At 41.1% G+C, this 67,500-nt stretch overlaps 1 long non-coding RNA gene across 5 annotated transcripts; it reads left to right on the top strand.

Moving 5' to 3' along the window:
* The first annotated feature begins 25,526 nt into the window (after positions 1-25,526).
* LOC148130360 (uncharacterized) lies at positions 25,527-42,391 on the top strand. Of its 5 annotated transcripts, none has more exons than XR_015749709.1 (6): positions 25,527-25,584; positions 28,474-28,581; positions 30,502-30,580; positions 36,302-36,452; positions 36,548-36,639; positions 42,222-42,391. It is a non-coding gene; the product is annotated as an uncharacterized LOC148130360 (long non-coding RNA). The 5 variants fall into 5 exon arrangements; XR_015749707.1 differs by lacking the exon at positions 28,474-28,581 and adding an exon at positions 36,050-36,110; XR_015749706.1 differs by lacking the exons at positions 28,474-28,581; positions 30,502-30,580; positions 42,222-42,391 and adding exons at positions 36,050-36,110; positions 38,520-38,626; positions 39,476-39,511 and having other exon boundaries at positions 25,529-25,584.
* Positions 42,392-67,500: the final 25,109 nt, after the last annotated feature.

A 67,500-nucleotide genomic window follows, 5' to 3' on the forward strand; every position in this document is an offset into this window, starting at 1 on the left:
ACACCCAGATGGAAACTGAACAATGTGGTATATGCAGTACAATGCAGTGAGCCATGTGCAGATCTGTACATTGGGGAAACAAAAGAACCACTTCATAAATGCATGATACAACATAGGAGAACAAACACAACTGGACTAGATTCAGCAGTGCATCTGTATTTAAAAGACACAGGCTCCTTTTTTTGAAGACAACAAAGACCATGTTTTGGACAGAGAGGATTGCTGGTTTGAAAGAGGGGTTAAAGAGCCCATCTAGGTCAAAATTGAACAGGGGGGGGTATACAACATTATCTATCTCCAATCTACAACACAATCCTTTCAACAGTTCCAAGAAGGCTCCACACCAATTTGCACCACTCAGGTGACCCTGACAACACTGACAAACCTTCAGGTGGCTTTAATGACTCACTAAAAGGATGCAAATGACCAGCTGTCTGCAAGGAGTCCTTCCATTTCCCACTATCCAGTCAGAGCTGAAGAAGCTTCTTGGATAAAAAGTGAAACGTCTTCAAAGAAAAACCAGAAAGTCCAGTTGCCTCTTGAAAAAAGCATGTTTGGGGCAACCATGACCTGGATGACTAAAAATCTCCACAGACATTTGTGATGTGAGTGGTCAAAAAAATAAAAATAGCACATAGGACATATCGTATCTCATCAGTGTTTCTCAACTCTAGGGACTTTAGGAACTGTGGACTTCAACTCCCAGAATTCTCAGCTGGCTGGGGAATTCTAGGAGTTGAAGTCCACAGATCTTAAAGTCACCAAGGATGAGAAACACTGTAATACAGGGCTGTCAAACTTGCGGCCTACAGGCCAGATGTGTCACGTGCTGGCCACGCCCATGCCCAGTTTAGCGAAGGGGAAAAAAGTTGTGATATGTCATGTGCTGCCACTGTGATGATGTAATATATCGAAAAAAGGATGTAGGCCTTCAGTAGACCACTATCTTCCCTTTTCAAATCCAAATTCCTTCCTTGGCTAGCCTTTAATTCATAGAAGTGAATTTAATCTTTTATTGTGGTCACAGGTCAGAATTAAAAACTAAAACATTAAAATAAAATGAAACAATAGAACAAAACAATAGTATATTACAGGTGGTGGTAAGATCCTTGATGGGCAACTAAAGTTGGCCTAAATTTACAGACAGTATAGCAAAATTTAATTCCGTATCATATCAATTTGATAGTAAACATATTGATAGACAGTTTCCTAGTATGATTAGATTTCTTATTGTACCCTATGACAATTATTAAATGTTGTACCTGATGATTCTTGACTCTTGATGAATATATCTTTTCTTTTATGTACACTGAGAGCATTTGAACCAAGACAAATTCCTTGTGTGTCCAATCGCACTTGGCCAATAAAGAATATTCTATTCTATTGAACAGCTGTACATAAAAGAGACCAGAATTGCCTGGGTATTTTATCAGGTAGGGAGTCAAATGAATCCTTATATAAAGCAGGACATGAGCTGTGGTTTCAATGATCCCTTGTCCACAGAGACACAATCTCAGTTCATATAGGACTTTTCTGTATTGGCCTCCAGAACTTCTGTAGAAAGGCCATTATAATGTGCTAGAGTTCGTCCCTTCCAAAATTTGGAATCAGTTTCTTGCCAGTTTATGGAGGTGGTCCTAACTGGTCAAGAAAATGTTGTATGCAGGTAATATTCGACTTCTTGGTGTCTCTGGAGATTCTCAGTCATCCAGGCCATGGTTGTCTCACAGATGCTTTTTCAAGAGGCAACTGGACTTTCTGGTTTTTCTTTGAAGATGTTTTGCATCTCATCCAAGAAGCTTCTTCAGCTCTGAAGCTTCTTGGTTGAGAAGTGAAACATCTTCAAAGAAAAAACTAGAAAGTTTAGTTGCCTCTTGAAAAAACACCTTTGGAATTTCCTGGTCTTTCATAGCTGTTTAAATGAACTAAATACACAGTCAGAGTCCTTCAGTAGGAACTCTCTCTTGGGGAGCCTTGATGTTGGAATTTTTGTGGAACAATCCTAAACTATGTTGATTTATAATTGTCTTCCATAAGGAAAGAGCTCAAATCTGTGGGACAGAACAGTAATTTCAGACAGTGTGCTATCATATAAGTCCATGCACCTGCCCTTAGGTATCCTTTTTCATTTGTTTAGCCCTTCATTAGATTCATATCCTATTTTCTGTCCAGGTGCTCCAGATGTGTTCTTAGAACATAGCTGTGTAAATCTTCATCTGAGAAAAATCAGTAAGCCCAAGAACCAAGGAACCCAGACCAAGTATCCACAGGGAAACAAATCCAGGCTTTAAAGAGTTCAGTCTAATGAAATATTTGGCTTAATTTATGAGTTTTAAATATCATCCAATGAGTTACATCTTAACCACTACATAACATTCCAGATAATCTCTTTCCATGTCTGCTTTTGCTTGCCTTCCAAAGACATTGCTCATGGTAAGATTTTTTTTTTTCAGTTCTGTCCATTATTTTTTCCAAAATATAATTTCTCCACTTTTTAATTTTGTGTATGACTGCAGATTATGTATCCTAGTATGTGGATGCTCAGAGCATTATATATTTGCTTAAAAGAACAAAATACCCACCAGATGAATCAAGTCAGTTTCTAAAATAGAACATAGAATAATAGGGTTGGAAGGGACCTTGGAAATTTTGTAGTCCAACTCCCTGCTCAAGCAAGAGACCCAGAGGTGGTGTTCAGCAGGTTCTGACCAGTTCTGGAGAACCGGTAGCGGAAATTTTGAGCAGTTCTGAGAATAGGCAAATACCACCTCTGACTGGAGATTTTACAGTATCCTTCCCATGCCACGCCCACCAAGCCATGTCCACGGAACTAGTAGTAAAAAAAAAATGAATCCCACTACTGAAGAGACCCTATATCATTTCAGACAAATGGCTGTCCATTCTCTTTTTGAATGCCTTCAATGATGGAACACCCACAACTTCTAAAGGCAAACCATTCCATTGTTTGATTGCTCTCACCATTAGGAATTTCCCCCCCTTATTTCTAGGTTGTTACTCTCCTTGTTTAGTTTCCATCTATTGCTTCTTGACTTACCTTTTGGTACTTTGGAAAATATTATGACCCCTTTGACTTTGTAGGAACCTCTCAAATATTGGAGCACTGCTATCATGTCTCCCCTTCATTAGACTAGACATACCCAATTCCTGTAACCGTTCTTCATATGTTTTAGCCTCCAGCCCTCTAATCATTCTTGTTGCTCTTCTCTGCACTCTTTCTAGAGTCTCAACATCTTTTTTATATTGTGGTGACCAGAACTGGATGCAGTGTTCAAGTGTGGCCTTACTAAGGCTTTGTAAAGCACTAATAGAACTTCACGTCAACTTGATTCTATCCCCCTTATTATTATCCCTCTATTAATGGATCCTAGAATTGCAGTGTCTGTATTGCCACAGCCAAAATGATGATAATGATGATGTTTAAATATTCAAATGCAAAATATTAAATATTGAAGGAAGAAAAATGACAATATTCAATATTTAGGAAAATTCTGTATATAAGCCCCTGAAAGAAACAAGTATTCAGATATTTTGTGGTTTATTCTTGTAAACATATTCAGCAAACTGGGATATCAGAATCTGAAGAATAATCCAATGGAAGCACGTTCCATAAACATTGTTATGATGAGTGAAATGCATGCAACTTTTTTTTTTTGAAAAGCGTTCCGTTATGACTGAGGTGGCTTTTATTTAATTCCTTTTGCACTCCAGCTATCAAATTGGAATAAAGTTTTGGGCTTTGCTCAAAAGCAAAATGTTTGGAGAACGTTAAGAAAGGAAGGATATTAAAAGAGTCTTGATAAGACCCACACCATTTCCCATGGTGCTGTTCTTGACAGTCATGGATCGTTCTCGGGTTTCCAATAATGCAAAACATGTAGCTGCTTTTCTTTCCGAGATGAAGCCGCCAAAAATGTCAAGGACGAAGAAAACAGAAAGTCAGAGGAGTGAAATCCCTTATGGAGAAAAAATGAATGTATACATCCCAAATTGATTACCTATATAATATTCATCCAGGGGTTATGTTTATCATGAAATCCCTTCACATTATAACAAGCCTGGGTGATGCATCCCAGAGGTTATTCCGAGAACTGTTATGGAGAAAATCAGAGGAGTCTTACTAATAGAGGGGTATTTTTAAATGTTCTGCAAGAATTCCATTAAATGTCAAAAGAAATCCCCCTGAAAAAGTGTAGGATCCCAAAACATGTAGTCAAACGTAGGAAAAATCAGATTACTAGAGCTTTGTATAATCTTAACAGATAATCAGAGTTGGAAGGGACCTTATAGGTCATCTAGTCCAACCCCCCACCCACCCAAGCGGGAGACCCTACACCATTTCTGACAAATGGCAGTCCAATCTCTTCTTAAAAGTGTCAAGTGATGAAGCTCCCACAACTTCCAAGGGCAATTTCTGTTCCATTGGTTGATTGTTCTCACTGTCAGAAAGTTTCTCCTTGTTTCCAGGTTGAATCTTTTTCCTCGTTCAGTTTCCATCCATTATTCTTTCTCTGGCCTTCGGGTGCTTTGGAGAATAGCTTGACCCCTTCCTCTCTGTGGCAGCCCCTCAAATCTTCTCTTCCTCCTTCCCTTCCTTCCTCCCATTCATTCGTTTTTCTTCTTTCTCTCCACAGCCTGAAGGAGCTTCTGCTTTGCCTACTCAGACAAATTAGCACATTTTAAGGGGGTGGGCTCATTAATTGACTCACTGCAATTCATTTTTAACTCTCTAATTTGCATGCATTACCATAAGTTGTTAATAAATTCATCGTCGGTTCGTTACTTACTTTGCCAATTATTTACCGTAGTGTTTATCTTTTTAGCATTTTGGTTTGCCTCTCACCCTGTACATTGCGCTGTTCCTTTATGAAAGGATTGTCATGTTTCCATTGGTTTTCTTTAAAAAAAAAAAAGATTTTGTGTGTACCAGGTATTATGCTAATCAGAACAGAAAAAAAATTGAGAACAAAGTTTTTGGACTGAGCCAAAAGATCATTGAAACCTGGGATTTATGGCTGTTTTCCCTCCCGGATGCTCACAAACCTGGTTTTATTGAGCAGGAAGTTCAATTAAGAATCGCACCACCCCAACCAGAAATTTCGGATACAACAACCAACAGTATAAGCAAATTCTCCTTTCCAACATTAACCCTGAAATAACACATGCCAGATTTTCTATGTAAAGGTAAAGGTTATCATCACACATACGTGCTAGTCGTTTCTGGCTTTAGGGGGCAGTGCTCATCTTCGTTACAAAGCCGAAGAGCCAGTGCTGTTTGAAGACGTCTCCGTGGTCATGTGGCCAGCATGACTAAATGCCAAAGGTGCACGGAACGCTGTTATTTTCTCACCAAAGTGGTCCCTATTTTTCTACTTGCATTTTTAAGTGGTCCCTATTTTTCTACTTGCATTTAAAACTGCTAGGTTGGCAGAAGCTGGGACAAGTAATGGGAGCTCACTCTGTTATGGAACATTAGGGATTTGAACCGCAGAACTACCAACCTTTCTGATTGACAAGCTCAGCGTCTGAGCCACTGCATCCCCCAGATTTTCTATAGTGCAATGCAAAATTAGGCGATGAACAATTAAGAGCAATTGAACCTGCTTAGTATGTATGCCCAAAATGGCTCAGATTTAGCATTAACTGATGGCTTTGTGGTTAAGGCAGGATTGAAACTTATTGTTTCCAGGTTTCTAGCCTTAAATATTATAACAAACTGGCTCTCTCTCTATAAATATTTCAACGTTTATATTTACTGAATTTCTAACTTTAATCTCTTTTTTTTCCTTTGTTGCATATGTCTAGCCTGAGCATATTTTCATTTAAGTGTTAAATATTCATTTAACATTTGAAAAATAAATTTCTTTGTTTACTTGTACCTTTCCTAATTATTGTGATATTTTCAGTTTGGCTATTTGGATACCAATTTCCTTCTGTTGATTAATGACCACAATAAAATTATTTTGGAATAGCATATTCTATGATAAGTCAGAAAGTCCTTTAAATGAATGGTATAAACATGATGCAAAATAAATGAAAAGAAATAAATGAGAGACCTACATTCTGCTTTGACTGTTGCTGTTTTTTTAAAGGCACTTCCCATATTTTTGTTCCTAATGCATTTGGCCTTTGTTCAAAGAAAAATGAGGTCACTTGTCTCAAATATATTTAATACACACACAGGTAAGGAGAAACTGCTTATAATATCACAATGAGTAACTATAGAATATTTGAAATTGGCTTGGCACCCTTGCTGATAACCATCTTGACATATCAAAAGACCGAGAATTTCAAGTGGGATTTGGGAAATGTTTGTGATTATCATTATTTGGATGTCTGTTCTTTATTATTAGGCAATACAGTTGTTATTGTTATGAAGTATGGCATTTTAGTGTTTCATTATTCTCTGGTTATTTTTGCTGCATTTTAGTACTTTAAAAATCTAATGTACTAAAGGCACCATAAATGGGGAAGGTAAAATCCCCAGGTATTTTAAATAAATGTGCACTTCCAAATGCTGTGCAAGTGTTCAGATTACACAATGATCTGTTACATTCAATGTGAGGTGTTTTTTCTGTGTCATTGTTGGTTGGTTTTTCCTGTTAAGTAGCTAGTTTAAATTGAGATAAGAACTGTGATGGTGCAGTGGTTAGAATGGAGTATTGCAGGCAAATTCTGCCCAAAGCCAGCAGTTCAATACTGACTGGCTCAAGATTGACTCAGCCTTCCATCCTTCCATGGTGGGTAAAATGAGGACCCAGATTGTTGGGGGCAATAGGTTGACTCTGTAAACTGCTGAAAGAGGGCTGTAAAGCACGATGAAGCAGTATATAAGTGCTATTGCTATTGCTATAAATACTGGACAGAAGTGGGATTCAGTTTTTTTTAACAACCGGTTCTGTGGGTGTGGATTAGTTGGTGGGTGTGGCTTGGTGATTATGTGACTGGGTGGGCATGGCCAACTCGACATCACTCATGTCAAGGGGCGTTTCTCCTCGCTCGTCTGGAGGAAGGTCTTCAGTTAAGACGATGTTTGACTGGACCAGGGGAGGGATTTTTGATTTTCTTTTGGGAAGGGAAAACCCAGAACTCTCAGATTTGGGTTTTCCCAGATGTGCCTGTCTCGGAGTCTATTGGTTTGGAGCTTGTTAGTTGGAACACTGACATCTGACTCACCTAAATCAGAGTGAGATTGGCCAAGACTTTGAGACAATCATTTGTCTTTTTTTTTTAGTCAACTAACCTCATAGCATTATTGTGATAAGAAAAGGAGAAAGAGGCACCTCTGTCTTCCATTTAATTGAGCTCTCAAAAGAAATGCAGGATATTGATGAATGAATGAGCGAACTAGGGAATGAAGCTTACCCTCTTTCTATCACTTTACATTTTAGGAGATGCCCGCTGGGATATCCAAGGTTTTGGGTATCTCACAGTCGTGCAGTTTTGCTTTAATGTGTCAGAAGCCATTTAGATATGTTCGAACCTTCTGATGGGCCTCTATCTGTATAGCTGCTCACACAAAGGAAATATTTTATTAGGAAGTGAATTTATCATAAGAGTTACTGTTCTGTCACCTTTTGTTCCCATAATTACTGAGAAAAAAAGTACCCTCCTTTCATTTTAGCCAAGATCTCAGCCACGAATAATTCATTCAGATCCAGCTGGACATTTATTATTTAAAAAGAAGAAGAGGAAAGAAAGAAAGAAAGCTTGCATAGAGCCTACTGATTAAACTGCATTAAGAATAGTTAGGTGAATATCTTACTTAACAAATTAGAGACTTTGGCCACCATGAGATGTACTTTTTGGAGTTAATGCCTGAGCATTTTAATAAGAATGGATGTAATTATTTTACAGTCTGTGCTCTTTAGAGACCTGTTACCTTCACTTTCATGTACAAAATTCTCTGGTGAAGGAACATAATTAGATCATAGGATTTTTTATTCTATTTTATTTTTTGCCCATAACTTTAGGGAAATGGCCTTTAAAAAAAGAAAAAAAAAGAAAATAAATAATGGAAGAGAAAGAATGGAATTGGAAAAAGCACTGAGCCTTAACAAAATGATGAGTTGGTATGTCTACCCATCTGACTTTACCATTTCTTTGCTTGCTCTTGTTTCTGTTTCTCTCTCAAAAAATAATAATGGAAAAGAAACAAAGCCAATGAAGGGGATAAAATGTGGCAATGAGGGGGATAGAAAGTACTCTGTTCTTCTAGCAATAGCAACAGACTTATATACTGCTTTATGGTCAATTATCCCCTTCTTTCCCTTGTCAGTCAACCGATTTATCTCAGCCTAGATTTATGTTATTTAACTTATTTCCCGATTCCAGTAGTCAACTTTAATCCAGCTTCTTCAAATCTATGATTGCTGTAATTTATAGATCCCGTGACTTTGGTATACCTTTCTGTGGTGAAATTTGAAGTGTGTCCAAGGATGATTCTAAAATATGGCTACCTGTGTTCTTGAAAATGAAGATTTATTGGAAAAATACTGCAATTGAAAACCTGACTTTCTGATCCTGGAAAAAAAATAATTTCATATATATCTAGGCTTAAGAATGAATGACTGAGTGAGTGAGTGAGTGGGTGAATGAATGAATGAATGAATGAATGAATGAATGAATGGTATATTCAGCTTATCATTGTAATTTTTGTCACAAATACTGAGAAAGTGAAATAGTATGTCCTGCCTTTCCCATCATTTATTTTTCTTTCCAACTGTACATTTTTTCCTTGGCCTAATTTTATTTAATGTTACAGAGATGTTATTATTGCAGTTCTATTATCAACTACGTTGTTCAGAACTGACTGAAAAACAAGGAAGGGAAAGCAAACTTGAATTATCTAATCTTCCCAGGCGGCAAAGTGATTTGCGGTGCTCCCAATTTCTCCTCTATCAAATTTATCTCCATAAATTACCATTACAGTCTGTCTTGTTCTGCTGGGAACAGAATCAAAAGGTTGCATTAAGATTGTTATTATTATTCTCCTTGCTCTGAACAATGTTTTTTCTTGGTAGGCCTACACAATTATATCCATCTCTAATTAAGACAATCCTCAGTGAGGCTTTTCCTTTTTAAAAAAAAAACCTCCATCACCACCACCCACCAGGTATGAGCTTAATTCCACAATTAATCCCTTCACAAGACAGAGTTAACACATTATCCAGAAACTGAGCAGAAAAACTAAAGAGAAGAGCAAACTTCACATGGGTGTCAAAACAGAATGATTTCAACAAACATTTTCCTTGTGGGTAAGTATAAAAATCAGTGCACTTAGATAAATATTTTCCTCAGGGACAGCTACAAATGCAGAATAAAATCAGTGCCAACTAACTGCAAAGTCAGAACAACACGCAAATAACAACAGCGTTCTATGAAAATGTTAGATAAATGTTACATTAAAAAAAATAATCCAAGTAGAAAAAAGAGAACAAACTTTATAGAATACTTATATAAAGACTCTTGAGTGAGATGGACTCAGCATGGACATGTCCAGTGGTGGGATTCAAATAATTTAACAACTGGTTCTCTGTCCCAATGACTGGTTGGGTGGGCGTGGCCAGAGGGTGTGACAAGCAACACTCGGCCTCCTGCACCCCAAAAAGAGAAGCGAAAAGGGCCACGGGGTGGCTGCACTGCACCCCCTGAGCCCTATTTGGGGCCTATTAGACTTCCCTGCAGCCCCCTGGGAGCCAAAACGGGGTGTGTGGGGACTTCTAGAAGGGGCAGGGAGGGGAGGAGAGGGACCAGCCAGCAATTTAACAACTGGTTTGGCTGAAGTGGTGAGAACTGGTCAAGATCTTGTTGATGACCCAAGCTCTGTAAAGGACCTTGGAATACTCACCTCTAATGATCTAAGTGCTAGAGCCCACTGCAACTACATAGCCAAAAAGGCATTAAGAGTTGTTAACCTAATCCTACGTAGCTTTTCTCTGGTAATATCACACTACTAACCAGAGCATACAAAACATTTGCTAGACCAATACTCGAATACAGTTCATCAGTCTGGAACCCACATTATGTATCTGATATTAGCACAATTGAGAAAGTCCAGAAATATTTCACAAGAAGAGTTCTCCACTCCTCTACTCGTTGTAGAATACCTTATGCCACCAGACTTGAAATTCTAGAACTAGAAAACCTTGAATTACCGTCTTCGGTCTGATTTAAGCATGGTATATAAAATCATACATTGCAATATCCTACCTTCAATGAATACTTCAGCTTCAACCATAACAACACAAGAGCACACAATAGATACAAACTCAAAGTTAACCGCACCAAACTTGATTGCAGGAAATACGACTTCAGCAATAGAGTGGTCAATGTCTGGAATACTCTACCCGACTCTGTAGTTTCTTCCCCAAACCCCAAAAACTTTAACCTTAGACTGTCTACTATTGACCCCACCCCTTTCCTAAGAGGTCTGTAGGGGGCGTGCATAAGCGCACCAACGTGCCTACCGTCCCTGTCCTATTGTTTCTCTTATTCTTCTTTTATTTTTCTTATATGTACCCATTTCATGTATTCAAAACTATGTATACACTTATTATCTTGTAAACAATTGGCAAATCAAATAAATAAAAAATAATAAAAATAAATCCCATGACTGGACATGTCCACATTGAGTGCATTAGTTTTCTTTGTCATCTTATTGTGCACAGTGCAGAATAATGCTCTTAAGTTATGAGAAGGCATTTCAACATGAGAGAAATTTTTTTAGCAGTAAGAGACACTAGGAGGCCTTTCCTTACCCAAGTCAACAAATGTATTTTAGTAGAAGCTAGATGGTGTGGTGTGGTGTCTCAGCAATTAAAGACGCTGGGCTTGTCAGCTGGAAAACCGGCAGTCCTGGTTCAAGACCCAGGCAGCACATGATGGGGTGAACTCACCATTCTTTGCTCTAGCTCCTGCCAACCTAGCAGTTCAAAAGCATGCAAATGCAAGTAGATAAATAGATACCACCCTAATGGGAAGAAAACAGCACTCCATGACGTCATGCTGGCCACATGACCATACAAATGTCTTCAGACAGTTCTGACTCAATGACCTTGAAACAGAGATGAGCATAGTCAGTAACAACGAGTAAAATCTGCAGGGACGCCTTTACCTTAATCTGCAGTAGAAGCTAGTTAATAATGTGCTTGGGATGCTTTAACCAGAGGTGGGGAACTATGGCCCATGCTGGCTGGCTTAGGAATTCTAGAAGTTGAAGTCCACAAATCATAAGAGGGACATAATTCCCCATTCCTGCTTTAAAGTAATGCTTGAAGAAGTAGACTCAATCACTTCAGTGATCCACCATATTTCATAAATCAATATAAATTGCTTTTTTTTCTTTTGTCACATCTTATTTATTTATTTGTTTATTTATTACAATTATATGCTGCACATCCCATTATCAGGCCACTCTAGGAAGCTTAAAATAAGATTAAAAAACAACAGTATAAAACATTAAAACAATAAATATTAACACTAAAATGAACAAAGATTAGCCAAGGAAGGAACCATTATACAATGGGGCAGAAGTGTTTTTTTTTTTAGCATCTGCTAACCACATCCAACATGGAATGCCAACATTGGGACCCCAGGCTAATTGGCAGCACCAGGTTTAAAGTCCCTTCGGAAAGTTGGAGGTGGATCTCACTTTAAGGGACACAATATTCCAGGGGATGGGAACCATGACAGAAAGGGCTGTTCTCCTGGATCCCACCAACTTGCCAATGGGGCGCACAGCATGTCCCTTCTGCCAATGTGAATGGGGCAGCCAATCCTATTGGGGTGAGACATATCCGCAAGATAATTTGGATCCATCTTCCTTTTCCGCATCACCAACATCTTCTCCATCTGGTATCCCTTTTAGTAACTTTGCATCTATGCGTCATTGAGTGAGTCTTGATTCCTGATGACTGGAATGATTAATGACTAATCCTTATAGTTTTCTTGGCAAGACACTTCCTAGAACTGAGAGAGGTGACTGGCCTAAGTCACAAGGCTGGGTTTTGTGACTCAGACAGGACTAGAATTCATGGTGTCCTGATTTCTAGCCTCATGCCTTTCACCACCATACCAAACTGGATTTCGTTGGTAACACTCCATCTGGATTCTTTTCTCTTTGAGAATTTTAAGATCAACCCTGCTTCAGACTGAGCACCCCAAGAGACAGAACAGAATAACAGAGTTGGAAGCTGGGGTGGGATTCTACCAGTTCAGCCTGGTTCGGGCGAACCGGTGACTCCGATAATCAGCTGGGAACAAACTGGTTCAGTTTGCTCCAACGATCAGCTGTTGGGCCCACCTGCCCGCCCAGGCTCTAGGCTTTGCTTTAGATCCTGTTTTTGGAGCTCAACTGATTCACACGACACAGCAGATTGGCACACATAAGGTGCTTAACACATAGGGATTGCTGAAGAAGGTCAGTAGCAAATGCTCTGTGCACATGTGAAGCACGTATTTGGTGCGCTTGCACGCAAAGCATTCACCGAACCAGTTGTTACACTGGTTGAATGGCATCCCTGGTTGGAAGGGACCTTGGAGGTCTTCAAGTTCAACCCACTGCTCAAGCAGGAGACTCTACAGACAAATGGTTGTCCGATCCTTCTGAAAAGATTCCAGTGTTGGAACACACACAACTTCTGAAGGCAAGCTCTTTGATTGTTCTTTAACAATAGTGAAAGGTCAAATGGGGTCTCTTAGTTCCTCAGACAATATCACCTTAATAGTCATTTTTGACAAAGATGGACCAGTTGGCCATTTATAAAATAGCCGATAGTGTGCTCCAAATGCCTCTTTCCCTGTAAGTCCTTTCCATGATGCTAGAAGCTCCCTTTATCAGACTTCCACATGGTTTACAGGGTCTATTTCTTTAAAATGTAGTATTTGTTTTCCAGCTAAATTTGTTAATACCACCAATCAATACAGCTTACTTTTAAAACTCCAGACTTCCTATGTTATAATTTGCCCATAATAGGAACTGAAATAGTAAGAATAAGGTTTCATTGTGTTTTATTAAACTTCTCAGTAGACTGGCATGGAGAGGAGGGAAGGAAAAGAGAAAATGCAATTTAATTCTTTTCTGCCAGTCCATTAAAAGCGTGAGTCTTTTAGCAGAGATTTCTGTTCCTACTTTACCCTTTAGCATCCAATAAAATCCAGAACCACGCACAACGAAGGGAATTAAAGGCAAAAAAATATCAAAACTGTGGCAGAACATACCCTCCAAGACACAAGGTGTTTAGCTTCCAATATAATGAAATATTTCTCATCATCACAGAGGGATAAAACAACTTCATAAAAGGGAATGAGAAAAGCTAGAGATGATTCTTGAATATACAAGTTTTCTAGCTTGATAGTAAAAAAAAACCATGAAGAATAATTGCTAATAATAATAAGTATGAATGGAGTATATTCAGTACCTGGAGACAACAGAATAGAAGAGAGAGAACTGGAGAAAATTACAAAATACAAAGATCTGCACATAGAAATAGAATGACTATGGCAAATGAAAGCAAAGATAATATCAACAGCAGTGGTGGTTGCTGAGGTAATTCCCCATTAGGAGAATGAGTGCACACAGGGAGACGTAGTGAGAGTGATGTTGAATAACACACGGCCAGCACACAGGTACACTGAATAGTAAAATGTAGGTTTTACTTCCAGTAAACGGTTAAGCAAAGTCCAACAAGCAGTCCAGGTTATACATGGTTAAATCAGTCAGTTTTCAGTCCAGGCATAATCCAAATAACAAAGTCCAATATCATAACATATCATGTTCAGTAAACAGACTCACAGCAATCCAAGAAGAACGACGATCAGCAACAGTTAATAGGGAAAAAATGCAAACCAACCAACATCGAACATCAGAACATCTAGCAACATCTAGCAACTAGGAAACCGGGTTTCTGGCTCCATCTTATGGCCATTTGAAGAACCACACCCAATTACAATTACACCATTCCCTTAAAGAGACAGTATTAAATGTCTATCCTGGTTTATATATTTCCAACCCAATTGTTAGGTGACTATCAATGCCTAACAGTGGTACGCTGCCGGTTCGTCCTGGTTCTGCCGAGCTGGTAGCAGAGATGAGCAGCGGAGACCAAACCAGTTTCCTCCACTGCTCTGCTATTGGGCCCACCTGCCCATCTGGGCTCCCATACTCACCTTTATCTTCTGCTTTTGAAGTGCAGCTGCTTTGCCCAGCACAGCGGAGTGCTGCGTGGCAGCTGCTGAAGCCACCGGGAGAGGGCAGGCTTACAGGAGGTGAGTTGGAACGCCTCTGTGCCTGTGCAAAGTGCATGTTTGGTGCGTGCATGCATGCAAAGTGTGTGCATGCATGCAAAGCGCGCCCACCAAGCCATGCCCACCAAACTGGTGGTAAAAGTGTTGAATCCCACCACTGATCAATATAATAGATGCATTGGGTGCAACCCCAAAACAACTGGATCACACAGTTGAACACTGTCGGCATTGACAAATTCACCATCAGTCAATTGCGAAAGGCAGCTTTACTCGGAGCAGCTTACATCCTGCGATGATACTTTTAACACCATCAAATATCCACAGCCGCCTATGCCAGATCCTTGGAAGGATTCGATAGGCAGACAAAAATGCCGAACCCAGTCTGAATATCTGGCTGACTGTGGGACAAACCATGAATAATAACAATAATGGTATATTTACAACAGATATATAATTGTGCTTTTGGTTTTGACACTACAAAGCAAAATCTCCACCCTCTACCTAATAACAGTGCTAACTTGTCTGTTTTTCACAACAATGATAATGAGAGGAAACTATTCACTGATGCAGCGGTAAATGCTTATGTGCACCTTTTGAGAAAGCTGCGGTACATTTTTGAAATATCCCCTTGGGAAAGCACAGTTTCTAGAGGACAATATTTGCATTCTTTTTATTTTCCATTTCCCGCATTTGTTGATGTTGTAGTAGAATATAGGAGAAGCACCAGATGAATCAGATGCATGAACCAACATAGCATCCCCAGAGGAATTTCAAAAGGTCTGGAAGCTCATTTGGAGCTCTGAATGCTTGAAGTTTTGGCCATCTCTTCAAAATACAGGAACTGAGACAACCAATCTGGAGCCTCCCATTCCAGAGGTTAAAGTATCTAGTGTAGCTTAGAAGTTTTCTGAGGAGTATTGGCAGAATATGTTGGTTCAGGTTATGGATGAACATCTCTTCCCTGCTTCTCCCTGTTGCCTGTAGAAGTGGCAACTTATAGCTCATGGTCTGAAACTCCCAACTATCTCATTTATGATCCTTCAGGATGATCTTAAATCAATACACCTCCATCCCCATTTCCACCTTTTAAAAATGTGATTAAATGGCTACCTTAAGCCTTGGAGAAATACAGTATAAGTCATACATCGTAATACCCAGAAGTAAAGAAGTTAGTCTTCTTCAAATCCGTCTCAGATCCCGGTAACTTCATGGAAACCTCCTTGTAGTTTTCTTATGAACGTGATGGCAAGATAAACAAATATTGTACATATGGTGTATGTGTGTGTGTGTGCATATGTGTGCACATATATGTATGTGTGTATATGTGTATATATTATTATATTATTCTGGGTAGAGTCAGGGCAACTGGACAGAGCTGAGCATTTGCTGGCCAGATGTCCTTCCTGGCACCTACACAGAGTTCACAGCAGATATTTTTCTTTGCACATTAGGAGAGAAGGATTGAACTCTCAACCTTCTGAGTGGAAGGCAAGCGTTACTAGGCTACCACTCCACATTTCTGTCTGTCATCTATCTATCTATCTATCTATCTATCTATCTATCTATCTATCTATCTATCTATCTATCTATCTATCATCTGTCTATCATCTGTCTATCTATCTATCTATCTATCTATCTATCTATCTATCCTATCTATCTATCTATCTATCTATCTATCTATCTATCTATCTATCTATCTATCTATCTATCTATCAATCTATCAATCTATCCCATATCTATCTATCTATCTATCTATCTATCTATCTATCTATCTATCTATCTATATCTATCTATCTATCTATCTATCTATCTATCTATCTATCTATCTATCTATCTATCTATCTATCTATCTATCTATCTATCTATCTATCTATCTATCTATCAATCTATCATCTATCTATCTATCTATCTATCTATCTATCTATCTATCTATCTATCTATCTATCTATCTATCTATCTATCTATCTATCTATCATCTATCTATCTATCTATCTATCTATCTATCTATCTATCTATCTATCTATCTATCCATATCTATCTATCTATCTACCTCCCTACTTATCTATCTATCTATCTATCTATCTATCTATCTATCATCTATCTATCCTTTAGCTCTCTCTCTCTCTCTCTCTCTCTCTCTCTCTCTCTCTCTCTCTCTCTCTCTCTCTCTCTCTTAGCAGATATAGTCCTGTGTGGGAGATGGACTTTTAAAATTTGATAAATATTGAAAATTGCATTTAAAAAGTGTTGAATGGAGGAGATAGCAGGTGAGGTGCCCAAAGCTTCCATCATTGGACTTTGTGCTCTTCAACTGCTTTTTTAAACTCTGACTTTCCCCCCCAACTTTGCAGAATATAAAGAATTAGGTAGGATTGGTAGCAAGGCTATGCATGATGATTTACAAAAATCTGAAATACATGGGGGAAAAATACCCCTGTGGAAGATTAAGAAAGATTACGACTGCTTTAAAGTGATGGTACACTTATGTTCCTGTGTTTTCCAGAGACCCGCTTCCGAACAACGTTTGAGTGTATGGAATTCTAATACTTATTTTACTAGAAGACAGAAATAATTGTTTTTAATACACTTGATAGGCAACAGGAATGGGCTACGAAATAACAAAATGGATTTTAATAGCATATAATGCAAAGTTCTTATCTTGGGGGAGAAAAATTAAATGGGTTGATCTATCTAAAGAAGGTAATAATAACTATGAATATGTCTCAATTGTGAAGTAGCTATTGAAAAGGTCAGGCTGTGTCACCAGAGGTATGTTTTCCAAATAACAGGGAGTATTAATTCTACTTCATTCTGTACTGCTCAGAGGCTCAATTTGCACATTGCATTATATTCTTGAGGCTGGGATTTAAGGACAAATCAGAAAAAAATGAAATGTGTTAGAAACGGGCAGTGAGGAGGATGAAGGATCTGAAGACTGATTTCTACGAAGACAGAACTGAGAATGTTTTGCCTTGAATGGGAAAATAAGACGGCACTTTTCAAATATCTAAAGGGAGCCAAGAGGCTCCGATCAGTTCCCTTGTGTTCCAGAATATGGAACATGAAATAATGGATGTAAATTAGAAAAGTAGATTTCAACTACCGGTAAATGGTAAAAATGCAATGCCTTAACAATAAGAATACAGGTAATCCTCGACTTACAACAGATTGTTTAGTGACTGTTCAAAGTTGCAATGGTACTGAAAAAAAGTGACTTATGGCTGTTTTTCACCCTTACAACCATTACAGTATCCCCTGGGTCATGTGATCAAAATTAAACCGCTTGGCAACTGGTTCATATTTATGACAGTGGCAATATCCCAGGGTCATGTGATCAGCTGTTGTGACTTTATGACAAGCAAAGTCAATGGGGAAATCAGATTCACTTAACATCTGTGTTACTCTGCCAGTATATAAGTAATTATGAGCTGACATGGTAACAGGTCAGCCAATGGGGACTTTTGGATTAGGCATGGTAAGAGGTTAGCCAATGAGGAGCGCTTGGATTAGGCATAGTAAGAGGTCAGCCAATGGGGAATGTTTGGATTAGGCATGGTAACAGTTCAGCCAATGGGGACTGTTTGGATTAGGCATGGTAACAGTTCAGCCAATGGGGACTGTTTGGATTAGGCATGGTAACAGTTCAGCCAATGGGGACTGTTTGGATTAGGCATAGTAAGAGGTCAGCCAATGAGGAATGTTTGGATTAGGCATGGTAACAGTTCAGCCAATGGGGAATGTTTGGATTAGGCATAGTAAGAGGTCAACCAATGAGGAATGTTTGGATTAGGCATGGTAACAGTTCAGCCAATGGGGACTGTTTGGATTAGGCATGGTAACAGTTCAGCCAATGGGGACTGTTTGGATTAGGCATAGTAAGAGGTCAGCCAATGAGGAATGTTTGGATTAGGCATGGTAACAGTTCAGCCAATGGGGACTGTTTGGAAACTGAAACATAGTATTTGTTGTATGGGGGTCATAAGTGACAATTGAAGCCTGGGCGTGGCTTGGGCTTATTGGACTGTATATAAGACCCTCTGTACCTGCCTCTGAAATGACTCTCTCCTCTGTAATGACTTGTTTCTGAGAATATTGCTTCTGTGTTCCTGATTTTGTATGCTGACTTCTGCTGTATGATATTGTATATAAAGAAGTTTCTTATGTAAATGAATCCCGCAGAATTATTTAATTGTGTGCTGGTCAGATGGGCTGCACAAATACTCTGACATACTCTAACTTAACAGTTGCAACAGTTCACTTAACAATAGTAGCAAGAAAGGTTGTCAAAAGGGGCAAAACTCACTTAACAACTGTCTCTCTTAGCAACAGAAAGTTTGGGCACCCTTTGGCCATAAGTTGAAGACTAACAATAATTGAAAGATGGAACCAATGACCAAGAAAGGTGGAAAGTTTTCCAGCAACCAATGTGTTCAAGGGGAGACTAGACAACATCCGTCTGAGATATGTAATTGCCTCAATTGGGGATAAACTCAAACTTCCTATATTGTTCCAAAACTTCCAAACTTCTGGTTCTGTGAGTCATGATTCTACTTTCTATGAGAGGCATTAAAAATGCAGTTTTGATTTATGAATTGTTAACAACTCCAGAAGGCAGACTGATGGAAAACAACATCATCAACAAGTTTACTTGTTGCTCAAAGCAGAACAAAGAAATTCATTCATTCCTAGCCTCACTCTTTTGGAACCAGTCTATAGAAGAATTAAATTAAAATACCAGGAACCGGAATGCAAAATTGGCAAATCAAGAGATGGCCTGAAGTAGCTTCTTCCTGGCTGTTGTGTGAGAACTTTGACGACTTGCTTATTCCCAAGCAACTTTAATGAAAACTCTTGATCTGAGCACTTCTTGGATCCAAGTGTGAGGTCATCTTGCTTAGCAACATTAATTGCATAGGCCAAGCCCAAAAGCTAAGAATTGAGTGTTCCCTCAATTTTTCTTCTATAAAACATCTCTAGGATGCTCTTCACCCTTAAGAAACAAGACTCAATCAATCCAAAACTCATTTATTTCACAGCAGTAGCCCAGGTCCTGCTGAGTTTTAATGATGGAAAAGAATTTTAATTATAAAAAAGAAACACTTCTAGAGCATTCCAAGTTAAACACAAGTGTCTTTTATTTTTGCCCATCAAACAAAATCTTGGAAAGAAATTAGGGAAAGAAAACTTGAATATTTGTCTCTCTGGCCACCAGCATGACTACTTTCGGACAATTGGACAGAATGGACCAAATGAGGCACAGGGGAAGAAGCCAACAAAGAAAGGTCAAATTAAAAAATGAATAAGCTAGATCCACCCATGTCTGTTAGGAAAATATTCTATAAGAATTTCCCCCATCCATCCCTATGGGAGAAGCATATTGGCTCATAATGATGCTGGGTGCGTTTTAAGCTCTCCTTGTACCTACTTCCTGCTCAAGAGCCCAGAAAAGAGAGAACAGTGGTATCTAGGTGATCAACTGCTTCAAAATTCATCGAATTTGGTATTCAATGCAGTTTGATGTTTAACAGATTAACAGAGTTGGAAGGGATCTTGTAGGTCATCTACTCCACACACAAAACCTGCCCAAGCAGACTTTACACCATTTCTGACAAATGGCAGTTCAGTCTCTTCTTGAAAGCCTCCAGTGATGAAGCTCCCACAACTTCTGAAGGCAACTTCTATTCCATTCTTTTTCAGTTTCCATCCATTATTCCTTATCTGACCTTCAGATGTTGTCCTGTCATTGGGGTTTGTTTTTTTTTTGATATTGACATTTTACAAAAGGAAGAGGGGGACCATTGCAGAGGTGATGAAGATAGGAAGTCAGCCATGTTGGGAAGGACATAGAAAAAAGGACAGATAGGAAGTTCTTCCCAGCCAAAACAAGGGTCATATGGTAAGTCATACTTGGCACTCATAGTTTTTAATAATCTTGCCTTAGGTACAAAGCTAACTGGGTGACCTTGAGGCAATCATTCTCTCTCGGCTTTAGGAAGTGGACAATGGCAAACCACTTCTGAATTCATGGCAGGAAAACTGCAGAAATTTGTCAAGGCCATTTCTTGGTCTGATTGACCAAAATCTAAAAATTATTTATGATAATTATAATAGCAATAGCACTTAGACTTATATACCACTTCACAGTGCTCTCTAAGTGATTTACAGAGTCAATATATTGCCCCCAGCAATCTGGGTCCTCAATTTACTGAGCTGGGAAGGATGGAAGGCTGAGTCAACCTTGAACCTGGTGAGATCTGAACTGCCAAATTGCAGGCAGCTGGCTGGCAGCAGAAGTAGTCTGCAGTACTGCACTCTAACCACTGTGCCATCGTGGTAATGTCATTTTCATTTTACTTTCAGATTGTCAATATGAAACATAAAGATGTTACAATCATTAAAAAACATTAAAACCCAGAATAATATTGCAAAAATAATATAACAATGCCTTAGTGTAGGTAGCATCTGGGGTGGAATTTTATCAGTTTGCACCTATTTATAAGAACTGGTTGTTAACATTCTAAGCAGTTCGGAGAACCAGTTTTTTAGAAGAAATTACTGGCCTAATCCTGTAAGGAAGGCAGGAGGGAAACATTCTGATGTTGCTTTACAGAAACTGCCTCTTGGCAGGACTAGACTTCCTGTCTCAGGAACATCTCTGGAGTTTTTTCCCCCTCCTTTGCTGGTACTTTGCTTGTGTGGAATGACCATTCAAAGTTACAATGGCACTGAAAAAAGTGACTTATGACCATTTTTCACACTTACGACTGTTGCAGCATCCCCACAGTCATGAGAGGCCAGGCAAGGAGATGCATGCCTCGAAGTGAGTGATATTGAGTTGGCCACACCCAGCCAATAACATGACCACCAAGGCATGTCCACCTGGTCACATGCCCACCAAGCCATGCCCACCACATAAGCCACGCCCACAGAACCGGTTGTTAAAAAATTTGAATCCCACCCCTGGGTAGCATATACAGCTTCGTGAAGAAATTCACAAGAAAAATTTGGTAGAGCTAATATTTAACAGTGTTAATAAGGTGAGTTTGCTTTGAAATGAATTGATATTTCTTTTGGGAGAATAAATAACCAGACATCTTATGATTACTTTTAAACATTCCACTGCAAATTTTAAGACATTAGCAAAATGGAGAAAATAATTCCAGACTTTACTTGATTGCATGGAAAGGCAAAGAAGATCCTACTACCAATATTTATGCATAAATCAGTGGAAATAGGAAGGTTATTAGTTTTCTTGCAAGCAAAGGGAAATTATTATAAAATCATCCTGGGTATAGTCAGGGTCAGTGATTGAAATATCAACTGCTCTGAACAATTTATCATGGTACTCTGACAAATTAAATGTGGTTGTTATCAAATCTAATTCCATGTACTGAAATGTGATGCTTAATTTGGTTTATACTTATAAATATGCTTAATCTTCATTGCCTTCCCTTGTTTTTTTTTTTTTTGTAAATTTATTATGATGAAAAAAAATGGCAAACCAATGATGTATTGAGAGGTATTCAAGCTCAGGATGCAAATGATTTCATTAAAGTAGAATTGCCTGGAAAAAATGAAATGTAATAAATGTTTAACGATGAGACATTCCAGATAGTTTAGGGTTTTTTTATTTTTATTTTCAGAACCCCCATGTGATAAGAATGCTTTTAAGGAATTCTAGTTTATTGAAGGAATAAACAAGTTTTGGGTCTTCACTTCTGGAAATGCATCAAAAAAACAGTACTGGGCAAATTCTGTGGTAGAATTATAGTCTTAGATAAAAGACTGGGTGATGTTCAAAGGAGATACATTTGGGAAGAATGACCTCAGAAGGGATATGGATTCAATTAAATGTTCCTAAAGTAATTTTCCATGTAAAACTCATGAAGAGATTTTATAAGCGCTTGTTCAGCTAGCATTTTGCCCATTTGAGTTATCAAAAATTTGCAACAGTTGTATTTGCTGGGATGTGACTATAATGAATAAAATTTACTCCAGATTTTCTCTGAAGGCCCTAGTATGGCAATCTATTGAATATCAATTTTGGATACCATTTTATGTATGTCAGGTTATAAATTATCCTTATTCTATGAATGCATGCACGTCTTGAAAGCTCTGTGAATGACCATATGCCTTTTAACACCAATTACACGAGCGTTTTGAATGGAAAGGGGTGTTAACAGCAGAACACAGAAACAGTGTGAATCCCAGATTTCTCCAGCCTGCTCATTCTCAAATTTATTTTTGGCAGTTCCCTATATAACTGTGTTTAGCCTGTACAGCAATACAGATAAAATAGGAAGCTTGTTCACAGAAGTGTTTTCCTTTAATGTAACAAAAAAGAAATGGCCGTGTTCTGCATTTCTTTGCAGATAGTAAAAATACTTGATTGCATTTGCTATCCTTTTCCAAAGGTTTTTTTTTTTTACATTACCATCCAGAGGTAAAGCATTACAATATGTTGAAGAAAGCAAGTACCTCTTTTTCGTTATGAAAATGTGGAAAAGCAAAATAGATTTCTGTCTAATCTGGGATAAGTTAGCCTAGTTCTGTATTATCAGTACATACTGTAGTGCCAGTTTGGTGTAGTGGTTAAGATACTGGCATAGAAATCAGGAGATTATGAGTTCTAGTCCCAACTTTGACATGAAAGCTGGTTGGCTGACTGTGGGCGATAGCGTGGACTGTGGGCAACTAGAATTCACCAGGAGATGGTGTGTTCTAGTCTTGCCTTAGGCATGAAAGTGAGATGTCAGTGATATTGAGTTTGCCACACCCAGTAACATTGTCTCTCAGCTCAACCCACCTCACAGGGTTGTTGTTGTTGTGGGACAATAGGAAAAGGAAGGACTGTTAGACATGTTGACTGCCTGAAGCCACTTATAAAAATAATAAAGGCAGGATAAAAAAAAATCTAATGAAAAAAAATTGTACTGAAATACAAGGACTTAGTTTAGAACCAACTCAGTTCAGCAGAAACCATTCCCACTGCCGACTTGCAAAATTTTAATATTTAAATTGAGCCAATTAAAATAATTGCTAAGGGTGGAAGTGTTTCGGTAATGTTTTTCCAACACCTCAACTTTAAGATGCATGGACTTCAATTCCCAGAACTCCCCAACTGGCATGCTGGGTAAGGAATTCTGGGAGTTGAAGTCCACTCATCTTAAAGCTGCCAAATTGCTTGGTCTTGCCAATTTGTCCTTAATGGCATGCTAAGTAACTGCATTATATAAAGAGAACACAACTTCCCAATCAATCAACTTTCTCACTTGACACTACCTGCTCCAAACTAACACAGCATGAAGATTAAATTATCTCAGAGACATTTGCAGATAACCGTTTCTAGGTCATCCCTGTGGGATTTCACACAGTAGCAGCAAAGTTACCGGCAGTGCCCTGGAAATGAATAGAGGACATGAGTTGATTTCACAAACATTGATTTATCTGCAAAGGAGGAGACAAAGGAGAAGAAGAAAAAAGAGAGAACACTAAAGGTGTTAGAGATCAGATTATCACGCTGCATTGAGTTCCTTGGAATATCTCAAATTATGACCTGGTTCTCAGGAAAATAGAAAATTCTTTCAACCGCATGGATAACATTCTAGTCCTCTTGTTTATAGGGGGGACATCCTGCTGTGAAAATGATTGAACAAAGGACTATTTTAGGAATCCCCAGGAAACTGATTAGACTATTCTCAGTGTGACACTGAGTTATGGGAGACTGATTGACAATACTGTTTCCGACCCGGAATTATGTTTCCTTCGACATCCAGCTGCAAGGTAGGGTTGCTCACTCTTGAAATTGTTCATGGATAGAGACTCTCAATTAGAGAGCAGAACTAAAAAAATGTAGTGTTGGCAGAACAAGGTACACACGGCAGCTGGTTAAATCAGAAGCAAAAATTGGCATTCCGACATATAAGCCATTCACAGATATATATATATATATAGAGAGAGAGATCTAATGGTTAAGACACCAAGCCAGAAAGTGGGAGACTGTGAGTTCTAGTCCAGTCTGAGCCATGAAAGCCACTTGAGTGACCTTGAGCCAATCAACAAGACACTGTGAGTTCTAGAACCTCCTTAGGCATGAAAGCTGGCTGGGTGACTTTGGGCCAATCACCAGGCGACTGAGTTCTAGTCCAGTCTAAGCCATGAAAGCCAGCTGGGTGACTTTGGGCCAATCACCAGGGGACTGTGAGTTCTAGAACCTCCTTAGGCATGAAAGCTGGCTGGGTGACTTTGGGCCAATCACCAGGCGACTGAGTTCTAGTCCAGTCTAAGCCATGAAAGCCAGCTGGGTGACTTTGGGCCAATCACCAGGGGACTGTGAGTTCTAGTCCCAAGTTAGCCATGAAATCAGCTGGGTGGTTGTATGTGTTGCTGCCCTAAGTTGTTTGTAAAAATAATAAAGGTGGTATGCAAATAAATAAATAAGTAAAATTTATACACCATTCAAAAGAGACAACAAAAGGTTAAGAAGGGAACAAAAAGAGCAGAACACTTCTTTTTCATCAGCCAATGCCTAGATAAACAGGGATTAACACCGGACAAACTATCAGGCAAAAATCAATATCCTGATCAAGGAAGTACCAAGGGGAAAATCAACACTGGCAGAGCAAAATAAACCCCACACAAAATAGCGCTGATAATGTTGCCCAATTGAGTTATGAAATGTCTGCAAGCTAACAATCAATCCTAGGTTATTAAGGATTCCATAGAAATGGTTGGCATGGCATTATACTGGTCTGTGAACCAAAAACACACACACTGGAATGCAATTAAATAAAAACAACTAAGGATGAAAATAATTGTTATTCCTTTTCTTGAATGCAAAAAGAAACACCCCACTTCCACAGGATAGAAACATAAAGATTATTTCAATTTTAATTCTACTTTCAAAGGAATGATAGAAGCACTGAAACAGAGGAGCTACACAACAGCCAGGTAATCAGACAAAGAAATCACCACTTTTTCAGGTGTTTCAAAATAGCTAATACCCTTAAAAAGAGGAATACATTTCAAAAGGATCTTGGTAAATGAGAGAAATTGAGTGACCATAACAGAATAAAGATAATCTTGTTGTGGTGTAAGATTTAATAGCTGCCAACTGCTGTAATTCTGATGCAATTTAAGGCTGATGCAATGAAGATGAATCAGCATTGGAATTGTCTCTTTAAGACTGAGGATGGGTTGTACCCCTTTAAGAGGTGTTTATATAAGGATGACATTGTAGAGGGCATGTTCTCTCTCCTTGTGTCTGGTATCCATTGCAGAGGTCTGTGTATAGAGTTAAGAAGATTGATTGTTTGTCAGGTATTTGCCTACCATGTATATTTTTGTATATGTCTTGTCCAGGGATGGGATTCAAATTTCTTAACAACCGGTTTTGTGGGTGTGGCCTAATTTGTGGGTGTGGCTTGGTGGTCATGTGATTGGGTGGGCATGGCTTGCTGATTGGCCATGTCTTTGTGGTCACGTGACTGGGTGGGCATGGTTTGTATGTAAATATTGTAAATATTTATGTAAATATTGAATTTTTTTATAAACTTACCCAAAATCAGGCAAAGCAGGCAGGCAGATTGAGTTGCTCCCAGAATCACAGATTCACTCAGAGATCTATCTTTCTGCAATCTATTGTTTGAGTCTGCACTGAAAAATAGAAGCTTCAGTCCTAAGGGAGATTCAGCTCTGCTTTTAGATTAGCTAGAAAGCAAGAAATCCAACGATTTCCTGTTTGTAGCTAATCTAAATCTCCTAGCACAGCAGAACAGCTGATGGTCAGGGGAAAAAAAAGGAAAAATAGCAACTTACCAAATGCAGGCAAGTTGGATGGCACACATGCCAGTTAAGGAGTGAGTGGGCGAGGAGGGGCCAGCCAGTGGTGCGTTTGCTAGTTCTCCGAAATGGACAGAATCAAAACAATTGGTTCTATAGAATCGGTTCGACCAGGTAGAATCCCACCCCTGGTCTTGTATATAATCCACTGTTCAATGTCTAGATCTCTGCCCAGGAGCTGTGCTTCACTCCTGGGTTGTCTCATCATAGTAGTCACATTGCAAACACTCTGATACTGTTGACTCCAACTTTTCTGTGGCTAAGCAAGATAGCTGTTAAGTGAGTTTTGCCCCATTTTACTTCCTTGCCATGGCTGTGAAGTGAATCCCTGCAGCCGGTAAGCTAGTAACATGGTTGTGAAGTGAATCTGGCTTCCCCATTGACTTTTCTTGGAAGAAGGATGCAAAAGGTGACAACCCCACCCCCACAGGACCCAGGGACCCCACAACCATCATAAATATGAATCAGTTGTCAAGCGTCTGAATTTCGATCACATGACCGCGGTCGTTCCTGTGTGAAAAATGGTCACAAGGCACTTTTTTCCCCCCCAATATAATTGTAACTTTTACTAAACAAATAATTGTGAGTCAAGGACCGAAAACCTGCACCCAGAGAGGACCCAGAGCGAGATGAAACTCATTAAATGGCTTGTGGGATGTGTTGTCACTGGGGTGGGGGTGGGAAGGCTATTATATTATTTTATTAATTGATTATTTTCTTCTATGAGTTTTATTTTTTATATATGCTGTTTTTATATTCGTGTAAGCCTGAGCTTGTTGATCAGAAAGGTCGGCAGTTCGGCGGTTCGAATCCATAGCACCGCATAATGGGGTGAGCTCCTGTTACTTGTCCCAGCTTCTGCCAACCTAGCAGTTCGAAAGCACGTAAAAAATGCAAGTAGAAAAATAGGGACCACTTTGGTGAGAAGGTAACAGCGTTCTATGCACCTTCGGCATTTAAATAGCCGCCTGACCACAGGTGTCTTCGGCGTGCTGGCTCTTCCTTGTAACGGAGATGAGCACCGAACCTTTACGCATTTAAGAAAGGGAACCTTTACCTTTAGGCCGCCTTGAGTTGCCACGTGCAAATAGACGGCGATATACATTTTCTAAATAAAATAAAATAAAATAAAACTTAGCAGAGATAAGGACAAGAAGCAATGGATGGAAACTGATCAAGGAGAGAAGAAACTTAGAACTAAGGAGAAATTTCCTGACAGTTAGAACAATTAATCAATGGAACAACTTGCCTCCAGAAGTTGTGAATTCTCCAACACTGGAAGTTTTAAAGAAGAGATTGGATAACCATTTGTCTCAAATGGTGGTCACTTAAACAGGGGGTTGGACTAGAAGACCTCCAAGGTCCCTTCCAACTCTGTTATTCTATATTCTATAACTGCAAAGTCCTTCACTTAGGATACAGAAACAAACACCAACTCAAATGCTCAGTGATAAGTACAGAAATGCCTGACCTGAGGATGATACTTTGGGGGAAAGAGTCTTGGAGAAGCTATTGATTGCAAACGGAACGTGAGCCAGCGGTGTGATATGGCTGCTCAAAGCCAGATATCATGAGAAGTATGATTTTGAAATTACAAGAAATGATTATTGCAAAGTTATCCAATAAAACGTCAAGCTTTTTCTTATGGATTAATACACAGCTTGCCATATTGATCCGAAAAACATGCAACAGAGAAGCCCCTTTCTGCTTCCAATTATGAAAGCTGATCAAAGTCTGTTTGTCTTCGGAATGCAAAAAGATCAAAATAATGGAATACAGTGAGGCCTAAGTACCTTTGGAATAACTTCTCAACTGTGGCGTGAAAGCAGATTTCTCTTTGAAGTTTGAAAATGCCCAAATCAGAGGAAAGAAAACTTTCCCTTTGTTCTACTTTAATCAAGTTGAGGGCAGGCAGTCCTTGACTTACGACCACAATTTGCTAAGTGAAACATTGAGTTCAGGTAGTCCTCGACTTACAACAGTTCATTTAGAGAGACCGTCCAAAGTGACAAATTGATAAAAAAAGTGAGTTACAACCATTTTTCACAGTTGCGACCTGCAGTGATTCAGTTTAACAACTGTGGCAAGAAAGGTTGTAAATAAAAGGGAGCAAAACTCACTTAAGGACTGTCTTGCTTAAGAATGGAAATTTTTGGCTCATTTGGGATTGTAAGTGGAGAACTATCTGTATATGTAGTCCTTGACTTACAACCATTTGTTTAATGACTGTTCAAAGTTACAATAACACTGAAAAAATTTACTTATGACTGGTCCTTGTACTTACCTGCTTACCTAGGCTTCACAAAATCACGAAACAAAAAAACCCTTTTTATTTGGCTAAAGTGAATTCCTATCATTCACATCCAGTAAACTCTCGGCAAACAGAATCAAGGGTGAATTGCAACCACAGACTTTATCAGGCCGATAGCTTCCAATCGCAACACTGTACAAGGAAATACTTGGCAAGAAGTCTCTGTGAGTCACGAACAAATCTTCACGCTAATTAAACAAACTAATCGTCTCCTGCAAACATCTCTCCCTTTTTGCTTCTCTTTATTCCCTATGGGAGAGCCATTCACTGTCCACCTGTGCCTTTACTCCCGAGTCAACCCTTGTTCCTTAACTGTTCCCTTCTCCTGGCAGCTCTGTGCATGCGCACATCAGGAACAGGCTCCAGCTGTTCTTCTGCCCCACTGATCTCTGACTCTGAAGGCAGCTGATCACTGTCAGATGGCCCTGGCTCCATCTCTGCCTCCAATGCAGAGCATTCTTCAGAGTCTTCCCCAGCCTCCAGGACAGGCCCATGTTCCTCCCCAACCTCCTCACTGTCTGAATCTGCCACAAGCTCCACTGGCCACTGGTGGGCCACAACACCAGCGTCATAACATCCCTACCATCACATGATGTAAATTTTGGTGCTTGGGAATGGGAATGAATTTACAACAGTTGTGCAGAATTTCATTATTCAAAATAGGCAACACCATCAGTGCACTGATGATATTACCTAGTTTCGGCAGTGAAACATCTGCAAGAAAACAACCAAGCTCAAAGATCATCAAAGACCTTTCATTTCAACCCCGTTACAAATATTCTCCTTTGTTCATTAATCTGCTTTCCTTTCCTTTTGCATTTTCCTTTCTTGAACCTTTGCTTCGAGCCACCAGTTGCCTTCAAAAAGGCTTATTCATTGCCTTTAATTCCACAGTAGTTACAAAGGAGGGAAAAACCCACCTTGTTAAAACAGAAATCAAGCAGTTGAAAAAAAACCATTGACTTCAGAAGTGGCTCGGAAACACAAATGCATAGGTAATGCAACTTATGTTAAGTCACTGAGACACTGACAGCAAGGCAGGAAACCTTCTGCAATCACTCCTAGACAGTGCTATAATATTTTCCTTGGTTGTATCCATGTTTTGGGGACTGACAGAACTTATTTAGCATGAAGTGCTGATACTGGATATGATCAGCAGCTGTAGGAGAGGAACAGGCAGAGCTGAGGGTGGAGTTAAATGCATCATCAGTTTAGAATCCTCGCATTGCCACAAAAGATCCAAGTCCAGTCTGCCCTTGAATGCCATTGACCCTTATCAAGTGCCAATTTAGTACTGACCATTAGATGACTACAGTTTTTTTTTATAAATTTATGTATACATTTTCTCTTTACATACGTAAGTGCTTTGTGAACAGCATATTGTCTGGGTCAATTTGCTTACATAATACTATTTTTCCAGTTTCTAGTTTCTACCTCTGTTGTCTAGCCATTTGTAAAACAAGTCCCATGTTCAAAAACCGTGTGTCTTCTTTTATCTTCAGTGTCAGTCTATCCATTTCTGCACAGTCTAACATATTTTGATTATTACTTCTTCTGTAGGCATTTCCCCATGTTTCCACTGCTGTGTAAACACAACTTTTGCTACTGTTAAGATATGTACCTTAATATTATGGTAATATTAAATATACATTCCCTTTCTCATATTTTTTCTGGCATTATGTCTAACAAAAATAATTCTGGCTTATAATCTATATGCTATTTTAGCATGTTTTTCTAACCATGTGTGCATTTTCGTCCATTTTTATTTTTTATTTTGCTTTTGAACATGTCCACCACCTGTGGTAGTATGTGCCTAGTCTTTGATTACATTTTCAATATTTGGTGGACCTGTTTTTAAATATCTTTGCTAACCTCGTGTCTGACTACAGTCTTGTGTACAGGTAAACCTCAACCTTGACTAAAATTGAGCCTAAAATTTCCATTGCAAAGCAACACAGTCGATAAATGAGATTTCCCCCATTTTATGATCTTTCTTGCTGCGATTATTAAGTGAAACATTGTAATCGTTAAGTTAGTAACATGGTCAGGCTTCCTCATTGAACTTGCTTCTCCTATGACCCCAGGACACTGCAACCCTGATGAACACCAGATTGCAAGCATCTGAATTGTGATTGTGTGACCATGGAAGATGCTACAACAGTCGTAAGTGTGAAAAATGGTCATAAGCCACTTTTTGCAGTGCTTGTTTGTAACTCCAAACAGTCACTAAATGAATGGTTGTAAGCTGATTATTTGTATAGGCTTGAATAATAAATCTTCTTTGCAGAAACTTAATGTTTGATCCTGATCATTAGCACCTGACAGCAGGCAAAGTTCTAGGACTCTGTTTGGTTAGCCTGGTATCAAATCCCATGTGGTTCTATGTGGAAAATGATAGAAAATCTCATTGTTGTGACTTCTTGAGAAGCCACTGTACCCCTTTGAAGCCTTCTTAGTGTTGGAAGAAATATCAATTTGGTACAGTTCCGAGTGGTGAGAAAGACACTGGAAACATGGAGGCTGATTGGAAAGAGGGTTTAATGAAGCAGAACCATCAAGCACATGGTCCTGGTGCAGCTGAACACATGGGATGGAGAGTGATCTATACCCTCTCTGGGCTTTGAACTTGAGATTCCTGTTCCTGTGGCAAGAGCATGTATTCTATTGGTTGCTGTCAGACTCCCATCCTAGGAGTTTGTCTGAGATAAGTTTGGTTGAAGCCTGGGCTGATATAATGTCCTTAGGAGGTTTTGCAATGCAGTGAGCCCTGCAGCGAGATGCGTTAATCCTATTATGTCAAGGAGGATCATGCCTTAGCCCTGAACCTGAAGGTCTTTTGTCTTGTAGATAGCCTAGCCCAGTCCTTCTTAATGGGCACCAAATATCTGATGGGGGCAAGGAGCTGAAGCTCTGAGTTTTTGTCTCCCTTAAGATTTCCATTTCTCTTCTAGGGGAAATATAATATTCTGCCTTTCTAATATTTCCTAAAATATTTCACTCTCCTAGGAGAGGGGTGGGTGCTAACTTTCTACATTAGCTGTCAAGATTCCTAATTTAGCAGAGTTTCACCATAATTCTAGGCATCCATACAAGATTATGATAATATCATATGTTTCTCCTTCACCTTCATCACACAAATAGTATGAATTTCATAATTTGTGTCCTCTGCCCAACAGTGCAAAGATGCACGGAACATCATGTATTCTCCCTACCTGTCATGGAGACTCATAAGCCATGTTGACCTCTTTGAGATTTTAATTCAAGACTGGGAAGCTTAGGAGAGAGCTGAGCAATGGAAAAATGTACATCAAAGCACGAGACTTGGCCCTCTCAGAAGCAGGAGTGGGTGATCGTGAATTCTAGTTCCACCATGGCCATGAAAGCCAGGCGGGTGACCTTGGGCCAGTCACTCTTTTTCTGTCCAACTCACCTCATAAGGTTGCTGTTGTGGGGAAAATAGGAGGAAGAAGGAGTGTTAGGTATGTTTGCTGCCTTGAATTATTTGTTATAAAGGGGTAAATAAATACATCTTGTCTTCTTTTTAGAGATCAAGGAATATATAGCTGAGAAAGATACAGCTGAAAGAGGGAGACTCTGATACCAAGTCTTCTATTCAGTTTCCATGGCTGTGTGTGATGACAAAATCCGAAACATCACTAAAAGTCCTTTACTGCCTTCAACTTGGCTTCACTGTTTAATTGTTCACAGTGGAGGAGTAAACTATTTTCAAAATAATATTTCAAAGGCAAGAAACACAATTCGCATTCAAAGAGCCAATAACGAAGCAAAAACCAAAAACAAACTGCATTGAATAAAGTTCCATGACAGACCAGGATAGATAATTGACAACTTCAGGAAGATAACCAGGGACAGTCCGTTGGAAGAACGCCAACCAAGATAAACCTTCTTTAGAAATAAAACACTAATTTGTCTCCAGCGTCTGTTAGCACGCAGGTCCAAACTCTTATGCAAATCTTACACCTGCAACCCATGAAGAGGATCAGGTACCTCTCCTCCCAAGTAGACCATGTTTTACCCTGATCCTCTCCTCCCTGCGTGCCCTAGGATGGATAGGGGATGGGCCTGGGTCCTCCTCTGACTGCTCGGCTGGCCTCTGCCCTTCCTCAGCCTCCTCCACTACCTCTGGAGCCACACTTCCACTCCCTGTTGGCTGTTCCTCCTCTTCCTCAGAATCAGTCTCCACCAGGGGCATGGCACTGTGGCTGGAATTTGATCGTCATCAGATCACTTTTATGTTTGCTTGTTTCTGTGTCCTTTTCTTTCAATTGCCTAGTAAAAGTTAAGAATGTCTTTCTCACATCCCGGACATAAACTGTTTCAACTCCTTCCCTCAAAACGACGCTATAGAGCACTGCACATCAGAACAACTAGACACAAGGACAGTTTTTTCCCGAATGCCATCACTCTGCTCAACAAATAATTCCCTCAAAACTGTCCAATTATTTACAAAGTCTGCATTACTATTACTATTAATCTTCCTATCCTTCCTTTCACCCATCTCCTCCCACTTCTGACTGTATGACTGTAATGTTGTTGCTTGTATCCTTACTATTTATATTGACTGCTAGTATGATTTGCTTGCTTATTGTACCCTATGACTATTATTAAGTGTTGTAACTTATGATTCTTGACTCTTGTCGAATGTATCTTTTCTTTTATGTACACTGAGAGCATTTACACCAAGACAAATTCCTTGTGTGTCCAATCACACTTGGCCAATAAAGAATTCAGTTCAGTTCAATTAAATCCCTCTCCTGGCACAAAGGATTCTGGGCTACCTGTCCAAGGTATAGCACTGAACATAAGAGCAAATTAAATATTGAAACTGAGAAGTGAGTCGGAATCCTTGCTGTGTCTGTTCAGAATCCTAATTTGCACAAAAATTCTATTTAAAACAAATTATGTGATAAGAAGCTGAGCTGAGCTGATTAATCTCACCTCAATTAGACCTTTGGGGGAAAATCGAGCATTCTGGAAGGGAGGGATGTTATTTAAAATAATAGTAATACTAAAAGCATGAAGAGTAGAGTATCCTGAATCAAGTCAGAGGTAAAATAAACCCCCAGAATAAACCTTTTTATTAAATAACATTTTGGCACGTTCCAAAGATGCTTTGTCAAAAAGAAACTGGATTTCCTTTACTTTATTTTTTTTTTTGTTTCTCACCCAAGAAGCTTCTTCTATACTTGAAGAAGCTTCTTGGAGGAGAAATGAAATGTTTTCAAAGAAAAAAACCGAGGAAGTCCAGTTGCCCTTTGGAAAAGCACTTTTAGGACAACTATAACCTAGATGTGGTGGTATTCAGCAGGTTCTGACCAGTTCTGGAGAACCGGTAGTGGAAATTTTGAGTAGTTCGGAGAACCGGCAAATACCACTTCTGGTTGTCCCCACCCCCATCTGTTCTTTGCCTCCCGAGTCCCAGCTGATTGGCTGGGTCTTCTTTTGTTGCCCTGCACAGGAGAACGGAGCTGGGAAACAGGTTAGTGGGGTGGGGAGGGAATGGGGATTTTGCAGTATTCTTTCCCTACTATGCCCACCAAGCCACCCCCACCAAGCCACGCTCACAGAACCGGTAGTAAAACATTTTGAATCCCACCACTGCCTGGATGATTGAGAATCTCCAGAGACAACATTTTGGCAGGTAACTTATCTGTATCTCCACATCATTTTCAACTATCAAGCATATTGGACTAAAAGATAACTTCTACAAGTTCTATAACCTTGAAAATTTAGATTAACTTGCCATTCTTAGATATGTATTTCTTCAGTTGATTGTGTGCCATCGAGTTGATTTTGATTCTTGATGACCACATAGATAGATTGCATCTATGATGATCTGTCCCTAACTTGGTCTTTGGGGTCTTCCAACATTGCAACCATCACCACTGTAACCACAACCATACACCTTGCTGATAATCATCCTCTTCTTATCTTTTCTTCCACCTTTCCCTGCGTTAGAGCCTTCTTCAGATAGCTAGATCTTCTCATAATATGTCCAAAGTAGGATAATTTGAGGCTCATCCTTTGTGCTTGGAGTAAGAACTCCAGGTCAATTTGTTTGATGATCCAACTGGTTGGCTCCATTTTTTATTAGTTTGACTGTTCAAGGTATTCTCCAACACCAAGTGCTAATGCCCTTCTTATCCTACTTCAAAGTCCAACTGTTACTTCCATAGAGTGTTACAGGCAATACCATGGTCATAGCAATAGCACTTAGACTTGTATACTATTTTACAGTGCTTTATAGTCCTCTCTAGGTGGTTTACAGAATCAGCATATTGCTCCCAACAATCTGGGTCCTCATTTTACTCACCTTGGATGGATGCAAGGCTGAGTCAATCTTGAGCTTGGTGGCAGGCAGCCAACAGGCAGCAGAATTAGCCTGCAATACTGCACTCTAACCACGGCACCACTGTGGCTCAACAACTTGGTTTCCAAACTGAAGACTAGTAAGTAGGGTTCCTCTCAGAGCTAAGAATCAAGGTCTGACTGTGTGTGTTGGCTCTACTATTCTTATTCATAGAACTTTCCCAAGCAACCAGTCAAGTAGCATCAATTACCTTCATTCTTCTGGAGAGGTCCTCTAAGACAGGGGTCCCCAACCTTTTTTATGCCGCGGCCCGGTACCGGCATCAGCTGGGCGCCGCCATCTTTTTGATGAAAAAGTGCTTCCGGTGACCTCACCGGAAGCACTTTTTCATCAAAAAGATGGCGGCGCTAGCTCGTGAGCTTTTCCGGTAGAAATGGCTTTCTACCCGGAAAAGCTCATCGAAGCGCGCCGCCATCTTTTTGATGAAAAAGTGCTTCCAGTGAGCTTTCTACCCGGAAAAGCTCACCGGAAGCATTTTTTTTCATCAAAAAAAGATGGCGGCACCCAGCAACCAGCGGCCCGGTAGGACTTGTTCCGCGGACCAGTACCGGTCCACGGACTGGTGGTTGGGGACCCCTGCTCTAAGAGATGCCATTCTGAGGGGAAAAAGTAGTCTTAGTTCCATGATACCTTTATATTCATCCTGTAAATCTGAATACAGGTAGTCCTTCAGTGATTAATATAATGGAGCCTGCCCATCATTGTCATGACAGCCATAAAACCTATGACCAAGGATTACAGAACTGAAATGCATTCTTGAACAAAATGAGTATTCTTTCAAACAGTTTCCTGGAAGGACATACTATTAACTATAATGTGTAATTTTCTTTCCAAATGGATGTGATTGTCTAAGAAATAAGCCACAATATTTTATTCATCATCGTAGGTCATAGTTGAAAACATTTTCCTGTGATTTTCACATTACATCTGTGATAAAGAAAATTATGATGATCTGCATTTAAATCTACACATTTCTTCTCAGAACTCAAGGTGGTTTCTCATCTAAGTTTTTTCTTGCATCTGTAGTCTTGGAAGTCTCATTTTATCCAGTCAAAGTATCTCACCCAGTTCAATTTTGTTGGTTCTTTCTGGATGAACCTCAGACCCCAGGCCTTTCAATTCATGGAAAGATCCAAGCTATTGGGTTCCTCTGATATTTAACAAAACATTGATTGTGAAAATGGAAAATTTCTATGTATTTATTTTTATTCTACCTTTATTATTTTTACAAATAATTCTAGGCAGTGGACATATCCAACACACCTTCCTCTTCTTATTTTTTCCTCACAACAATCCCATGAGGTGAGTTGTGTGTGGCGGGGGGGATGATTGGCCCAAAGTCACCCAGCTGGTTTTTATGACTAAGGTGGAACTAGAACTCCCGGTTTCCCATTTTCTAGTCTGGTGCCTTAATTACTAGACCAAATCAGGTCCTTACATTCCATGAAAAACACCCACTGATCATCCTCTCTTTCCCCTTTCGTTTGAACAAGGAAGCATTCACGTGGTCCAGATGGTCCTAGTTTTCACTCAACATCTGCTGTGCTCTGCTTTGAACTCCAGCTGATGACACCATTGCAGGCGGAAGACCAGCCCAAAAAGATGCAGGGAATCAGCAGCAGATTCCACACAATCTCATCCCAGGTTATTATTATCTTCATTTGCATTGGAGTATTGAAAGCTTGTAAGCCTGAAGAGTAATTCAGTATGGGTGCAACTCAACTTTTTAATCCCTTAAGTCTCTTTCAACTCTGTCATATGGTGTCTGCTTTCTCCTGGAATGGTAGCAATAAAGATTGACTTTCATGAAACACACATACATTTGTATCAGGTAGGAATTTAAATTAAAAACACAGATTTGCTTCTTGACATTGTGAGATGTAAGACCCGATTTATTTAATATTCACAATACAGAGACAGGTCTGGTTCACAATTCAAAGCTTTATTAAAGAAAATAAGCATTTGCTAACGGGCCTCCAAGTCCCTTCCAAAGTGGATTGGGTAACAAGAACAGCAAGAGCTGGTCAAACAATACATTTTATACACTCTACACAGTGCACGCCACACACCTAAGAAGCCCTCCCCACTCCCCTTATTATCTCTAAGTCATACTATAAGGTAAAGGGTCGCCTTGACCATTTCTTCCTAGGCACCGGATATCTTATCTTGTTTACTTGTAGTTTCGCCTTGGGTGGATGTTCCTGTTTTCTAAAAAGCCTGCAACTATCCAGCAGGTTTTGTTTAACTGAATATACTTCGTGGTTAGGATACAGCAACAAAGACAACACAACTTAATAATGCACTTAATATTTCTAATTCCTTTATAAAAGAGTAACTTAATATTTATTTCCTTCAGCATCAAACAGGGAACTAGAATAGTATTATTTAGAACTATGGCAAAATCATGAAAAAAAGAACTGCTGATCTTCCTACTGGTAAGCTGCCTTCCCTGTAGACCTGCGAGATTAGCTTTATTTTGGTATATTTTCTCTCCATAAAGGCACAAAAATCTATAGAGGTCAATGGAGATTCTCAACCATCCAGGTCAAGGTTGTCCCAAAGGTGCTTCTTCAAGAGGCAACTGGACTTTCTGGTTTTACTTTGAAGACATTTTGCTTCTCATCCAAGAAGCTTCTATAGCTCAGAATGGAAGGATTTATATTCCTTGCAGAGAGCTGGTCATTTGCATTCTTTTAGAGAGTCATTGAGGCCACTTGGAGGTTTATCTGTGTTCTTAGGGTCACCTGAGTCATTGAGAAGTTGGAGCTGTGCTTTCTGCAAGATGTTTTTCTGCCCTGTGTCCCTTCAATGTTGAACACAGGCTCAGGCTGCTGGAGATCGAGCACCTTTGGGACAACAATGACCTGGATGACTGAGAATCACCTTAGACTTTTAGCCATGCACTTTGGGATGAACACCCTTTGAATGGTGTGGGACTGTGAATAGGTTTCCAGAAAAAATGCAGACTACAGAAACCATTTGGACTTCAGTTTGAGATGCAGACAACACAGTCTGATCCCCAACAGTGAAGGGATACAGAGCAGAAAAACATCCTGCAGAAAACACCTCCAATTTCTCAAAGACTCAGGTGACCCTGAGGACACAGATAAATTTTAAAGTGGCCTCAACAACTAAAAGGGGCCTCTAAAAGAATGCAAATGACCAGCTGTCTGCAAGGAATATTAATCCTTCCATTTCCCACTATCCAGTCAGAGCTGAAGAAGCTTCTTGGATGAGAAGTGAAACATCTTCAAAGAAAAACAAAGTCCAATTGCCTCTTGAAAAAGCAACTTTGGGACCAAAATCTGTAGAGTTTTTAATCTGTACAGTTAATGTATGTGTATGCTCTTATCTGTAGAGTATTTGGCTTATAGATCCAATATTCTTGGACAAATAAGTTTTTCTTGGATCTTGGACAAATAAGCATTGTGCACAGATCCACTGTCTCAAATATGTTTATATTTATGTTTAATTGCTTTTAAAAGTGATTTAAGACTGTTTTAATTGTAGGCTTGTTTGTCCACTAAGTTCTGTCTGGTTTATCTGGAAAAGCTAACCAAAAATAATTCCATATTGTTTAATCTGATCCGCTAATTCACTAGACCAAATTATTAAAGCTTATCATTCTCAATGTCATATAAAATTAATTAAATAGCAATCTCACCATTCTTGTCTACTTCTCATGAAGAATGCTTCCTGTTTTGGAAACAGGGAGAACTTTTCTGGAACTCATTGTGGAGCTTCAGAAGTAGCAACTGAATCTGGGTCAAACAAAACAATAATGCTAACATGGAATATACTGCCAAGAGCACATTGAAGTAAATCAATTTTTTTTTAATTCTGTGAAAGTTTCAGCTTTGTTAAAATGGAGCATTCTTCAATCTTATGTGCTTTTTATCTGTGCTGTACAGATAAAGCCAGCTAAGCAACTGTACAGATTTTTTGTTCCAAAGGGAATACAATCTTAAGCATTGGATGATTCCAAAGAGAAAAGATGAAATGCTCTTTTGTGGCATCACAGATTTGCAAAAGAGCACGTGGAACATTAATGTGATGAGGCTGGCATGATAATCAGATTCAGAAGCACAGTCAGCAGAAATGTCCTTTGCTCATTGCTGCAATGCACATTCAAGACTGAAGTAAAAGGGAATTATTCCTCCCACCTTCCTTCACTCTTCACTCCCATCTGTAGAAGACAAACAGATGCTTTGCAAGAAAAATTCAGACAAGGATCTGAGAAACTGACCTGAACCCATTGCCAAATTGTCCTTGCTTGTACTGTAATGGCATGTGGGGAATTTCTTTGGGAGATGGGAAGAAAGGCAAGCAGGGGAATGATTGGATAAGACGCAGCTGAGTCCTCAAATGGATTGAGGGCATGGCAAACATCTCAAAAGACACCCTCCCTAGTTTCTTGAGCTGTAAAGGCAAGTGGGAAATAGATGCATTATATAATAAATTATATAATAACGTATGATTAAATTAATTAAATTAAATTAAATTACATAAGCAAATGATTTGTACAACATATAAATAATTATACATTATACAATCAATTTAGAAGTAAATTTCTATTCTACCATTCAAAACTTTCAAATCATACATCGAAGGAGATGCTCAGTCGTCCAGGTTATCCCAAAAGGTGTTTTTTTTCTTTTTCTTTCAAGGGGCAACCACTTGATAATGCATGGCACAATATAGGACAGTGATGGCTAACCTTTTCAGCTTGGTGTGTCGAAAATTGGGAAAAAGTGTAGCCTTCCTCGGGTCGTGTGTCACTTCAAGAAATATCAATAATTTGGTTTATGATGGACTGGGCTGGGATGATCACACAGGGCTGTGAAACTCGTCTCCTGGTCTCAGGGCTGCAGGTGCAGGATGTGGGGATCGGAAGGCCACCTTACAGGGCTGTGAACCTCATGGATCTCCTTTCCTCCTGTGGCGTTCCTGAGGTAATGAAACTGACAAACCTCAGTTTATGGCGGTTAAAACTGGTTCTCTGCTGCAAAGATCTTGCGGCGGCAGCGGTGACACTCACGCCTCCACGCAACAAGCAGGGAGCAGGGATTGGAGCAGAGCACAGGCAGCCTCTAAATGTGCAGGTTTTCCCACACCAACAGGTGTGTCAGTCAAAGTGCCTCGGTGTGTCACGAGTGACACGCATGTCATAGGTTAGCCATCACTGATATAGGAGAACAAACCCATCGGGACAAGATTCAGCAGTCCATCTGCATATAAAAGATAAAGGCCACTCTACTGAAGACAACAAAGTCCACATTTTGGACAGAGAGCTGATTTGAAAGGGGTTGAAGAGGCCACCTATGTCAAAACTGAACAGCCCTTTCTCAACAGAGCGGGAGGGATATGACATCATCTGTCTCCCAGTTACAACGCAGTCCTTTCAATAGTTCCAAGATGGGGCTCCATACCCATTTGCATCACTCAAGTGACCCTGAGGACACAGATAAACTTCCAAATGGACTCAAGGACTCAAGAAAAGAATGCAAATGACCAGCTGTCTGCAAGGAGTATAAATCCTTCCATTCCCCACCATCCAGTCAGTGCTGAAGAAGCTTCTTGGGTGAGAAGCGACACATTAAAAAGTCCAGTTGCATCTTGAAAAAAGCACCTTTGTTTCAAATCATACATTTTTCCAGGGAATATTGACTAGTAATTGAATATTGTTCCTGCAAATCTTCCATCTTGTCACAATTTAACAGACAAAAACTGTCACAATTTAACAGACAAAAACTGTCACAATTTTTTCCAGCAAGAAGGAAACCATTTTACATCATTGGCATTGATGGGAACAAAAGGAATTGTACTGGATATGTACACTTAACAATGTTTAGTTAATCAGGGTCAGTCAATAGGATGAGAAGTTTTATCTTCCAAACTTTTGGATTTGTGCTGAAGTCCATCTTCAGGGAAATTCTCTCTAGCAGACTGTGTGTTGTTCTCTGTGTGGTATTTACAGTGCCTGTTGTATGCGGTTTCTTATATGTTTGATTGGGATGTGTTGACAGCTGGCTTTTAACACATCCCAATCAACATGTAAAAAGCCACATGCAACAGGCACTGTGAATACCATTCACATAACAGCACACAATCTGATAGAGAGAAGTTCCTCAGGATGGGGTCCAGCATGAGTCCGAAAGTTTGAATGACAAAACCTTATCCTGGGACACGTATATTCAGCTTCAATTGTGAATATTTAGTTAAATGCCATGTAGAATAGGGTAGGGTAGGGTAGGGTAGGGTAGGATAGGGTAGGGTAGGGTAGGGTAGGATAGGATAGGATAGGATAGGATAGGATAATAGAGTTGGAAGGGACCTTGGAGGTCTTCTAGTCCAACCCTCTGTTCAGGCAGGAAACCTTATACTATTTCAGACAAATGGTTCTCCAATCTCTTCTTAAAAACTTCCGGTGTTGCAACATTCACAACTTCTGGAGGCAAGTTGTTCCATTGATTAATTGTTCTCACTGTCAGGAAATTTCTTTTTAATTCTAGGTTGCTTCTCTCTTTGATTAGTTTCTTGTCCTGCCTTCTGGTGCTTTGGAGAATAGCTTGACTCCTTCTTCTTTGTGGCAGCCCCTGAGATATTGGAACGCTGCTATCAGGTCACCCCTAGTCCTTCTTTTCATTAAACTAGACATACCCAGTTCCAGCAACCTTTCTTTATATGTTTCAGCCTCCAGTCCCCTAATCATCTTTGTTGCTCTTCTCTGCACTCTTTCTAGAGTCTCAACATCTTTTTTACATTGTGGTGACCAAAACTGGATGCAGTATTCCAAGTGTGGCCTTACCAAGGCATTATAAAGTGGTATTAACACTTCACGTAATCTTGATTCTATCCCTCTGTTTATGCAGCCCAGAACCATTTTGGCTTTTTTGGCAGCTGCAGCACACTGCTGGCTCATATCTAAGTGATTGTTCACCAGGACTCCAAGATCTCTCTCACACTTACTACTATTGAGTGAGTTACTACCTATACTATACCTGTGCATTTAGTTTTTCTTGCCTAAATGTAGAACCTTACTTTTTTCACCATTGTGAAAGGTGGAGGATTCAATTCAGCTGCCATAAAATGTACTGACCAACAAAGGCACTCGAAAGTATATTATGTTATCAACAGGTTATGTATAAGGGAATCCCTTTTTAACATTTGTCTGACTCACAAGCTCCTATTTCAATCACCCCTTAAACATGCAATGGACTAACACCCGGTTAACTGAAACTTGATTGTGCCATAATTTGATCCCACTATTGTCACTCTGACAGAGTGACTGATCAACAGTCATCTGTTGATTGTAAAACAGACCCAGTGAATGTCCGTCATTAGCATCTATACTCCAGCAATTGAGGGATTGTATGCTCCACTAAAGCTTACATAAAGATTTTTTTTTTACAGAGCTGATGGGGCTATTGTTTGATTTCACAACTCTCTGTGTGAAGCTCCCAAGGCTTCAAAAAGGAACAGACCTCCCAACCCCCGTGCAATGACTTTCAGTAAGGACATACAATTCGTGCAATTCGTAAGATAAGAGGATTAAATTAATAGCATTACATCAAAACAATAAATATGCAATTAAAAACACACGCACCCTGCTTCCTAAACATGTATCGGTAAACTCCATGTATCTCCTAGTTAATGACACGCAAACAGCTGAATATTATTCTCCTGCAATTAAGTCCCAAGATAAGAGATTCCTCACTGTGGTGGAATGTAGTCTGGATTTCCAGGAGGGAGGGAGTGTATTCCAGAGAAGAACAGGACAGTGAAGGATAGAAAGTTAAGACAGCTCCTCCCTAATAATTCTTGGAGTACATGTTTAATAGTGTAAGCCTGTAAAGAGTCTATTTTAGTTTGGCAAGATTTCTGTCTATAAGTGGGAAACAATCAATGGTGGGATTCAATTTTTTTACTACATGTTCTGTGGGCGTGGCTTGGTGGGCATGGCAGGGAAAGGATACTGCAAAATCCCCATTCCCTCCCCACCCCACTAACCTGCTTTCCAGTTCTGTTCTCCTGTGCAGGGCAACAAAAGAAGACCCAGCCAATCAGCTGGGACTCGGGAGGCAGAGAATAGATGGGGGCAGGGCCAGTCAGAGGTGGTATTTGCTGGTTCTCCGAACTACTCAAAATTTCTGCTACCAGTTCTCCAGAACTGGTCAGAACCTGCTGAACACTACCTCTGGAAACAATCAAGGTAATTGTTTAGAATAGGGGTGTCAAACTCACATTGTCACATGACATATCATGACTTTTTTCCCCCTTTGCTAAACTGGGAATGGGCGTGGCCAGTGCGTGATGCATCCGGCCCACAGGCAGCAAGTTTGACACCCTTTGTTTAGAAGAACCTCAACGTATCTTTTTTGGTTTTTCACACTGAACAGTGTGAGGGTGAATCTGAAAACTGAACTGAAGAAGTTTTTTGGGTGAGAAGTGAAACATTTTCAAAGAAGAAAAGCAAGAAAATCCAGTTGCCTGTTGGGGAAATAAAGCACATTTGAGACAACCATGACCTGGAAGATTGAGAATTTCCTTAGACGTGTAGTTGTTTGGTGAGTTTCTCTTTGGAAATGTATCTGATGCAGATACATACAGTAAGTTTATCCATATATCCATTTATTCCATATATATATATATATATACACAGAAAAAGAATGAAAGCATAATTGGGATATGATGAAAGCTTAAAACACTTAAATGACTGATGAGAGGTTCCGAATGTGAGATATGAACTAAATCTTCCTCCCTCCCTCCCTCCCTCCCTCCCCCCTTCCTTCCTTCCTTCCTTCCTTCCTTCCTTCCTTCCTTCCTTCCTTCCTTCCTTCCTTCCTCCCTTCCTTCCTTCCTTCCTTCCTTCCAAGTTGAATTTGGCATATATAGTAGATAAGTCAAGTTAGACTAAGCTAGCAAATTAAATTAAGACTTCTTTCTAAAACTTCTCTCTGTGCCTTACAAAGTTATATTGTTTGACATCATTTCTTTCTGTATTATAGATGTGAAAATGATTAGGATCACCTTTGTGGCGATGTATCCCCATACACATTGTAAAAACTCACAAAGGATTCATAGAAGGTCTTCCATTCAAAGGACACCTTTGAAAAATCTCCATGTTGGCTGAACATCTCAAAACCTGATCCCACCCTGCAAAATGTGGTTTTGGACAAAGGATATAAGGATTAAAGCCAACAGAGCTGGAAGATACTAAGCATAAAGAAAAATATAAATTCAGCCCATTTGGTTGTCTGCATTAGTAATAATACCATTCCTTGAAGATTCTCAGAAGTGTGATTACCCTAAAAAAAGAATAACGGAATAACAGAGTTGGAAGGGACCTTAGAGGTCTTCTAGTCCAGCCCCCTGCTCAGGCAGGAAACCCTATACCATTTCAGACAAATGGTTGTCCAACCTCTTCTTAAAAACCTCCAGTGTTGGAGCATCCACAACTTCTGGAGGCAAATCGTTCCACTTGACAGTTCTATTTTTTTCTCCCTTATTCTCAGGATGTTAGAGAATGTCTAATATTTAGTGATGCTATTTTGAAGTTTACTTTAACTTTCTCTGCAGACATTAACAGAGAACAGAGTGCAGTTTTTCTGATCTGCCCAACTCTACTGAATTCCCCAAGTACATTTCAGTCATTGTCAAGCACTAGAAATCAGCTATGAACAGAAAGCTAAGACAGTCAGAAAGTTTATTTCAAGTCAATACTCCTGGAACCATCAATCAGTGTCTGGCTCTAAAATGGATTTCATTAGTGTTGTGACATTGTATACACTATATATGTGCAAACAAACAAAAAAAATACTCGCTCACATTTGTGAATACAACCCATTGATTCTTTGGGACTTACTTCAAAGTTTAAGACATGTTTAAGACTGCCTGATGGGACTAAATCACTTAATTCAAAAGTCCTAGAGAACAGGGAGCGTATTGCAGAAAATGTTAGTATCTGTTTGCAGGTTTAGAAATTAATCTGCCTGGGAAATAATATCCCAGGATATTGCTTTGGGAAGCAACAATGTTTATTTTGTGTGGTTTTGAAGGACTCATCCAAACATACCTGTTAGGCAGGGAACTGGGTGAGGCAAAGCATGGGAAAAGGGGCAGAATCCACATTCTCTCTCTAAGTCTCGTGACTATTCAGGCTTGGACAAATCAAGAAGAGAAGCAACGTAGAACTAAGGAGAAATTTCCTGACATAGAATAATTGCAGTGGAACAACTTGCCCCCAGAAGTTGTGAATGCAAGTGTTGTATTTGGTTGGACGGACACACCAGGCAGACACAGGAGCTGAAGAATAACGTTTCTTTATTTGAAGCAGTAACAGATTAACATGGCTGCCCAGCTGGGCTGGCAGCCGGCTGGCTGGAGCCGGAGCCCCAACTCCCCAGCTGATGCCGTTTGACAGCTCCTTATATAGTCTGCTGTCAAACGGCACCAACCAATGGGAACAGTAAGATGGTCCCGCTCAAAATGCGGACCAGGTTGAAGACTTAGCTAGTCAGGGACACAACACCCCTTTCCCCTAGCTAAGGACATGCGCTGCCCAGCCTTTTGGAAACACAATGGTATAACCAGGAAATTGAACTAGTGAGGAAATTGAACTAGTGGCCAGGGACGAGCACCTGGCCTGGGAAGGAGACCCTGACAACGTGGCAAGCAACCCTGCCCAGGTGACCTCCCGCCTGTGGCGGAGTAGGGGCCCCACATCCCAAGGGTTGTGGGTCAAATACTGACAGCTGCCTGCCTTGGAACCAAGCGCTGTAGAGACGGCAGGTCTAGCTGTGGCTTGCACAAAAATGGCACCCCACCTGTCACAAGGCAGGAGCCAAGAAGGGAAACCAGGTAAGATGGTGAATAAACCTGTCTGGTGACTGCCTGCATGGGGTAGGGCAGAGGTGCCTGAACCCTAAGGCTGGAGGCTCGTTGTGCTCTCCTGGCCCCCCCTTGGGACAAGAACATCCAACCTCCCACCTACCTAGCTTTCGCCCCCTGGGGTGTAGTGCTAATGACAAGGGAGACAAGCCAAGGTGGGAGAGACCCTGGAGGTGGGTGCATGGAACTTCCTTGTTCAACGCCTGACACCCCCTCCCCTAAATACCGGATCCATCCCCCAGAGCCATTGGAAAGGGGGGGCAGAGAGAATTTTTATTATCTGCATCTCTGCAGAGCCAATGGCTGTACCCATGTCCACAATGGTGAAAAGCCTGAAATGGAGAAAGGCCTGGAGCTGAACGCAGCAGGCCCACGAAGAGCTGCACCCGCAGTAGGCCCATCGCTCGGCAGCCGGTGGAAGTCGAGGAGGCGCTGGCTGTCGGCGGCCACGGCGGAGGCGGCAGCGGCGGCGATGGCCGGGACGGGAGGCGACAGTAGCGGAGGAGCGCGGGCCGCGAGAGAGACGACTTGCTGCGGATGCGCGCGGCGGCGGGCGGGTAGGACGGAGGCGCTGGCGGCGGGTAGGAGAAACACGGGCGGCGGGCGGGCGGAGCGAGGCGACGGGTTGTGGAGGCCCGCGACGGCGGCGGCAGAAGAAACGGAGGCGCCGGGCGGCGGTAGCGAGCGCGCGCGGCGTAGAACGGAGGGGCGCGGCGGCGGTAGAACGGAGGCGCGCGGCGGCGTTGAAGAGTGGAGGCGCGGCGGCGGCGGTAGAACGGATACGCGGCGGGCGGCGGAAGAGCGGAGGCGCGGGCGGGCGGCGAAGAGCGGAGGGCGCGGGGCGGCGGAAGAGCGGAGGCGCGGGCGGGCGGCGGGAAGAGCGGAAGGCGGGCGGCGGCGGGAAGAGCGGAGGCGCGCGGGCGCGGCGCGGAAGAGCGGCGCGGCGGCGGGCGGGAAGAGCGGCGCGCGGCGGCGGCGGCGAAGAGCGGAGGCGCGGGCGGCGGGTAGCGGAGGCAGCGGGCGGCGGTTGAAGAGCGGAGGCCGCGCGGCGGTAGCGGAGGCGCAGCGGGGCTGAAGAGGATGAGCGCTGCTGGCGGGCAGCGGGAGGCGCAGCGGCGCTGAAGAGCGGAGGCGGGCGGCGCGGAAGAGCGATGAGCGCGGCGGCGGCTGAAGAGCGGAGGCGCGCGGCGGCGGAGCGGGAGGCCGCAGCGGCGGTAGCGGAGGCGGGCGGCGCGGAAGAGCGGAGGCGCGGCGGCGGCAGCGGAGGCGCAGCGGCGGCTGAAGAGCGGATGGCGCGCGGCGGGCGGGTAGCGGAGGCGCAGCGGCTGAAGAGCGGAGGCGCGGCGGCGGCGGAAGAGCGGAGGCACGCGGCGGCGGGCGGAAGAGCGGAGGCGCGGCGGCGGCGGGAAGAGCGGAGGCGCGGCGGCGCGGAAGAGCGCGGCGGCGCGGCGGCGGCGGAAGAGCGGCGGCGCGCGGCGGGCGGCGGAAGAGCGGAGGCACGCGGGCGGCGAAGCGGAATACGCGGGCGGCTGAAGAGCGGAGGCCGCGGCGGCGGTAGCGGAGGCGCAGCGGCGGCTGAAGAGCGGATGGCGCCGCGGCGGTAGCGGAGGGCAGCGGCAAGTGCGCTGAAGAGCGGAGCGCGGGCGGCGGCTGAAGAGCGGATGAAACGCGCGGCGGCGCTGAAGAGCGGATGGCGCGGCGGCGGTAGCGGAGGCGCAGCGGCGGCAAGCGGAGGCGCAGCGGCGGCGAAGAGCGGAGGCAGCGGCGGCGGCAGCGGAGGCGCAGCGGCGGCTGAAGAGCGGATGGCCGCGGCGCGCGGTAGCGGAGGCGCAGCGGCGGCTGAAGAGCGGAGGCCGCAGCGCGGCAGAAGAGCGGAGGCCGCAGCGGCGTCCTCGGCGGGAGCGGCTGCAGCGGAGGCGCTCGGCGCCTTGGCGGGAGCGGCTGTCGGGGTCGCGCGGCGGCGGCAGCACGGTAACAGCGGCCGGATCGGTGGGGGGTGGAAGTGTAGTCTCGCCGGCCTTCACGGCCTTGAGGCGAAATCTGGACCTCTGCTAGAGGCTGTCGGCTTTTGCGCTCTTGTAGCGCCCACGGGTGGGGGTTTTTCGCCAGCCTTCACGGGCCTTGAGGCGACGTCTGTTCCTCGACTGGGGAGGCTTTTCAGACTTCTGCGCTTTTGGTAGCGCCAACGGGGTTTCGCCAGCCTTCACGGGCCTTGAGGCGACGTCTGTTCCTCGACTGGGGAGGCTTTTCAGACTTCTGCGCTTTTGGTAGCGCCAACGGGGTTTCGCCAGCCTTCACGGGCCTTGAGGCGACGTCTGTTCCTCGACTGGGGAGGCTTTTCAGACTTCTGCGCTTTTGGTAGCGCTAACAGGGGTGCCTTCGCACGGGAGGCTAGAGTGCCTGTCAGGCAGTAACTTTCTCCTCAGCTCAGGGAGACTTCTTTTCCTCAGCTCAGGAGACTTCTTTTCCTCAGCTCAGAGAGACTTTTCCTCAGCTCAGAGAGACTTTTTCTCAGCTCAGAGAGACTTTTTCTCCTCAGCTCAGGGAGACTTCTTTTCTTCAGTGACTTAGCTTCTTGCCTGGGTGTCTCTTCTGACATCCCACCCTCGTCGCCAGTGTTGTATTTGGTTGGACGGACACACCAGGCAGACACAGGAGCTGAAGAATAACGTTTCTTTATTTGAAGCAGTAACAGATTAACATGGCTGCCCAGCTGGGCTGGCAGCCGGCTGGCTGGAGCCGGAGCCCCAACTCCCCAGCTGATGCCGTTTGACAGCTCCTTATATAGTCTGCTGTCAAGCGGCACCAACCAATGGGAACAGTAAGATGGTCCCGCTCAAAATGCGGACCAGGTTGAAGACTTAGCTAGTCAGGGACACAACAGCAAGTAATACCATCTACAGCCTTGATCCAAGCCTCTGCCGGAATAATACGGTCAGCGTGTTGGGCATCTATTGATTTTAGAGTGGTGAACAGAGCTTTTAAACCTGCTTGCGTAGGTCTTCCTAAAATCAGGTTCTGGGGTGCTACAATTTTTTTTTAAAAAAAGAATAATATACAGTAGGTGTCGCTTGGTTATTCCAAATAAAAGGTCAACTCTCTGCAACCCGAGAGCCATAAAAAAATACCTTTACAGGCAGAGGGGCTGCTTTCTAATATGCCATGTTATTCAGTATCATTACTGTGACATTGATTTACAGAAACCCCATGAAAAATGAAACGGCCTAAATAACATTAACATCCTGCTGATTCAGCCTCTGTAACAGATTGCCAGCTTTGAAACATGAAGACAGCGGTACATGAAGAGCTAGGAAATAAAACCATCTCACTTTCAATTACAACATTTGAAACGAAACAGGTATACACACCAAAGTTGAATACGTTACAGGTGCTAAATTGAGCATCTGGAATTACGTCATGCTGGTCATTCAATGGGTCATTTTACAAACTTTTTGTGGCGGTTGTTATTTGAATGTCATGGTCATTAAGTGAATTCAGTGGTTGTTAAGGGAATCCAGGATACCCAATGGCATTTTGTTTTTGGCAGGAGAAAGGGGAGTAATTGCTGATTTCTGGTAGAAAAGGTAAATTGTGTTACCTGGTTGCAGGATGCTGCAAAGAACCTAAAAATGTAAGCCAGTTGTGAAGCGCTGAAAATATGATTATCGTGTGACGGGGGGGGGGCAAAATAATAGAATGACAGAGCGGGAAGGGACCTTTGGAGGTCTTCTGGTCCAACCCCTTGCTCTGGCTCTATCCCATTTCAAACAAATGGTTGTCCAAACTCTTCTTAAAATACCTCCAGCGATGGGAACTCACAACAGATTAACAGATTAACACCAGAGGTGGTATTCAGCAGGTTCTGACCAGTTCTTGAGAACTGGTAGTGGAAATTTTGAGTAGTTGGAATTTTGAGTAGTTGGAATTTTGAGTAGTTGGGAGAACCAGAAAATCCCACCTCTGACTGGCCCCACCCCCATCTCTTCTCTACCTGCCATTGAGTCCCAGCTGATCGTCTTCTTTTGTTGCCCTGCACAGGAGAATGGATCTGGAAAGCAGGTTAGTTGGATGGGGAGGGAATGGGGATTTTACAGTATCCTTCCCCTGCCATGCCCACCAAGCCATGCCCACAGAACTGGTAGTAAAAAATTTTGAATACCACCACTGATTAACACAGTTGAAAGAGTCCTTGAGAGATCATCTAGTCCAATCTCCAGCCCAAGCAGGAGATCCTGCACCTTTTTTGAAAGATGGCAGTCCAGTCTCTCTTGAAAGCTTCCAGTGGTGAAGCTCCCACAACTTCTGAAGGCAAACTATTCAGTAGTGGGATTCAATTTTTTTTTTACTACTGGTTCAGTGGGGTGGCTTGATGGGCGTGGCAGGGAAAGAATACTGTAAAATCCCCATTCTCTCCCCACTCCTGTGGTTAAGAAGTATATAGCAACTTCAGCTGTGGGGAAAACTAAGATATTAACCTAGAGAAAGCTGCTGTAGTCTTGCTTTGCTTGTGTATCCACTTGCTGAAACCAGATTACATACAGTAGCTCCTGTGTTGGGTATACCTTACTTACAAGATGATTGAAAAAGACTAGCTGGGGAACAATAGGAGTGATTATTTTATTTATTTAAATAATTCATAAGGCCATTAATACCATTCTGGGCAACTATTAAAAAATAACTATTAAAAGAAAAATGCATGCCATCCCTAGAAGAAGAGCAGGCTGAGATGAAAGGCAGAGTTAAATGTGTCATCAGTTTGGAGTCATCAGATTGTGTTGCCTCAAGAGACCCAAGTCTAGCACCAATGAATTCCATTGACCCGTATCTAGCGACAATTTAGTTTTCACCCTTCGTTGACTAGATTCACTCTTAGTTGACCAGATTTAGTTTAGACTAGGTAACAATAATAAATTCTTCTGTGCTTTGAACTTGGCCAGTATTCCCACTAAATAACACCATTTATCAATAACTACAAAAGAACCCAGATGCCTGTTCTCCAGGACTTTAAATGATCAGGACTATCCAGATCTCTAGAAAGATGCTCTTACATGGTCTACAAGCAGATGATAACCTCTAAGATTGTGTTGGCTTATTTGAAATGGTATAGGGTTTCCTGCTAAAGCAGAGGGTTGGAGAGTTCCAACTCTCTTATTCTGTTATCTTTTCAACAAATTAAGGCCAATTTATGCAAAGTACTTACTGTGCCCATATAAAATATCTTGCATTAAGATAAATATTCCTACTAATTAGCCTATCTAATATACCCTAACAATATTCCAACTTAACGGACACGGTGGCTCAGTGGCTAAGACGCTGAGCTTGTCAATTAGAAAGGTTGGCATGGCAGTTCAGCGGTTCGAATCCCTAGTACCGGGTAATGGAGTGAGCTCCCGTTACTTGTCCCAGCTTCTGCTAACCTAGCAGTTTGAAAGCATGTAAAAATGCAAGTAGAAAACTAGGGACCACTTTGGTGGGAAACTAACAGTGTTCCGTGCACCTTCAGCATTTAGTCATGCTGGCCACATGACCACGGAGGCGTCTTCGGACAGCGCTGGCTCTTCAGCTTTGTAACGGAGATGAGCACTGCCCCCTAGAGCCGGAAACGACAAGCACGTATGTGTGAGGGGAACCTTTATCTTTACCTTTATTCCAACTTAAGATCAAGTCCTACTAATTAGCCTATAAAAATTAATAATTTAATAAACACCAAATCTGGTGTTATACTTTTCCCCCTCAGTAGTCCAATTGCAAAAGAGTCATAGCTTTTAAACAACTTGTCTTATTGTTGTTATTAATACTTAACTGACTGCTTCTTAATTAGTGCTGAGGCTCTCCAAAAGATTTTTAGACAGGCTGAATCATATATTAATATATTGAGATTTTTTAAAGTAAAGGATTAAACCTTGACTATACGAGTAATATTCATCAGTCTTTCCATTTCATCAGTAATCAATTTATAAACAAAACGAACACATTCTATAATCCAAGAGTGGCAATCTGAAGTAACTCTTTTATTGAGTTGAGTAATTATCTTCTCAGTTGTGTCCCTAGGCAACATATATGCATCATTCTTCATTTTTTGAAATATAATTCAAAAGCACATTCACATACTTGAAAAATAATCTTTATAGCGTATTAACAATGTTGAGGTACTAAAAAAATAGAATCTTAGAAAAACAAGTTTCTTTTAACCATCCTTTGAGGAATCCAATAAACATGGAAAATAAAATTTTGTTATTTTTGTTTTAACTTCAGATCAGGGAAAACGTACTTAATCTTTTTGAATAACTTTTGCCATTGATTGATTAGTATAGGATATTCTTCCTCCTTATTTTAAAGTTGATAAAGTTAACTAATAACCCCCTTAATAATGTTTTTGACCTGTTTATAGAAAATTGACATAGGTTGAGCTGTATTTAGCTTATATATGTTTGTTTATAACCAAAACATATTTGATTTCTAATAATAATAATAATTCAGAAGTTTTAGGAAAAGCCAGAGAATCCCAGTCAAATTGCAAATTTAAGTTTAAATTTACTGGCTTTTTTATTTCATGTTCTTCTTATACACCTCAGATGGCTTAAAATTTTGATTTGCACTAAGCAGATTTAAAGACTCATGCTATTAAATTGAAACAAATCTTCTTCATGCAATGCAGCTTGTTTTTTGCACTGTGTTTCTTTCTTCAATTGATGAAATAAAATATATAAAAATGTATATATGTGGATGGATGGAGGGAGAGTGTGTGTATGTGTGTGTGTGTGAGAGAGAGGGGGGGGGAGAGAGAGAAGCTCTGTACTCAGACCTGTTCCACCTCTAATGAACTCTGAGACTGAGTACAAAAAAATAAAATAAAAAGAAAAAAAATATGTCTTCCCCCTTAAAAAATCTCAGTGTAAGCAATTAAACTAATATCACAGTGTCCATAAATATCATCTAAGAACATTCAGACTTACAATATTTTGTTAATGAAGCTGTTACAATAAAAATAATGCTGACTTATATTGCATTGGAATCTCCCTCCCTCCGTCCCTCCTTCCTTCCTTCCTTCCTTCCTCCTTCCTTCCTTCCTTCCTTCCTTCCTTCCTTCCTTCCTTCCTTCCTTCCCTTCCTTCATATGAAGGCCATCCACTGGGAGAATAGTGGGCCTCCTTGTTGTGCAATTGGCTGGCCACGCTGAGGAAAGACTATTGAACTAGATGATCCAGGGGAAGTGGTGGCATTCAAATTTTTTTCACTACTGGTTCTGTGGGCTTGGCTTGGTGGGTGTGGCTTGGTGGGCATGGCAGGGGAAGGATACTGTAAAATCCCCCTTCCCTCCCCATCCCACTAACCTGCTTTCCAGCTCCATTCTCCTGTGCAGGGCAACAAAAGAAGATCCAGCCGATCAGCTGGGACTTGGGAGGCAGCGAATAGATGGGGGCGGGGCCAGTCAGAGGTGGTATTTGCCGGTTCTCCAAACTACTCAAAAATTTCCATTACTGGTTCTCCAGAACCTGTCAGAACTGGCTGAATACCACCCCTGGTCCAGGGGTACAATCCAGCATAGTACTGCTTAAGTTCTTATTAAATATGTCTCATTAAGTTAATGTCAACTCTTAATGGATCCCATGGAAAGATTTCCCTCCAGGAAAATTGGTCTTCAAGTGGTCCTTCAGATCTTGGGTACTCATTGTGATTGTAATAGAGCCAATCCACCCGATTGCTACCTGTCTCTTCTTTTTATTGTCAACTTCTCCAGTGAATTAGACTTTGCATAATGTGTTCAAAATATGATAATCTGAGTCTGATTATTTATGCCTCGAGTCAGAATTTTCCATTGATTTGTTAGTTAATGCTCCAGCAAGCTACCTAATTAATATTGACGTCGGCTTAGAATCCATTTTTTTAAAAAGACAATTAAAACCCTGCTTAAAAGGTTGTCCTCAACTTACGACTACAACTGAGCCCAAAATTTCTGTTGTTCAGTGAGACATTAGTTACGTGAGTTTTGCCCCATTTCATGACCTTTCTTGCCTTCAGTTGTTAAGTGAATCACTGCAGTTGATAAGTTAGTAACTCGGTTATTATCTGGCTTCCCCATTGACTTTTGCTTGTCAGAAAGGTCACAAAAGGGATCACATGACCTTGGGACACAGCGACGGTCATAATGGCGGACCATCATCTGTGAACTATCCTTAAATATCACAATTCGATTCTTACTATGTTACAGAGCACCTGATTATGACATCGAACATGTAAACAAGCTAAATACATTACTAACATGGGCTGCATCCTGCCCATACCCTTTTATCCTTCTTGGTGATTTCAATCTACCTCATATTGACTGGACCCTAAATGATTGTACAACTGAAATCATACACACAACCTTCTACAATGCTATTACAAATCTGGGACTGGAACAACTAGTAATCAACAACACTAGACTAAACAACTGCCTCGATCTCATCTTTTGCAACAGTTTGAATTTAATTTACGGAATACAAACTAAAGAACCCTTTTCCAGTAGTGACCACAATATGATTGACTTTTTGTCTCAACATACGTCCACACAAAAATCACCACAATGATGTAATCCCCTATTGTAACTTCAAAAAGGCAACTATGATCTTATAGACAACGATCTCTCATCCCTTGATTGGCAATCTCTATTCACTGGATGCAATACCATTGAAGACCATTACAACATATTTCTACTTGAAGTCAAAAGAGTCATCAAACTATATGTTCCAACAACAACTCCCAAAACAAAACAAAAAGCAGATTACCCATATCAATAAGGAAACTTAAATCCAAAAAGAGATCACTCTGGCGGAAAAACAAATCTGGTCACGTTGCCAATTTCAAAAACCGATACAAAAATTTATGCCACCAGATAAAGACCGAATGCACCAATTATCACATTAAACAAGAGGAAAACCTTCTAAGCACCAATTTCACCCGTGCTTTTTACAATTTTGTAAACAACAAACTAAAAGACTCAAGGTCCATCCCTCCCTTGATAGGACCTGATGGTAAAGACTGCAACGACGACACCATTAAAGCCAACATCTTTAACACATTCTTCGGCTCAGTATTTGTAAACAGCAATGGATCATGCCCAGTATTTCCTAGCCGTACCACAGATAACAACAATGATCTAATACATATCGATTTCACAGAAGACAATGTTGAAAAATCACTACGCAATCTAAAACCATCTCTATCTATTGGACCGGATGGAATATGTGCCTACTTCTTAAGAAAGCTATCCACTGCCATAGCCAAACCTCTAAGCATAATCTTTGAAAAATCTTTCAGGACCAGCTCCTTGCCTAACCTATGCTCACAAGCCACAGTCATCCCCATCTTCAAAAAGGGAGACCCAAGCCTAGTCGAAAATTACAGGCCAATCTCCTTATGCTGCGTCACCTGTAAAGTCATGGAATCAATTATTAACCAATCCATCATCCTCCACTTAGAGACAAACAACCTACTCTCCAATAAACAATTTGGTTTCAGAAAAACTATCCTGTAATCTGCAACTCTTACACTGCAAAAACATATGGACGACACAACTCGACCAGGGCAAAGCAATAGACGCAATCTACATAGACTTCTGTAAAGCCTTTGATTCAGTGGTACACGACAAACTACTCCTAAAAATAAAATCCTATGGTATCTCTGGACACTGAATAACTGGATAGAAGCATTCCTGTCAAACAGACAACAAATGGTCAAAATCGGGAGCGTCCTATCAAATCCAGTACCTGTCAATAGTGGTGTCCCCAGGGCAGTGTTCTAGGACCAACTCTCTTCATACTCTACATAAACGACCTCTGTGATCATATTAAGAGCAATTGCGTTCTCTTCGCTGATGATGTAAAGCTGTTCAATACCACAGACAATACTGCTACCCTACAAAAAGATCTTGACTATGTATCTGAATGGTCAAACAAATGGCAACTTCAAATCTCAACAAATAAATGCTCTGTCTTACATATTGGCAAAAAAAATCAGAAAATAAAATACAAGCTGAATAGTCAAGATCTTGTTGATGACCCAAGCTCTGTAAAGGACCTTGGAATACTCACCTCTAATGATCTAAGTGCTAGAGCCCACTGCAACTACATAGCCAAAAAGGCATTAAGAGTTGTTAACCTAATCCTACGTAGCTTTTTCTCTGGTAATATCACACTACTAACCAGAGCATACAAAACATTTGCTAGACCAATACTCGAATACAGTTCATCAGTCTGGAACCCTCATTACGTATCTGATATTAGCACAATTGAGAAAGTCCAGAAATATTTCACAAGAAGAGTTCTCCACTCTTCTACTCGTTGTAGAATACCTTATGCCACCAGACTTGAAATTCTAGAACTAGAAAACCTTGAATTACGCCTGCCTTCGGTCTGACTTAAGCATGGTATATAAAATCATACATTGCAATGTCCTACCTGTCAATGAATACTTCAGCTTCAACCATAACAACACAAGAGCACACAATAGATACAAACTCAAAGTAAACCGCACCAAACTTGATTGCAGGAAATACGACTTCAGCAATAGAGTGGTCAATGTCTGGAATACTCTACCCGACTCTGTAGTCTCTTCCCCAAACCCCAAAAACTTTAACCTTAGACTGTCTACTATTGACCTCACCCCTTTCCTAAGAGGTCTGTAGGGGCGTGCATAAGCGCACCAACGTGCCTACCGTCCCTGTCCTATTGTTTCTCTTATTCTTTTATTTTTCTTATATGTACTCATTTCATGTATTCACAACTATGTATACACTTATACTTATTATCTTGTAAACAATTGGCAAATCAAATAAATAAATAAATAAATAAAAATAAATAAATTATGAACCAATTGCAAGCATCTGAGTTTTGATAGCATGATCATGGGAACACTGCAAAGGTTGTAACTATGAAAAATGGTTATCAATCGGTCAGGTTTCCAAGTGATGAAATCCCTTTAAAAAGAAAAGAACAAAGTCCACCTTCCAAGACAATTTCTTTTATTTAGGAAAGCATCAACTTGGCAAAGTCCGTGGTAATTCTGGATCTGACACAACCTAGAATTATCCCACAATATCAGAAGTCAGAAACAACCCCCAAAAGTCACATTCTCCAATAGAAGTAATTCAACGTTGCTTGATGTCATAAATCTCCACCTCAAGGGGCCCAAGCACGGACAGCTTGTTTTCCCACGGGAAGAAGAATCACCTAGCCTAAACAACTCTCCCTATCTCCACTCCTCCCCCCTTAGGAATGTGACAAGCCTGAAACCCTTCCCCCCATGACCACCAAAGAGAAAGTAAGAAAAAGAATATATACTAAGCCTAACTAAAATGGCTACACATATGTCAATTTCAAGCTTGACAGGCTGCCCTCCCTCATTTGAAAAGAAACCCCTGCAATGACATAAAATACACAAAGAGTGAAATTAGGCTAAACCTAATCATACAATGCACATTTTAACCTCCTCTGCCACCCTCAGAATTCGCCTTAAGCTTACTTTTTTCAGTGCTGTTGTAACTTTGAACAGTCACTAAATGAATTGCTGTAAATCAAGGGCTGCCTGTATTCTTGGGTATGTGGGTTGCTGTTAATATAAGATTTTTAATAAAACTCATTTTCTGCTTCCCAATAATACAGCTCGTAATATGAAGGGGTAGAAAGTTTGTCAGTTATCTGGTCTTTTTCAGTTGTCTTGTAAGTAAGTGTACCTAACCAGTTTCACCCTTCTCCTAGAAGAATTAAATATTCTAGGAAACATTAAAAAGGTAGAATATTATACCTCCCTGGATGAGAAAAGGAGAAACATGCTGTTGGAAAGCAGACCCCACCTTTCTTAATAGTCCCAGAAAGACTAGGCCAACTTATCTACAAGACAAAAGATGTTTAGCTCCAGGGTGATGGGATTAGCCCTCATTCAAGATCCAAACAAGGACAAAGCCTTTAAAGCCATAATAGGAATTGCCCAAAGCCCTTCCATTACATCACCCAGCAAGGTTTCTGTTGAGGTAATTCCCCATTAGGAGAATGAGCGCATACAGGGAGACGTAGTGAGAGAAGTGAAGAATAACACACACACAGCACACAGATACACTGTACAGTAAATGTAGATTTTTACTTCCAATAAACATTTAAGCACAGTCCAAGATAAGCAGTCCAAGTAATTCACAGGTAAAGCAGTCAGTGTTCAGTTCAGGGATAATCCAAATATCAAAGTCCAGTATCGAAAAACAGTTCAGTAACAGACTTACATCAACGATCAATAACAGTCATTTAGGAGGAACGGCAACTCTCTCCAACAGAAGAAACAGAGACTCACTGAGACTAAACAACCCAGGTTTCTGGCTCCATCTTATGGCCATTTGCAGAACCACACCCAATTACAGTTTTAGTATTCTCTTAAAGATGTAGTACTAAAATGTCTATCCTAGTTTATATATTTCCAACCCAAATACCTGTTAGGTGACTTACATTCCTAACAGTTTCAACCAAGCCTGGGACTCAAGACAACCTACAAAGTTACCCCTTCATGGCCCCATGGGAGACTGACAACCAATCAGGGTACATTTCTTGCCACAGGAACAGGAAACAAATTCAAAGCCCAACAGAGGGTATAAATCTCTTTCCCTCTCTCACCCAAGTGCCCTTTTTTTTTTTTTGCCCAGGACCTCAAATCATGTGATCCTGTCCACCATTAAAACCATCCTTCCAAACAATCTCCATGTTTCCAGTGTCTTTCTTCCCACCTCGAACTGAACCCAGATGGACATTTCTTCCAAGAAAGGTTTATGTCTTTTTGAATGACAGTACCAACCAATTGGCGCTTTCCCCCCAGAAAAATTTGCAGATTAGAACTTCCCTCTCTTGTGACAATCAGACTTTTCAAAAGGTTGGTGATCCAAACTGAAATTTAGCCCCAAACAAGTCTGAGATATTGTCGGTGTCTGCTAGAAATGTATGGATTGCTGTAAATCTAGTCTGCTTTAATGTGTCTCGTATTCCTGTCAGTGTTCTTTAAAAAAAACTGTGGAAAAAAAAAGACTGCAAGGAGATGGCAGATGAAGTTCATTGTTAAAGGATATTTTTGGATCCCACATTTATTGCAGACTTAATATCCTGAGTAGCTTGAAACATCTGTTATCAGCTTCGGCTGATATTTCAGCTGCAAGTCTAGCTGAAGAAATCTTACCTCCCTACTGTTATTCACTCCTGAGTAATCTCCTTTTTAGGCAATTTCCCCAAAGAAAACTCATTCTGAACATGCAGTTGCTTCCAAGCAAAGACAAACCAAGTTTGTCAAGGTCATGGCAACCTTGATGGGACCGTGGTGAACCAGAGATGTATGCTGGCCCGGATAATTAGCTATCATCAGGGCTTGTGTGTTATTCTTTGTCTTAACAGTTGCACGGGCCTCCTCATCAATTTATAACCCCAGCTTAAATTTGGAATTTGCAAACAGATGTGCATTTACTAAACGCCTCGTGGTATTGTGCCTGTATTTAGAAAATAAGCCTTTAACTAAATTTGTTGCATTGTTTTAAAAAAATGCTGCTGGAGGTGAAAGCGAGTTGGAAGGATTTGCAAATGATTAGGTACGCAATTAAATTGGCCTGGAAACCTTTTTTTTTTTTTTTAATATCCTTGTTTGGTTTGGAATTTTTCTCCAACTTCTCATTCCAAAGCAGAGGAAATATAGGCACAAATATCTCTCTCTTCAAAGGATGCTATTGTTTATTTTTGGGACTGGCACCTGCTGGAAAGCATTGGTTTCAAAGCCTTCCTAACACCTGCTCTCAATATTTAGTTCCAGTTGATCGCTAACTTTTCCATCCTTCCTACTTTTGGCTCTTTGACCTGTTACTCTTCTTCAGAGAGTAGAGTGTTTCTGAGAAGTCCCTATTTTTTTTCCAGCATTCAATTTATGCCCCCAAATTTTTGTACTGTCAATCCCACTAGGTAGACCAGAACAAAGTTCCTATTCCACAGAAAGGCTTCCTTCCTTTTTCTTTCTTTTCCTTCCTTCCTTCCTTCCTTCCTTCCTTCCTTCCTTCCTTCCTTCCTTCCTTCCTTCCTTCCTTCTTTCCTTCCTTCCTTTCTTCCTTCCTTTCTTCCTTCCTTTTTTCTTTTCCTTCCTTTCTTCTTTCCTACCAGCCTTTTCCCCTTCCTTCCTTCCTTCCTTCCTTCCTTCCTTCCTTCCTTCCTTTTTTCTTTTCCTTCCTTTCTTCCTTCCTACCAGCCTTTTCCCTTCCTTCCTTCCTTCCTTCCTTCCTTCCTTCCTTCCTTCCTTCCTTCCTTCCTTCTTTCTTTCTTTCTTTCTTTCTTTCTTTCTTTCTTTCTTTCTTTTTTTCTTTCTTTCTTTCTTATCTGGAAATAACATATAAGATTGCCAGGTTCAGTGCAGCGGCATATAAACTTAGACCAAGAATAAAAAATAAGATCATTTGAATGTGTCTGAGCTGGGAATGGTTTTGTCTTAGCATTACCCACTGGTCGTTCTTTTTAAATATCAGATACAGTATTGTACCTTCCTCAGATTTGTCAGTGGCTTGGTAATTCTAGATTTTAGGTTAATTTTAACTACTAAGAATGATGCTTTTTAATTTTTTTTATCTATCGCTCCTCCTTATTTATTACTGTTCTGGATTTTGAAAAACTATTTTCTTCTCTATTATTCTTTCCGCTGATTAATGAATGTAGAATGTATCTGTCTGTCTGTCTATCTATCATCTATCTATCTATCTATCTATCTATCTATCTATCTATCTATCTATCTATCTATCTATCTATCATCATCTATCATTCTATCATTCTATCTATCTATCTTTCTTTCTATCTTTCTATCTATCATCTATCATTCTAGCATCTATCTATCTATCTATCTATCTATCTATCTATCTATCTATCATCTATCTATCAACTATCTATCATTATATCTATCTATCTATCTATCTATCTATCTATCTATCTATCTATCTATCTATCTATCTATCTATCTATCTATCTATCTATCTATCTATCAACTATCATTATATCTATCTATCTGATCTATTATCTATCTATCTATTATCTATCTATCATTATATCTATCAATCTATCATCTATCTATCATTCTATCTATCTATCATCTATCATTCTAGCATCTATCTCTATCTATCTATCTATCTATCTATCTATCTATCTATCTATCTATCTATCTATCTATCTATCTATCTATCATCTATCTAGTTATGATTCTTTCCGTCTTACCTCTGCACAGTATTTGCAACTCCTTTTTGACTTGTTATAATGCAGGAAACTCTGAAATTTCTTTCCTTAAATTCAGTTTGTTCCCTTGTCTTCTTTTTTCAGTGGCTGACATGCTGCCTACAACTTCATTTACGGAGGGGAGAGGAAGTGGGGGGGAAGGATAAGGCGAGTTGTAAATGCAAAGAAGAGGAGAAACGTGGCAGGAAGAAAGCAAAAACACGATGCACCCCAAACTCCAAATCACCTCATTATTGAGGAAACAGAGATGAGAACAGATAATGTGTGACTCTGTAAGTTGGCATCTCTGAGACTCCTGCTGGTTAAAGGAGGGGGGAGAGAAATCTTGAGCTTTCCAATTTCTACCACGTCTTTCACATAAAGAATCCCCTTCGATCAAATCCCAGCATGGATTGCTTTTATTTCCCCCCTTTTTTTCTGATTTTCAGAGGCAGCCTGTCTCAGTCACAATGGGGAAATTCTTGACAGGTCAGTGTCAGTGGGAGGGTGAGGAAAGGAAAAGACAGTGTCAAAAAGAGGAGATCCGAAGGGCGGGACAGGTCAAAACCAAGCAAAAAAGACATCAAAGCCAAAACAAAAGCCTTATACCCTGACAGCAAATTGCTGCAGCATTGGGAAAAATTAGGCTGACCTGACACTGAATCCAAATGGATCTTGCTTCTGAATAGAAACATTCACTTGGTTTGCACCGCTAAGGGAAACATCAGTGCAGGTAGTCCTCGACTTACGACCACAACTGAACCCAAGTTTTCCATTGCTGAGCAAGGCCGTTGTGAAGTCAGTTTCCCCACCCCACCCCTCCATTTTAAGACCTTTCTTGCCACCATTGTTAAGAAAAATCACAGCAGTGGTTAATTTGGAGCACGGCTGTTGGAAAGTGAATCTGGCTTTCCCCATTCAGTCTGCTTATCAGAAGTTTGCAAAAGGTGATACAGATACAGATTAACAGAGTTGGAAGGGACCTTGGAGGTCATCTAGTCCAACCCCCACATCCAAGCAGATCCTACACCATCTCCGACAGGTGGCAGTCCAGTCTCTTCTTGAAAGCTTCCAGTGATGAAGCTCCCACAACTTCCGAAGGCAACTTCTGTTCCATGGGTTGATTGTTCTCACTGTCAGAAAGTTTCTCCTTATTTCCAGGTTGAATCTCTCCTTGTTCAGTTTCCATCCATTATTCCTTGTCTGACCTACAGATGCTTTAGAAAATAGCTTGATCCCCTCCTCTCTGTGGCAGCCCCTCAAATTTTGGAAGACTGCTATCCTGTCTCCCCTGGTCCTTCTTTTCACTAGACTAGCCAAGCCCACTTCCTGTAACTGTTCTTCATATGTTTTAGCCTCTAGTCCCCTAATCATCCTGGTTGCTCTTTTCTGTACTTTTTCTAGTGTCTCAACGTCTTTTTTATAGCGTGGTGCCCAAAATTTGATGCATACTCTAGGTGTGGTCTTACTAAGGCTTTATAGGGTGGCATTAGTACCTCCCAAGATCTTGATTGCATCCCTCTCTTAATGCAACTTAAGATTGCATTAGCTTTTTTGGCTGCCGCCGCACACTGTTAACTCATATTTAATTGGTTGTCCATTAAGAGTCCAAGATCCCTCTCCGCCATAAATACCTGCCAGTTGCCAAGTGTCCTGATTTTGATCACGTGACCTTGGGGATGCTGCAACCAGTGGTGGGATTCAAATTTTTTTTTACTACTGGTTCTGTGGGCATGGCTTAGTGGGCATGGCTTGGTGGGTTTGGCAGGGGAAGGATATTGTAAAATCTCCATTCCCTCCCCACTCCTGGGGGAAGATTACTGCAAAATCCCATCCCCTCCTCCCCCACACTAACCTGCTTTCCAGCTCTGTTCTCCTGTGCAGGGCAACCAAAGAAGACCCAGCTGATCAGCTGGGACTTGATGGGAGGCAGAGAAGAGATGGGGTTGGCCAGTCAAAGGTGGTATTTGCTGGTTCTCCAAACTACTCAAAATTTCAGCTACCGGTTCTCCAGAACTGGTCAGAACCTGCTGAATACCACCTCTGGCTGCAACGGTCGTGAGTATAAAAACAGTTATAAGTCACTTTTTTTTCAGTGCCATTGTCACTAAATGAACGGTTGTAAATCAAGGACTTACAAAGGTAGTGCATTTTACAGTGCAGCAATATATTTTTATTTGGGACTCAATTGTGTTTTATACACCAGATCAAGTTTTATGCAACATGTATAACCAGGTTGTTCTAATTAAACCATTTTGGATATTCAGGCAATATCCTAAATCCTAGACTAACCAAATGGGTAGGATTGAGCCTCACGCACACATAAAAAAAGTTTAGCCCTTTGTGAGCATGAAAGAATGTACTTGCTCCAATTAGTTGTGAACCCAGCATAATAGGACAATTTAGGCGAGCAACATTTTTGCTAAAGGTTGCAGATCAAACTTAAAGAAAAGTTTATTTGATCTGTTTCCTCCTTTGGAGACCTGCAAAGGTGAACCGAGAAGGAAACAGACCAGCATAACAACAGGTTAGAGACGAATGAGGGAAGGACTGTAATTATATATAGAAATCCTGTCTCAGCAGGAAGATATTCTGAGAACTGGCTGAAAACGTTTCCATTAATTTCACTGGATGTCAGAGACAGAACAAAGGCGCCTCTGGACAATAGAGCGCTCTTTTCGCTGAGAGGCGTTCACCACGCACGCTACCCCACCAAAAAGATCTTGCTAGATCAGAAGGCAACAAAGGCACTTCACCAACAAAAGCCTGTCTTACATTGGCAAAAACAGAAAAAAAAACTGAAAGCAGACGTTGAGACCCAAGCCTGAAGGACCTTGGAAACCCCCTAAGCACGAGCCCACGCACTACAGCCAGGCATGAGGACCCCCACGTGCTTTTTCTCTGGTAATTCCACCACCAGAGCAACAAACGCAGACCAACCAAACAGCTCGCGGAACCCCATCGATCGATAAGCCGGAAGCCAGAACACAGAGGCCCACCCCACCCTTGTAGAAACCTAGCCACCAGCGATTGACGAAACCTGACCCTTCGGGCGATTGCAGGTATATAAAATCATACATTGCAATGTCCTACCTGTCAATGAATACTTCAGCTTCAACCATAACAACACAAGAGCACACAATAGATACAAACTCAAAGTTAACCGCACCAAACTTGATTGCAGGAAATACGACTTCAGCAATAGAGTGGTCAATGTCTGGAATACTCTACCCGACTCTGTAGTTTCTTCCCCAAACCCCAAAACTTTAACCTTAGACTGTCTACTATTGACCTCACCCCTTTCTTAAGAGGTCTGTAGTGGGCGTGCATAAGCGCACCAACGTGCCTACCGTCCCTGTCCTATTGTTTCTCTTATTCTTCTTTTATTTTTCTTATATGTACCCATTTCATGTATTCACAACTATGTATACACTTATACTTATTATCTTGTAAACAATTGGCAAATCAAATAAATAAATAAATAAAAATAAATAAATTGTTAGCTGATGTATTACTGACTCTTCTGCCCAATTTTTACTATGGTCTTAGAGAATCCTGGAGGGTAGTCTTAGGATACTTCAATATCCAGGGGTGGGATTCTCCCATTTGAGGCGAACCGGTAGCTCCTAGGATCAGCTGGGAGCGAACTGGTCCAGTTTGCTCCGACGATCGGCTGTTGGGTTCACCAGCCTGCCCGGGCTGTATCTAGGCTGTGCTTTATATCCTGTTTTTCAAGCTCAGCCGATTCGCAGGGCACAGTGGATTGCTGTGTGTCAGCTGTTTAAAACACAGGGATTGCTTGAGCAAACGCTCTGCACATGCACAAAGCGTGCACTCACTGAACCAGTTGTTACACTGGTTGAATTGCACCCCTGTCAATATCCCTAGTGAGGCTGCCATTCAAGTGCATCTCAGGAGCCCTGGTGGCGCAGTGGTAATTTGTTTCAGCCTCCAGTCCCCTAATCCTCTTCGTTGCTCTTCTCTGCCCTCTTTCTAGAGTCTCAACATCTTTTTTACATTGCGGCAACCAAAACTGAATGCCGTATTCCAAGTGTGGCCTGATAAAGTGGCATTAACACTTCATGGTTAATAATATGATCAGATGTTAATAAGATGGTTAGATAGTGTCATCGACACATTGAACATGGATTTCGGCAGAGTCAGGGAGACAGTGGAAGAGAGGAGGGCCTGGTGTGCTATGGTCCATGGGGTTATGAAGAGTCAGAAATGACTTAGTGACTGAATCACAGCATAAAACCTTAAATGGTTTAGGAGCAAGTAGTTGAAAAGAGGATTAGGGGACTGGAAGCTAAAACATATAAAGAACGGTTGCTGGAATTGGGTATGTCTAGTTTGATGACAAGAACGATGACATAACAGCAGTGTTCCAATATCTCAGGGGTTGCCACAAAGCAGAGGGAGTCAAGCTATTCTCCAAAGCACCTGAGGGCAGGACGAGAAGCAATGGGTGGAAACTAATCAAGGAGAGAAGCAACTTAGAACTAAGGAGAAATTTCCTGACAGTTAGAACAATTAAACAGTGGAACAACTCGCCTCCAGAAGTTGTGGATGCTCCAACACTGAAAGTTTTTAAGAAGAGATTGAATAACCCTTTGTCTGAAGTGGGGTAGGGTTTCCTGCCTAAGCAGGGGGTTGGACTAGAAGACCTCCAAGGTCCTTTCCAACGCTGTTATTCTAAAACTGCCTCAGCTAAAATTATCCATTGTGAGCCTAGTTTGTGGTCATCAGGATAATTCAACCAGGAATCCGAGTTTCTTGCGCCAGACATCAGTTATGTCAGGGATCCCCAACCTTTTCGACGCCGGTTCCGGCGTCAGCTGGGCGCCGCCATCTTTTTTGACGAAAATCACTTCCGGTGACGTCACGAAGTGATTTTTCGTCAAAAATGAGCGGCGCTAGCGCTTCCGTGAGCTTTTTCGGGTAGAAATGGCTTTCTACCGGAAAAGCTCACCGAAGCGCTGCGCCGCCATCTTTTTGACGAAAAATTGCTTTTTTACAAAAAGATGGCGGGCCCAGCAACTAGCGCCCGGTAAGGCTTGTTCCGCGGACTGTACCGGTCCGCGGACCGGCGGTTGGGGACCCCTGAGTTATGTGATTCTTTTCTGAGGGACAGAAAATTGTTTCATCTGTTCACCTGGGCATTTGAAGGAAAAGATGGAATCCAAGACCACACTTTTAAGACTGCCTTTCAGATTGTTTTTTTTCCCTCTCTTTTTTTTAAGGATTGTTAATTTTATTGTTGATGGTTGTATTAAGAGGTTTTTATTATCCACTTGTAAGCTTTTATTTCTGTGATTCGTGGTGCTTGGTTTTCTATCTCATGATTCATTAAATTCCATTGTCATCTGATATCTCCCCCTCTTAAACACATTTTTCAGCCTGTTCCTTCTGCTGCAACTTCTTTTTTTCCCCCAGAGATTTTGCATTCTTCTGACAAGTCCTGCTGATCTCATTTTATTCATAAAGCCGAATTTCTGCCTTGGTTTCACTTTCTTGACACTGAGTGGCACTCTTGTAGAATTTCTTGCTCAAAATTCATATTAATATTGAGTCGGGTACTATGAGCTCTTTTGTGACCAATCCCATTTGCATTTCATTTGTTATAATATTTTAACGGTTGCAAACTTCAGCTTTCCATATGGAATAATTCCATTTTGAGTCTCTCTTTTTTTGCATCAAGAAATATCCTCTTTTCATTTCTACGGGTTTTTACACCTTGACTTTTAGTGCTTTTCATCAAAATATTTTCTTTCCGGTGATTACATTTGTCTGAATGTGTTTCTTTCGGTTTTCTTTTCAAAGTATTGATGAGAATTTTACCATGAAGCATTAGGGTGGCACCAGGGTTAGAATGCAGTATTGCAGGCTAACTCTGCCCACTGTCTGGAGTTCGATCCTGACCAGCTCAAGGTTGACTCATCCTTCCATCCTTCCAAGGTCAGTAAAATGAAGATCCAGGTTTTTGGGGGGCAATATGCTGACATTGTAAACTGCTCAGAAAGTTCTGTAAAGGATTATGGGGCAGTATAAAGTTTAAGTGCTAGTGCTATTTCTATTTAAAGTTGCAAAAACACTTACCTCTCTATTTTTTTTGGGTGGTGGGGGGGAATGATCTATTGGTCTTTCCATGGTTATCTCTTGTTAGAGATTTTTACAGCCTAATATTCCTAATTTTCTCTATTTATGGGAGCCACAGAAAATGCAAGAACAAAGCTATTAAGAAATCATGGCAGATTTTTTTTTCTCCTCTTTAAAATTCCTTTCACTCATGTTCTACCCCTTCTGCAATCTACATCTGACCAATTTTCCTGTTCCATGTCTAAATTCAAAAAAATATTGTTGGAGTGTGTTTATTTATTTAAGAATAAATCGAACATGTAGCAAAATACGCACCCATATTTTTCTGTGCATTTGGAAAATAGTGACTCACGTTCATTTATTCTTCCCCCAGCAAGATGCATTTCCAACACCGATCATTTTACTCGGCTATATGGTAAATATGAAGCCTGGGATCATGGTTAGCTTCAAGGAAATAC

The sequence above is a fragment of the Notechis scutatus genome, chromosome 5, assembly GCF_049901735.1.
Source record: "Notechis scutatus isolate UNSWTSFEM ecotype Mainland chromosome 5, rNotScu1.2, whole genome shotgun sequence".
NCBI classification, from domain to species: Eukaryota; Metazoa; Chordata; class Lepidosauria; order Squamata; family Elapidae; genus Notechis; species Notechis scutatus.